Source organism: Archocentrus centrarchus, chromosome 11 (genome assembly GCF_007364275.1).
Source record: "Archocentrus centrarchus isolate MPI-CPG fArcCen1 chromosome 11, fArcCen1, whole genome shotgun sequence".
Taxonomy (NCBI): domain Eukaryota; kingdom Metazoa; phylum Chordata; class Actinopteri; order Cichliformes; family Cichlidae; genus Archocentrus; species Archocentrus centrarchus.
In genome coordinates this window covers 4189418-4261506 of record NC_044356.1, presented here as the reverse complement: position 1 = coordinate 4261506, position 72089 = coordinate 4189418, and the positions used below count along the sequence as shown (strand labels likewise).

The window sequence follows — 72089 nt, the reverse complement described above, 5'->3', positions numbered from 1 at the left end:
TATCCTGGGTCTTCCCCAGGGTCTCTTCCCAGTAGGAAACGCCCAAAACACCTCACTTGGGAGCACCCACGAGGCTTCCTTGCCAGATGTCAGATGACACCTCACATCTGGCAAGGAAGCCTCGTGGGTGCCTTCCAAGTAGCAGAGGAGGAGTAGCAGCTCTGCCTCTTGAATTACTGAACTTCTCACCCTATCTCTAATAGAGAGGCCAAATACCCTTCAAAGAAAGCTCATTTCTGCTGCTTGTATCCATTCATTTGGTCACTACCCAAAGCCTGTGAGCATAGGTGAGGGTAGGGACATAGACTGACTGGTAAAACAACAGATCTCTTTTCACCATGATGGACCGGTCCAGTGTCCGAATGACTGCAGCCATGTCCCCAATCTGTCTGTCGGTCTCCGGCTCTCCTCTCCACTCACTTGTGAACAAGACCCCCAAGATACTTAAACTCCTCCACTTGGGGCACCAACTTGTTCCTGCTCCACACTTTTTCTGACTGAGAACCATGGCCTCAGAGTTGAAGGTGCTAATTCTCATTCCAACCACGTCACACTCAGCTGAAAACTGTACAGTGCTAGCTTGGAGACCACAACCTGATGAAGCCAACGGAAACCCTCATCTGCAAAAAACAGAGATAAGATTCTGAGGCCACAAAGGCAGAAGCATTCTGCCACTATGCTCCACCTAGAAATTCACGAGGAACAAGTCTGACTTATTGCTGGCAATGAGGACCAAGCTCTCACTGCAGTAGTACAGGGACTGATGGGCCTGATGCCCCATACTCCTGAAGCAACCCCGATGGAATACTCCAAGGGACATGCTTTCTTCAGGTCCACAAAATACGGGAAGACTGGTTAGGGAAACTCCCATACACTCTCAAATATCCTCGGGAGGATAGAGAACTGATCCAGCATTCCATAACCAGGATGAAAAACTCATTGTTCCTCCTGCATCCAAGGTTCAACCAACGGCTGAACTCTCCTTTTCAGGAGTCTGGCATAAAGGTTCTCAGTAAGGCTGAGGAGCGTATTCCCCCTATAGTTGGAACACACGCTCTGGTCTCCCTTCTTAAAGCTGGGAACCACAACCTCAGTCTCACAATCCAGAGACACTGCTTCAGATCTCCATGCAACATTGCAGAGACATGTCAACCACGAAAACCTTACAGCATCCAGAGACTTCGGGAACTCAGGGTGAATCTCTTCCATCCCAGGGGCCTTGCTACCAAGGAGTCTTTTTCCTCACCAAACTCCTCCCAGACTTGAGGTTTTGGTTTCTGAGCCACATTCCTCTTGGCCTGCTGGTACCCATCAGCAACCTCCAAAGTCCGACAAGCTAGCCAAGTCTGACAGGGCTTGTTCAGCATTTTTAGCACACCCTCATCAACATTTTGGTGCACCAGGCCTGTTCTTTCTCACACCAACTGATCCAACTCACCACCAGACGATGATCAGTTGACAGCTCAGCATCTCTCTTCAACCAAGTGTCCAGAACATGCAGCTGCAGATCTGATGATATGATTACACGATGATTGATTGATCGCCCTATGACCTCGGGTGTCCTGGTGCAGTATGTACTTATGAACATTATGTTCAAATGTGGTGTTTGTTATAGACAAACTGTGATTTTCACAGAAGTCGAGTAACAGATCAGGCACATCAAGCAGGCTTTCCTCACAATTGGACTTCTCCAAGTCTTACGGTGCTGTTGAAGGCCCCCAGTAGGATGATGGAGTCATCAGATGGAGCACCCAGTGAGTCCAAGAAAGTTAGATACTCTGAACTGTCGTTCAGTGCATAAGCTCAAACAACAGTAAGGACCCACTCCCCAACACAAAGGTGCAGGGAAACAACTGTCTCATCCACTGGCAAAATGACAAACTACTGGCAGGGATAAAAGAATACCCACCCCTGCCAGCCACCTCTCACTGAGGCCAACTCCAGACTGGAAAAGAATCCAGCATCTCTCCAGGACACTGGTTCCAGAGCCCAAGCCAAGCATTGAGGTGAGCCCAACTATATCTATAGCTAGTATTGCTCAACCTCACACATTAGCTCAGGCTCCTTCCCCACCAGAGAGCTGATGTTCTACGTCCCAAAAGCTAGCCTTGATAGTCTGGGATTGGACCGCAAGGGCTTTTGCCCATGATCGCCACCTGGCGCACATTGAACATAACCCCTATGGTGTTTCCCGTGGGAAATGGGCCTACAGGAGAGTGGGTTCGTGTATTCTCTCTTTGGGCTGTACCTGGCTGGGCCCCACAGGCTAAGGCCCAACACCAGGCACTCTCCCTTGAGCTCCCTCCTCAAGCCTGGAGGGTGGCCTCCAGGGTGGGGTCCCTATTCCGGTCAGGATAAATTGGTCTTTTAAATTTTCTTCCCGTTAAGGTAACCTAAATTGCTTTGAGTCTGGTCCCGGTCACCCAGGCAAATTGGTCCTGGGCAGACCCTAAATTTATTTATGAAATGACAGTCTTATGTTGTATTTAATTGCTCTCCAGTTTTACCCCCTTTGTTAGGCATTAATACATTTTTGTTTGATGTTTTTTATCGATAGGGTCAGGAAGTATGATAATATAGGATTATATATATATTATATATTTTTTTTTTTCTCAGCTCTCAGCGGAGACGGTCGCACTTTTCTTCTCTCCCCAGCCCTTCCAGCTGGCTACGTTATGGATTCCTGTGTGGTGTGGAAGATGACGTGCCTGGCCATATTGTCAATGGAATACACACACATTTGGCTTATTGACACTGGGGTTTCTCCGAATTGGACCGGGAGATACCTGGTTTGTCGTTGCAATTCAGGAAGTCTAGGCAGCTGTCTGGCCTTGGTAAGGCTGCTTATGACGGGAACGCGGGAAGGGTACAGACTCAAACTCAGACTCTGTATATCTGGAGCTGATTCTGAGGGGTAAGATCTTGGAGATGTATGTATCTGTTTCTGCACGGCGAAGGAACGAACCAAGAAGATTCGGATGAATTGGATTTTTCGCCACAGAGAGGTGCCAGTAAGACTGAAGGCTGTCAACAATTTAATCAGTACAGTCTGTACCAAAACAAGTCGCAGAATCAGGAATTTGGCTCCCTGACGTTCTTGGACTGCCGCTTATCAAATTGTCTCCGGGATGTTTGTAAACAGATGCTCTACGCCCCCGCTGTCCTGTCTTCTTCTGACCTGTGTTGGACTGATCTCCCTGACCTAGCCGCTGATGAACTCTACATCTTATCAGAACTGTTAGCTGAGGAGGGAGTTTGAGTCAGCCCCACAGTAGCCCGACCACCCCCCCTCACCCCCCGCCTCCACTGGCTCCCCTGTCCATCCCTCCCCACCCTAGTGCTCCCATGCTATATGTTTCTGCTCTGTCGCAGAGGTTTTTGTAACCTTATACTGTGTATGTGTGAATGTATACAAAGTATGAGATGATTTTTTTCCTCACTCATCCCTATATGTTTTCACTATTGTTTCTGTCTTTTTAATGGCAGCGCCTCCAGAAGGGGGGCAGCATGGCCACAGTTCACCTATCTCCCCATGTTTGTTCTGTTTGTCTTCTTGGATGGGTGTTCTGTTAACTGTAATTTCCCCATTGTGGGATCAATAAAGTATCATCATATGAAGTAATGCTATGATTTCACATTCAGTCTTAGTTCAGGAAGTATTTTGATTAACATTTTGTCCTTTTTTCTGCTTTCTCCCTTTCCAGCCACACAATGTCTTCAAATGCCACGGACACTGAAGCCATCAATAACACGAGCTTCATCCTCTACACAGTGACTGTCGTGCTCGGCATCACAGGGAATGCCATGGTGATCTGGGTGGCTGGATTCAAACTTAAGGTGGATATAGAGTGTTTAAAGTGTTTCAACTACCATCTGAAGTTGTCAATAATCTCTTCAGTAGAGTCATAATTATTATGTAAAATATTTTCTAATTATTTACACAGGAAGGCCAGTTTAGTTAATAAAACTAAATAAATAACTGATTATTAGCATTTGTAAACATTGCAGGCAGCTGTGCACATAGCATCCAGTAAGCTATAACCAGGATGCTAGTAATTATTGTGAATTAATTTTTTATGTTACATGTAAATCAGGAACACAAGTATCATAACCATTATATTCATGTAAACACACTCACTTTTATCACTCAAAATCTTAATATACTTGGAATTATTGGCTTTAAAAAAAAAACAAACAAAAACAAAAAAACACCTGTTCAATAATTTACAAGCCTGCTTTCAGAAAAAAATCCTCTAAGAGTCTTTAATGTCAATATCATGACTTTATAAGTACATGAGCCAAAACTGAGAATAAACCCATATGTTCCATACAAAAACATATTATCATCAGTGGTTGCTAATCCAAGTATAAGAGATAAGGTTGATCTATACTACTGTTCAAAAGGTATTAGCCAAACTTCATTTCTTTATTTTTGCTGAGAAAATGGGAAATAGGGATTTACTGAAACATGTGAGAACATAAATAAAAGTGCAGTATGTGAGGCAAAAACAGTTTCTTCAACACAGCCTGAACTCTGTTCATCTTGGTAGCCTTTTGTTCCATTCTCTGTCAAGCTGATCCCACACTGCTTCAGTGATGTTGAGGTCTCGGCTCTGGGGAGGCCAGTCCATGACTGATAGTTTTCCACTGTGTGTTTTTCCATTTCCCTTCCTTAAGAATGGCTTCTTGACAGCTAGGCTTCCACTGAGACCATTAATGATGAGGATTCAGTGAAAAATAATTGTTAATTCAATAATTCAACTGAAAGGCCAGGTACCAGGACTGGACTGGAAATTGGTAAAAAAAAAAGCAGTGTTCAAAGAAAAGATGTTTAGACAGCCAGGAGAATTGTTACTCAAGACCACTGTTACAATTATAATAAAGTTAAAGTGAAAAGAAATGAGGGGTGGCTCTTCTATCTCTAATGCTGTGAAAAATTATTTGCTCCTTTCCTGTTTTCTTATGTTTTTGCTTTTGGCACACTTACATGTCTCAGATCATCAAACAGATTTTAATATTAGACAAAGATAACCTAAAGAAATGCAAAATGCAGTTTTTTTAGATGATATTTCACTTATTAAGAGAAAAAAGCTAACTAAATTCTCTTGGCCTGATGTGAAAAAGTAATTACGCCCATGTAAAAAAAATGATGCATTAACCAATTTTTTTGGAAAGCTGAGACACATGAAGACACAGAAGCCATCTTTTAGCCTTATTTTTTTTATATGATGTTTCCTTATCAGGAGCAATGTGGCTAAATTAATATGCCAAAAGTACGTGGTTAGACTGGGTTTGGGCCACACCCTTTTACAATGTGACACGTTTGCCAGTATATGACAACATTTCCTATCAGAGATTTTTCATGTACTTATTCACATGATCACTAGATTTGTGCATGAGCTGTGTTGCTTTTTATTTCTTATTAATTACGACTGAGGAGAACAGCCTCCTGAGCCTGACAGAAGTTAAAGGAGTGTGATATTTTAAACTGACACTGGCTATTCAGTGGGTTGATAACATCCCAGTCTGGCAACTTTCCTCATGTAAATAAAAAAATAATATATTTTTTCTTCTCTTCTCCTTCTTGTTTTATTTCCTTCTTCCTCCTCAGCCGACAGTCACCAATGTGTGGTTAGTGAATTTGGCGATAGCAGACCTGATCTTCTGCTTCACACGAATCTTCTCCCTTACTCAAATGAAGTTATCTTGTTGGCTTTTTGGCCCCTTTCTCTGCCAGTTCCACGGTTTCTTTAAGCAAACCAACATGTTCTGCTCAGTCTTTGTGCTGGCTGTCATCAGTCTGGATCGAGTGCTCTGCGTCACGCAGCCCGTCCTCACAAAACACCGACGCACGCTGTGGGCAGCGAGGGTGGTGGCGGTCTGCATCTGGATCACAGCAATCCTCTTCAGCATTCCCTACTTCATCTACCGCCAAACCTACCTGGACAACAACCTGACTAAGTGTGCAATGGTTTGGGTGGAGAAGCCAGTGGAGTACAAAAGCCCCAAAGTTGTTCTCTACTCCTTCAACTTCGTGTGCGGCTTCATAATTCCCTTCACGGTCATTCTGGTCTGTTACATCTTGGTTGGCGTGGGCCTCCGACGTACCCGCCTGTTGCGGAAGTCCCGCCTCCTGCGTATTGTAGCATGTTTGGTCATTGCCTTCTTCCTGTGCTGGGCACCTTACCACTGCCTCCAACTGGTAGACATGGTGGACAATGAAAACAAAGTGGTGAAAATCTGGTACCCTGTAACAAAGGCCGTTGCCTATTTTAACAGCTGTGTGAACCCACTGTTGTACTTCTGCATGGGGCTAGAAGTGAAGGAGGGGTTTAGACAGAAACTCATGAGAGTTTATAAAAGAGCTCTGGCAGATGATATGGATAGCCAGATGACTCAATCCACTGACCGGGCTTTGGATTAAAGCTCTGGGTTGGAATAAAATACCCATGCAGTGGCAGGAAGCAGTGGGTGGGGCTAAAGTTTGAGTTTCTTCCAATGATCTTGAAGTTCAGAAAAATATATATCCATGTTTTAACCTATGAATACAGGAGTGAAATGACAAAAGCACGTTAGCTTTTATGATCAAATTCAGTATTTCATAGTGAAACATAATAGGTGGACAGAAAGCATTAACGATAATGGATTAAATTAAAATCACTTACAATAGAATTTATCAACAATGACTTAATAAAATAAGAAGTGTGGGAACCATTAATCTGCCACTTAACCTGCCTCAGATGCAATGTATTATTAGTCTAGGCAGTGGTTCCCAAAGTCAAGAGTGCTGCGGCCCCCTTAAAAACCAGAAAATCCCATGCCCCCCGCCTGTGCTAGAAGCCTGCCTTCACGCTCATCAAAATACAGCAGAAAGTGATGCATTTCCTTGAAATTTTGAAAAACATAAGTGACACAGACTGCTAGCTACAGTGTATCACAAAAGTGAGTACACCCCTCACATTTCTGCAGATATTTAAGTATATCTTTTCATGAGACAACACTGACAAAATCACACTTTGACACAATGAAAAGTAGTCTGTGCGCAGCTAAAAGAAGGCAAGAGAACAAGCTGTGTCCATTTGAATACCAACTTTGAATATATATCTGTGAAAAAAGTAAATGCTGTATTATGTTGGAAATACAGGCTGGCTTCAGCCTTTCTTGGGTTGTAACTAAGACTGTTATTGTCAAGTCTTTCCCTTACATTTTGACCAGATAAATATTTCTCTGTGCTGTTATATTGACTTTACAAATGGCATTTGTCTGAGGGGCATTTCATTAAAATTACTGTTTACACAGGATTTTTTTATTGAAGACAATATGTGTTTTGTTTTGTGGTTTTTTGGGTTTTTTTGTCCAACATGTTATTATGTTGGGGCAGCAGGGTGGCGTGGTGGTTAGCACCGCTGCCTCACAGCTGGGATAACACCCAGAAGGCCTGGGCTCATTTCCACCTTGGCCCGGGTCTCTCACTGTGTAGAGCTTGCGTGTTGTCTGTGTGGGCTTCCTCCAGGTACTCCAGTTTCCTCCCACAGTGGGGTTAGGTTAATTGGCCACTCTAAATTGCCCATAGGGGTGAATGTGAGTATGAATGGTTGTCTGTCTCTCTGTGTTAGCCCTGGCTGGCTGGCAACCTGCACAGGGTGTACCCTGCCCCCTGCCCTCGTGGGGCAGGGTACCCCAAACAGGATAAGTGGAAGAGAATGGATGGATGGATGTTATTGTGTTCCATCCATTTTCTTCTGGTTATTCAGTTCAGGGTCATGAGCCAATCCCAGCTGTCACAGGGCAAGAGGCAAGAACCGTGGACAGGTTGCTAATCTGTTGTAGGGATAACACATAGAGACAGGCAGCTATTTCTGTTCATAGTCATACCTGGGGTCCATTTAGTATCACTGACTAATCTAACCCCCATGCACGTCTTGTGGGAGGAAGACAGAGGAACCAGAGAGAACCTATGTAGACACAGGGACAACATGCAGACTCTACACAGGCTGGATTCAAACCAGGACCTTCTCGCTGTGAGGCAACAGTGTTTACCACTGTACCAGCTATACTCCCATGTGAACAAGTGCATGTAAAATGTTTCCTTGTTTTGTGACTTCACTTGTGATTTGCTAATCAGACATTCTAGAAAATGTAGCTTTCTTGTACACTATATCGCCAAAAATATTCACTCATCTGTCTTGGCCTTGGTTTTTTTTTTATTATTTTCTAAATGGGACTGGTTCTTATGTTGCATTTTTCTACTCAACTTTGAGCACTCAGTGCACTTTATACAACTTGCCTCATTCACACAAGCACTTCCTTCGACATGTAAGGGTTTTCTATCTCACATTCACACAATTGATAGAAGCAAGCTGGGGTTCAGTATCTTGCCCAAGGATACATTGACATGCAGACTGGAGCAGCCAGGGATCGAACCACCAACCTTCTGATTAGTAGATGACCTGCTCTGCTACAGCAACCCCATTTTTGATAGTTTATTTATTCTATAGACTTCTGTATCTCTGAGAGCGGCTGTAGCAGTACAAATTTCCCCGTATTTCATATTCTGATATAAGTGCTTTTTGTTCAGAGCTTTAACAAAAGAGAGAGACGGTTTATATCAAAAATATTTAAATACTTTGTAACACAAAACTACAATAGAAAGTTGGCATTAATGCAAAAAGGAAAACATAATGAAACAAAAAATGGCAGAGCATCCACAGAACTTCATCATTACAGGAACTCTTCTTGAGTAGTTTCTGTACCATCCATGCTTCCTTTAAATACTCTTTACAAACTTATATCTTTGTAAAAGTTGAGCTTATTTGAACACTGAAGAAAAAACTTTTGTGCACAGTCAGTACACAAACTGCAATCAAAGAATAATTTACTACTACTACTACTACTTTATTTATAAAGCACTTTAAAAACAACAGCAGCTGCAACAAAGTGCTGTACAGATACAAATCAAGTAACCAATACACTTCAAAACTTTATTAATCTAACCAACCATCTTTCCTGCCTGGAATTTTACATAAGGGAAAATAGTATTACAGTATATTTATATTCATATTTTGTAAAATTAAACCTGAAAACATTTCCTAAGATTCAGGAATAGTTCCCTGACTTCTTTTAAGACTCCTCTGATAGTAAATGCAGTCTCATTCTTCTTCTTCTACTTCTACTTCTACTTCTGCTAAACTTATTCATTCCTTTTAATGTCACAGTGCACTAAAACAGATGTAGCAAACTCACAATGACCCAAACTTAACGTGAAAAATTATTTCACTTCCGTCACATACAATGATAAATAAATTACCTCAATTCAGTTTTATGTATATAGCAGCAATTTACTACAATTGTTCTGGCAAGGTGCTTTATTTTGTAAGGTAAAGACCCTAAAATATTACAAAGAAACCTGAATAATCACATGACCCCGTACGAGGAAGCACATGGAGATAGTGGGAAGGAAAAACTCCCTGTTAACATCCCTGTATCCATCAAACAGAAGCTTTTCTAATATAAATAAATTGCACTTGAATCAATGAAATAAAAAGATAAATAGTACATGTCATATGGACAGTTGTGGTCCAATCTCACACATAGTGAATGCTTTAAAGTGCTGCACAGTAGCACCAGATGGTTACACCTGATCCTCTTCATAATATCCTGTGGTGAACTCTGACTCAGCATCGCTGTCCTCGATGTCAAGGCTCCCCATGGAGCTGTAGTTTGAGTCTGCGTTGGATCTGGAGTCATCCTTGAAGGCAGGTGAACAAACATTAGCACATATTAAAACCTCCACATCTGGAACACTTCTGCAGCTGACTATTGGTAATAATCTAAACACAGCAGCTGCAATCATGGCAATACAGTACTTAAAGGAATGTATTTGCAGATCAACTGAATAATAATTTCTCTTCTGTTTAAAGAATACAAGCCATCTATCCCTTGCATTAATATATTCAGTAATATAGTTGCAAATACCTTTTTGCCTGGCAGGTATGAATCTTGTTTTTTAAGTTTCTTCTTTTCTTTGGGTTCTGTGTCCACAAAGGCTACGTAATGGATGAGGGTGTAGATTCTGGATGGACACACAATAAGGATGTTAGATTCTCTTTGTGGGATCCAAAACACTGTGGAGAAAAAGTGATCTGATGTAGGTGGTTACCTGTGGTAAAACATCGCAAGGAACTGGATCAGTACTGAAACACCAAATCCCAAAATGAACATGAAACCAATTGGCTCAATTAGGATATCTCCGTTTCTCGTTAAGGTTTCATTACTATTAGTTTGGTTAAACATGAATTTTGGGATGTGGATGGAAAATGTGCCACTGAAGCTCTGAAGCATGAAGGTTGCCACGAGCCAAAAGGCATTCACAATGAAGAAGACGAAGTTGATCTGTGTGTAATGAGAAAAATAAGAGAAGATTAACTGCACAGGTTTCCTGTTGGAGAAGTACCAAAGCTCATCTTAGTAACAAATATATAAAGTAGCAGTGCGCTCAGCTTTGAATCTTAAAGACGGACAGGATGCACAATCTAGCTCATCTATTATCATACCAAATATGAACTAAATAATCTAGAGCTGCTAACATGTTAAAGACAAAAAAGTGTACAAGAATCCTATTTCTGTCAACTCAGTCTTACAATGGTCCTACAATCAGTGTTGAGCAGCAGCTGCAGTCATATATACACATTAAATATCATATACATTAACAAATGTAATAAAAAGAACAAACCTTGCTGCATAGCGCCAATCCAAACACAAAAATAGCTACAGCAATAAAAGAGATGAACTTTAACAATTTGATCATTTTCCATGGTGTCTGTTCATCTTCAGTGATTGGGACCTCTTGACAGGTGTCCCATGGCCTCCTGAATAAAGAGACAAAATGTCAGAGTCTGAGGTAGAAAGGCATGTAAACAGTGTAGATAAGAACAAAGTGTTTTCTTATTAGGTTTTGTAATAGATGAAAGTTATATAGTTACAATATTAAAATGCCATTCTTTTACAGATTAGACTTACTTTGGTGGATCTCTTTGCTCCTCCATGGTGAAAATAGTAAATGAATGCTGTCTGTTTGGATCCACTATATAGAGGTGCAGGTATGACTCATCATGTAGCCACTCCCTCATGTACGAGATATTCTGCAGCAGGTGAAGAGAAATATGAGCAAACCAGACACAAGAATTCAAATGTAATTAAATTTAGATATCAATTTAGATCAAAATGTGTTATTAGACCATTCGGAGTTTAATGCAGAACATTTAATAAAATACTGACTAACTAAAAGTCCATCCTTCCTTTGGAGAAGTTGAATACTACTTTGGCTATAAACTTTTTTCCTCATTATATAACTTGTTATGCAAAGTTTTACTTTGTCTTGATGCTACAGTGATCATTGTGGTCCCCAATGTTAAATACAGAATAACACTTGTTTATAATCATTTTTACCCTTCTTAGCAGTTTTGTCCAAAAAAAGAAAGCAATGTTCCGTCCTCCAATAAATTTGTGTTCATTAAATTTTCTTCCAAATATTTAATCATGTATTTTTTTTCATGTATTCTTTATTATACTTATTATACTTATTATTATTACTATTATTATTATTATTGGAAAATAAATCGTACTCAGCTTTCCCACTTTATAATATTTAATTTTCAGAATCTCAAATTTATTTATTTTTTTAATTCAGTGGGAGTGTGTGATTGGTCTCGAGGCTTCTTATGTCAGATCTTTGAAATTTTAAGTTTTACTGTGCCAAAATGAGTGAATCCTTCTGGAAACATGTACTCTACATACAGAGTTACATTTATGTGGATAGCAGTTTTCTGCATGTCTTACCAAACTCTAAAATAGTCTCTGATCTTGGATTAAAACTGGATAATAAGTAACATCAGGGATAAATGCTGTTGTTGATATATTGTGATAAACAACAAGCCAAGAAGGGGCACATCATTATTTTTTTTCTTCCTTTTTTGTTTCATGAACAATTACTCCACTATTTTTGCTCCATTGGAAAGAAAAAAAAAAGTCCTGGGCCTGGGGCTTGCTGGTCCTCACCCCCGTGGGACATGTTTGCTCATTCCTGCCCACCCACGAGGTGGGCACTTGATGGTTCCAGGGTGTGAGGCTGGGTGTTTTGTGGTGGTTGTTAGCCTGCTCCCGTTGGGGTTGTGGTTCAGGTGGGTGTAGGCCACTTCTGCGCATGAGCGGTTTACAGATATTTAACAGATTTTTCCCACATCTATAGTTTTGAGTCATTGTTCTCTGGCACCAAATCCAGTATACACCCAGTGGCAGGGCTGGCACTTTTTCAGACTGCAGGTGTGAGGTGCTTTACAAGGAAAGAGAAAGATCAAAATGGAAATTTTAAAACAGAATTGAAACAACACAAGTTGTCTTTCAAATATCACTCAGAGAAGAATGTTTATTCTACTCAGATAGTAGGTGGTACCAACTTCAATGCTAGTTTCCCAGCTTCATTAGGAAGGTTATTAAAAAAAATAATGCATTCCTGAAAACAGGTTGTTAAAGGTTCACATACAGAACTCCATGGGAATCTGCTGCTGGCATATTTTATTACCCTACAAAATTAACAAGAATTACTTGTGATCAAGAACACCTGTGAAACATGGAAGTACCACAACTTATAAGGTTGTGTTGAAAAGTATATATATGCACTGTACAATATGCATAAAAAGAAGTGTTTTAAAGTTTACAGTTTGGTATACTGATAGGAAAATTTAGGTAAGTATTAATCTTTTATGTGACAGGCAATATCTTAAACATATGCTAACCATATGTTTAACCAATTTTCAGTACTCAACCCTGCATAGTATTGAGATGTAATATGTAGCCTGCTAATGTTGAATGTGCTTTCATTTTAAATGGAGAGTTTAGATGGATCAAAGGGAAGAGATTATTAAGACTGTCTACTTGAATCGTTTTCCTATCATATACATGTTATAAAAAAAAATATTGTTGGCTAAAACATATAATTATTATCTATATTATAATATATGAGATTATATTTAAAAAGAAAAAGACCTTTATTGCTGAAAGACCAAACTGTGATTTGTGTGTGTCTTTGCCTGCTACAGCACACACTAAAAAAAAAGAATTTCAAATATATTGGAGGCTGATCACCTGTTTGTCTTTCACATTGACAGATTTTTATCAACATTTTATGCGGCATCTCAGTCATTATACATTTATAGTTTTATAGTTGACAATAAAATGAAGATCAAATGTTCTTGTTGCTATGTGGTTATAATCAGATTAAATATCTTTGCAGATTACACTGTCATGTCATTTTACCTTTTCTACTCAGTGATGAAAAGTACCAGTGAAAAGTGACATACCTTCAGTTACTTCATTCTAACAACAGATTCAGTCACAAGGAACCATGTGTCAGCATTTTATCCTCCCTGCAGCGTCTTTCTGAGTCTGATTTCACAATGTTGCCTAGTGGAAATAAATCACTGTTTTTCAAACTAAAGTACTTTACCTTTTCTTTGAAGGCTTTCAGCTTTAATATTTCAAAGAAAATTTCCCTTTAGGAATAATTTAAAATATACTGAAGTGAGCTGGCAAGTACAGCTATCAAAAAAGTTCCTCACATTCAGTTCAGTGCTTTTCTATTTATACAGTGCCAGTTCACAACAGTCAACTCAAGGTACGTAAAATTGCAAGGTAAAGACCCTGCGATATAAGAAAGAAACTGTAACAATCACGACACCCTATGAGCAAGCACTTTACAATTGGGGAAGAAAAAATTCCCTTTTAACAGGAAGAAACGCGTGTTTGATTTATTCTTCCCTACAGAAACATGGTAAGAACACGATGAATATCTTAGTTTACTAACACCGAGCTTTCATTAGGTGTGTATCATGTACTATTTTGCACTGAACAAATGTGTGCTTAGCACAAATAGAAGATTCATGCACTTTTCTAAGCACTTGACTGCACATATCATCAGTAATCTGCTCATCTAAGTCTTCCTCCCATATATAGCCTCCTCAGAGGAGTCACAGGAGTCAGATCTAAAGAGTAAATCTGAATATAAATGTATGAGATCATACACTTCAAAGATGGGAGTGGTCTGAAAAAAGAGTCTAAAGAAGAAACTGGGGGTTGTCAGGTAAACAGGTATTTTGTGAAGGAGGATGCCTGAAACACTTTAATTAACAAATTCATTAATGTATCAAAGAATCAGAAAAAATACACACATGCATGTGGGGACTCAGAGTAAGAGTGTGCTCTCTCTCTCTCTCTCTGAGCTCGTGTTCCCGTCTAACCAAAACATTTTTATACAGCCTGTTAAACATAAACAATCTCTGCGCGCTATGAGTTGATCTTCGTCATTCAGTCTCGTTCTAGCTGGTTTTTCATGACTCAGATTCCTCTCAGTCATAGGCACATCTTCTTCCTGATGTTCTAATTTAATCAATACAGAGAAATCTTGTCCAGATTAATGACAGAACATGGTGACGTTGGCGATGTTCTAATTGTACGTTCTGTGGCCGGTCATCAAGATAAGATGCACTGAAACAGAGAAGTTAGTCTACTACTTCCTGATCTGTTGCTCTCTGTCTAATGTATTATTTAATTGTTTATTATTTGGTTGATCCACTGTTTATTAATTAATTTACTGGAGTTTATCTTTAAACATTTGTCTTTTATTCACTGAGTAAAAAATAATCCCTAACAGGGTTTGGCAGGAAAGTGAGGAAATCTGTTACTGACAAAGCTACAAATCTGCAAGTATCTAAAAATAATTTTGCTTTGGGAGGGAAACTTTTGTGGATAATTGCTCAAAGGAAGCAAAGACAATATTCATATATAAATCCTTAAATGATCTGATGCCTAAGTTGGACCAAACGGTGAAAGCACCATCTTCTAGAGATGGGGAAAAGACGTGGTTTTGTCAGGACGTGGAGAAGGAGGGAACACAGACAACGCTTAAAAGATGACAATGTGGTTTATTGATAGTGCGGAACTGAATGAGAGTTTCCTGAAGGTTTTTGGTGAGCGCAGGCTGGGCGGTGGCTGATGGCGTGAGGGTTGCCGAGGGGAATCCAGAAAGAGTTGGCAATGGCTGGGGTGGTGTGAGGGATGGCAGGCAGGACTCCGGCAGAGGTGTAGCAAGGCAGTGTGACAAGCGGCGTCTGGAGACGAGAGGGCGAGGCAGCGTGGAGACGAGGTGGCAATGGGGAAAAACAAGCAGGAACTTCCACAGCAGATCTAGGGCAAGGAGCAAAGAGCAGGTAAGTCAAAGCACAAACGAGCAGAGAATCAGTACACAAACGGCCAACACTGACTGTGACTTAGTCAATGATCCAGCGAAGACTGAAGAAGGTCTGCCAGCAGCTTAAGAAGTCTGCGTGATTACCCAACACGGCACAGGTGTGGAGCAGCGCCACTGAGCGCCTGCCCAAGAAGGAGGAGTCTCAGGTGGTAGCCGCCCCGAGGCCCGTAAGCCAGTCTCCAAGTACGTCCACATCACGGAGGAAGGACAGGGGAAAAAACACAACACATCCACGTGTTTTTTTTTCATTTTAGCATACTGTAATAACACATTGAACCTACAATTACGCAAAAGACAAAATCTGATTAGAAAAAAATGTAATATTTTTCAGTGAAAACAAGAAACATGTTGAATGAACAATTTTTATAACTTAAAATACAAATCTTAATTGTAAATTTCAAAAACACATGTACAAATTTAGCAAACAACAAAGTAATAAATAATAATTTAAAAACTGATGAATATCCATCCATTCACTTCCGCTTGTCCTGTTCAGGGTCGCGGGGGGGCTGGAGCATTTCCCAGCTGACATAGGGCGAGAGGCAGGGTACACCTGTACAGGTCGCCAGCCTGCCGCAGGGCCAACACAAAGAGACAGATAATATCCACACTCACATTCATGCTCTCATTCACACCTATGGGCAATTTGGAGTTTCCAATTAACCTAACCCCAGTAAGTGCATGTCTTTGGACTGTGGGAGGAAACCAGAGTACAGGGAAAGCCCACGCAGGCACGGGGAGAACATGCAAACTCCACACAGAGAGAGAGGGAGGGGCCTGGGCCAAGGTGATGGTATTCTCACTGTGAGGCAGCAGTGCTAACCACCCCACTACTTCTTCCAAACCAAGAACACAGGTCATCAAAACCTGGCCCGAGGATCCTCTCACTCAGCTACAGGACTGTTTTGCCAGTACCAAATGGGACATCGTTGAGCACATGCTGTCTGGGCGTATGGTACATAAGTTCCACAGCTGAAAACAGGAAAGCAGTGCAGAGGGTTATCAGCACCACCCAAAAGATCTTTGGCTGTCCTGTGCTCTCCCCCGGAGGCCTTATCCAGAACCTGCTGCCTCAGGAGAATCAGTACAATTACAGGAGACCCCTCACATCCTGCCCATACCTTTTTTTGGACTGCTCTGGATGGCGTTTCAGGTCAATTAAAGCATACACCAACCCCGCCACCCAAAAATGCCATCTGTTTCACAGTATTTTATGTGTAATGATGTGCAGTTTGTGTGTTTAATGTGTGTTTTATGTGTAATAATGTACAGTTTCAGTATTTAAATTGTTATTAAATTGTTTTTCCACTATACTTATTTATTTTTAACCTGGTCAAGAAACTGAGCGAGCTTGGCCTGGGCAGGTCACTATGCTCATGGATATTTGACTTTCTGAGCGACAGACTCAATTCATCAGGATGGGAGACTGCACATTCCCAACTCTCATCTTGAACACAGGTACCCTACAAGGATGTGTCCGCAGCCCCCTCCTCTACTCTACCCTTCTTTCCCAGCATTTCTGGCTAATTCCTCTAAGTTTGTATAAAGAAGTGAAAAGAACTAGACAGAGAAATGTCTTTGTGCCTTTAAAAAACTGTATTTTTTTAATTCATTCCATGAATTGTAGAGCAAAAAGGATTGTTCACACTTTTAAGTCGCTATTCATTTGTTTTTCTGATGTTATTTTCTCATATTCAACGATGCACGAACATCGTTTGATATAATGCTTTTTCACATATCAATTGATGTTAAGTTTTTTTGTCTTCATTTAGAGTGTAGCATTCAGTGTTAATAATGCACGATGCACGGTACTGCACAGTTAAGTTGCGTTTAAAGTGTGATTCATTATAGAAGAATGCTATTAATGATTTCAAATGCCTTTGTTTAGACAGTTTTGACATTATCCGTTAGACAGGCGTTCTTTAGTCGACTAATGAATTTGTTGCCAGGAACATCTGTAATTGAAGGTGTTAATGTACATTATTCATAGAAATTTGTGAAAATTCTTATGGTAGTTACAGTTAGTTAGCAAGCAAGCTAGGCAGTTAACATGCTGCTACAGTTGCAGTTTAACTGATGAATTTGAATTTAGCATGTTTTTCTGAAAGCAGCTTTTTTTGGCTGAAGTGAATGATCTGAGTTTTTTGCATTTTAGTTTTACATCTCAGACACACTCAGGGGGAACTCTTCAGGGCTGTGATCAGTTTGATTGGCAGCAGGTAGCCTTCAGTTGTGCAGTCCTATGTTTATTTGTTCACAGTAAAAGCAAGTGCTAGCTGTAGACCTGTTCTGCCTATTCTGGTAAGAATGTAGTTTTAACACAGTAGCTGCCAACAAAAGGCGGAGTCTAACACCTAGAGAAATTGAGTCTGACTTTTTGACAGGAATGCAGACCAAGCTCTCACTGCAGTTGTTGAATGTGGCTTGTAACAACAGTCTGGCCTGTTGTTACAAGACTGTTGTTACAAGCTCACACAGAAACCCCAACAAGATGACCCAAATGAGAAGTGTGATCTTCCAGTAGTTGCAACGCAACCTCCAGTCCACCTTCTTGATGAGGGGAACTGCCATCCCAGTCTGCCAATCCAGTGGCACTTGCCCAGATCTCCATGCGACATTGCAGAGGCCTGTCAACCAAGACAGCCCTACAACATCCAGAGCCTTCAGGGCAAATCTCATCCACCCCAGGGGCCCTGCCACCAAGGAGTTGTTTAACCACCTCAGTGACCTCACCCCCAATGATGGCCGATGGGTCGTGTTCTTCATCACCGGACTCTGCTTCCACTACAGAAGGTGTGTCAGTAGAATTAAGGAGGTCCTCAAAGTATTCCTTCCACCACCTATATCATCAGATGAAGTCAGCAGTGGCCCACCTGCACTGCACACTGTGTGAGTAGACCACTGCATTCCCCTCCTGAGTCACCTGACGGTTTGCCAGAATAGCTTCAAGGCAGTCCAAATGTCTTTTTCCATGGCCTCACTGAACTCCTCCCACACTCAAAATTTTGCTTCAGCCACTGCCCAAGCAATGTTCCATTTGATCTGGTGATACCCAGCTGCCTCAGAAGTCCCACGGGCTAAGCAAGCCCAGTTGGACTCCTCCATCACCTTGATGGGTCCCTTCATCTCTGGTGTCCAGGTGTCAAGGATTTACACCACAACAACACCAACTACCTTGCAACTATTTGGATTCAGTGTCCTCAGCCTTCCATTGAATGATGCTGAAGTTCAGCTGGAGGTGGGAGTTGAAGATCTTGTGGACAGGGGTCTCTACCAGGTGTTGCCAGCACACCCTCACTATACGTTTGGGTGTGTCAGGACTCCCGTGCATCCTCCCCTACCACCTAATCCAATTTACCACTAGGTAGTGATCAGTTGACAGCTCAGCGCCTCTCTTCACACAAGTGTCCACAACATATGGTCACAGATCTGATGATACTATTAGAAAAATCAATCTTCAACCTGTAATCTAGGGTAAACCAGGAAACCAGAGGTTGTGTCCAACTTTCACACACACTCCTCAGCCTCCCCGGTAAAGGGAGGGTGCTGGAAAGGAGAGTCCGCTCATTAGTTGAGCCTCGGATCCAAGAGGAGCAATGCAGTTTTCATCCTGGTTGTGGAACTCTGGACAAGCTCTTTCTTTCCTTGAGGATATTTGAGTGTGCTTGGGAGTTTGCCCAACCAGTCTACATGTGCTTTGTGGACTTGGAGAAGGCGTTCGACTGTGTCCCTCGGGATATCCTGTGGGAGGTCCTGCAGGAGTATGGGGTGTCTGGCTCATTGTTGTGCGCCATTTAGTCCCTGTACAACCACAGTGAGAGCTTGGTCCATATAGCCAGCCATAAGTTGGACTTATGGCTGGTTTCCTGTGTGTGTTGGACTCCACCAGGGCTGCCGTTTGTCACCAATACTTTTCATAATTTTTATGTAAAGAATTTTTAGTCATAGCCAGGTGGTGGAAGGCTTCTTCATTGGTGGTCTCAGAATCTCATTTCTGCTCTCTGATGCGGTCCTGTTGGCTTCCTAGGGTGGTGGCCTCCATGTCACAGTGGAACAGTTCACAGCCGAGTGTGAAGCAGCTGGCATGAGAATCAGCACCTCTAAGTCTGAGGCCATGGTCCTCAGCCGGAAAAGGGTAGAGTGCCTTCTCCGACTCAGGGACAAGTTCCTGCCCCAGGTGGAGTAGTTCTAGTATCTCGGGGTCTTGTTCACGAATGACGGGAGATGGGAGAGATAGCTCGACAGATGGATCAAGGCTGCATCTGCAGTGATGTAGTGACGACAGAATTGAGTGTAAAAGTGAAGCTGTTCTCATCGCCTTGGGTTCCCTGGAGCCCTCGCTCCTCGACTGGGGGGGCTCCGTCTGAGACCACCCTCTCCCGTCTGCTGGGGTAGGTGTGCGGTTGTCTTTGGACTGAGTGGCCGGGGGTCTTCCTGGCTCTTGGTGGGCTGCTGGTGGCCTGGGTTTCCGGGGGCTTTCCCTACCTGCCTCTGGCCTCTGATGGGTGGAGCTGCAGCGTTTTGCCCTCATTGGTAAGTACGTTCCATGACACAGACACAAACATGACACAGACACAAACGCCCACTCAATCACAACTCAACAAAATTGTTGGTGTGCGTAACATGCTTTGTTAGTTTTGTTTTTCACACACAAATTTATTTTTGCAAGTATTGATAGTATTTTTTTATATGTTAAAGTGATGAAGTATCTGATTAATAGACTTGTGCTCTTTCCCCTTTTTTTTTTTGCTCCCTTTCTCTCTCCCTTTTTCTTCTCTTTATTTTCCTCTTCTTCAGCCTGTCAGCTCTGGCTGTTACATAGTATGTGGAAAAATAACTCAGATAAATAAAATAAAGGGTTAAAACATCAACAAGAAGAGCCTATTGAGAACCTATAGAGCTCATCTTGAAATAGCAAATATGTTTGGCACAACAACGCATTCAGATCACAGTTCTGCTTGCAAGATCTACCAGACATGACAGGCTAAAAAAAAAAAAAAAAAAAAAAAAAAAAAAAAAAAAAAAGTGAAGCTGTCGATTTACCGGTTGGTCTATGTTTTCACCCATACCCGTGGTCACAAGATTTGAGTGATATAGGTAAACTATTCCAACGTGATAGATCATCCTCTATTGTTTTTAATAAGGGGATATGATTTAATCGTACCAAGTCTGAGAGCCTGGCGGAAAAATTTATGGCTAAATATCTAATATTTCCTGACTTTAGTGGTGTCCTAGAAGTTCTATGGAAATTACAATTCAGAGGCAAAAAATGTTGATTTACTCCAACTAATAGAGTAATCAGATATAGCTGAGAACTTATCTATTAATGTGATAGTCTTCAAAAGGGAAGCTTGTGAATTCCCAAGGAAAAATAATACATCATGAGCATAAAGGCTTATCTTATGATCCGTATTTTCAGTTTGAATCCCTTTAATACTTGCATTTTGACGGATTGCTGCTGCTAGTGGCTCAATGAAAATGACAAAAAGAGAGGGAGAGAGTGGGCAGCCAGACTCTTTAAATCTGGTGCAGTCCATGTCTGGTCCCACTAAAGAATGCGGAAAACCACCAGATCTCGTTTGAACACATGGTTTACCAGTTTGTAACCTGGAGGTCTGTGATCCAGTGATTTGCAACTACATGCCCGTTCTGTTTGAGGTTGCTCTTGGCTGTACTGCAGTTAAACCTCGCCCTGCTGCTCATACATGCTGCATTATTAACCCTTCCACTGCTGTTCAGTTGAGCGTGTGGCTGATGATACAGAGGAGCTGTGCTTATGGTTTCTGCCAAACTGCTATTGACACTGTGGCTCTATTAAAGTCTAGGCAGCCCAAATCTAACATGACCTGGTCAGTCAGACCTATGTGCAATAAAGCTCAGCAGAAATGGAGAAAAGACAACTGCAAATGTCCTTTCAAATTTTAAGAGACTGCTGGCATCATCATCAGTCCATTACAAGAGAAGCTGAGATTAAATATTCCTTTAATGTTGTTGTCGCTGTCATTTATGTTATTTAAAACCATCCTTAGTATTTTAAATCCACCAGTCTGACTGTATTTACGTCTTCTCTGAGGTAGTTGAACAATTTCTACATTTCTTTATTAACAAGGTCACATCTACAAGGGAACTTATTTCAACTCCAGCCTATGACCCCTCAGTCTCTTTCTCCTCTTGTCCTGTTTTTGCAATATTTAAGCCTTTAACATGGTCATTTCTACAGTTAATTGTTGGTCATTTGAAGCCCTTGGGGTCTCCAAATGATGTTATGCCTCATTTTCTTTTTGAAAAGTTTTTCCCCATTCTTGGGCCAGCTGTGCTTAATATTATAAATAGCAGTCTTTACTCAAGTGTGGTCCCTGTAAATTTTAAACATGCGGTTGCCTCTGATTCAAAAAGCCTCTGGATCCTACAGTTTTAGTCAACTTCAGGCCTATTTCTAAAACTGCCTTTTTTTTTAGTCAAAAATCACTGAGAAGGTGGTTTACAGTCAACTATGGGGTCATTCACAATTATCAACATGTTCCAAAGTGTATAAAGCGTACTCTTCTTCAGACCCCCTCCCCAAAAGTGTGCAATGAAAATTTTTTTCCATGACATTTAATTTCACCTGGTTCTTTGGTATTTTAATGTAATCGGAAGTTTTAAAACATGCTGTTGTTGAAAAATTCTGGAAATCTTGGTATCAAATAGACTCTTTCCTATCTATTAAAACATTGTAGTGTTGCACTGATAAACAGATACACCTATACGTTAGAATTTATAGGGTGAAATAAACTGATTTGAATGTGCATGTGTACTGCACTGCCTGTACACATAATGTATACAGTGACAGTGGAGCAATAGACGGTCTTATGCCAAAAAGTCATTTCCTTTATATTCCTATATATTTGGCATATATATATATATATATATATATATTGCTGGTATTTATATTGTTGTAAATGTCTTGTGGATCTATAATCTGTAAAGCACATCTCAAACATTATCTCTCGTGAATGATATCAATTCATTTTGAGTCGTAAAGAACCAAAGAACCTGTCACATGGTAGAAGCTGCAATCAGTTTTTGGTAACACCTGCTGCTACTATTGCCAACTTAGTGACTTTTCACAACCCCCCCCCAGCAACTTTTTTTCCTCAAAAAGCAACTAGTGGCAAATTAGTGACTTTTTCTGGGACTTTATATAGGCTCTTGTTATGGTTTGTGTACATACAGTGCTCGTACTGCTTCCCTACATATGCTAGGGCATTGTCTGGATCTTGGTTCAGCACTGAGGGGGACATGCCCCACCCACTCCCCCAGACCTCGATTCCTCCTTTAGTGACTTTCAGCAACAGCTGACAGCAATTTTGTTTTTACAAAAGTTGGCAATGGTGCCAGATGCCAATCACCAGATTACACACAAATATATGGGCCAGCATAGATGAAAACATGCCAGAAACATGTGCAATTAATGTACATACAGTTTCGATTTTTGATTCTGCTTTTTGGAACAATATTTCCATTTCCTTATTGAATTAATCTCCAATGGCTTTGGCTGCTTTCCACACTGCAGCTTGTTCTAGCCTAATATAATCAGTAGAGAGTCTTTTTGTGAATCAATGATGGCCTGATTTAGAGAATTCAATGAGGCCTTTGAATTGATCTACCAGGTTGGAAGCCATATTGCTATAGACCAGTAGTCCCCAACCTTTTCTGAGCCACGGACCGGTTTAGTGTTAGAAAATATTTCCATGGACCTGCCTTTAAGGTGTGGCGGATAAATACGCCACAACGATCTCTGGTCACCATGGTAATGTTTAAACACGCCTTCAAAATAAAATACACCTTAAAAACATGCATACAGTAATGTCCTCAGTCAGGGTCAAATGCCCCATGGAATTTCATCCAACGTAAAAAAAAAAATCCGTCATAAGTCTTCTACTGCTCCAATTGTGTGTGGGGTTCTGCAGGGCTCGGTTCTAGGCCTGCTTCTTATCTCCCTCCATTTACTACTGCTGAGCCCCATATTTGAATACAAAAAAGAGATATACACTATATTGCTAAAAGTATTCATTGTCATGCATATGAGCTTGAATGACATCTAATTTTTGATCAATAGGATGTAATATGATCCTCGTAAAACAATGGCCTAAATCTTTTTTTTTTTTTTTCAGGTTTTTCCAAAAAGACAAAAAACTGAAACAAACATTGAAAATATAATGATTTAGGCAGAAATAAAACTTTTGTTAAAAAAATGACCATTATTTTAAAAGGGTGACAATATAATGTCACACTGCCCTTTGCAGCTATAGCACCTTCAACTCTTCTGGGAAGGCTTTCCCCAAGGTTTAGGAGTGTGTTTATGGGAATTTTTGACCATTCTTCCAGAAAAAGTTCAGACACTGATATTGGAAGAGAAGGCCTGGATCACATTTTTCTCTCTCATTTCTCTCATTCCAGAGGTGCTCGGGTTGAGGTCAGGACTGTCGTGTCTTTATGGCCCTTGTTTTGTGCAGAATTATTAGGATCCTGAAACCACACACCCACATGTGTGGTTTCAGGATCCTAACAATTCTCCTTTTAGATGCTTTAGGTATGAGGATGTGTGATCTTTAAGCATAACAAATGCTGAGTGACAGGTCTGTTCTTCCCTCTTGTGGTCATGTCTGAAATGTCACTAAAAGTTTTGTGCTTAGCAATATTTTTAACAACTTAAAAACTATTACAGTACAATCATGTTGGGGTTACTTATGGAATATACTAAAATGTCATTAGCACTGTGAAAACAATTTCCCTTTATTGGGATTTTCAGAACAGCTGCAGGAGTTTTTCATTATACAGTTTCAGCTCAAAAAATAGTTTGGGCAGAAATGTTAAGACAACTTTTTAGGAGATTTTAATCATTTCAGAGTAAATGTGATGCCATTTGTAGTACATACGTAAAAGCCACATTTACTTTTATTTTGTGGAATGTAAAAATATTGAGTTGGTACATTCAAACTAAGCAGACGTTAAACAAGTCAAACTGAGCAGGTCACTGCACTGAGAGCCAGATAGCACTTTCTCCACTCTTCCATTGACAAACTCTGAAATGAATGGAGGACCTGTCACTTTTTAAACAGATATGAGGCGACTGTTTGTTGTGATGTGGCGCTATATAAATAAAATTGAATTGAACTGAGTTGAATTAGATATGGGTTCAGATGGAAAATGTCCTTGACTTAAACCACTTTTCAAGACAAGTTATTGTCAGCTCAGCATGTAGTTAGACTGGAGGTGGATGGTCCATAAGATGACAAGTGGATTCTGAGACCGGTGTGCAGAAGGAGTACACCTCCTGCCCCACCTGCCCTGATGGAGGCCCTCCTTCTTCTCCTCCCTCTCCTCCACTCATGTTGTTCTTTCCAGCTGTCAGTTTCTTTAGTGGAGAAGTGTTAACTCTGGAGAAGTGCTCACAATCCTTCTCAAAAAACATAAAGTAGTGACAAATCATGGATGTGCGCATGAACTGCTTCAAAAAACAAACACTAGACAACAAAATATCCATTTTCCATCCATCGGTGGTTTTTTTTTGCCAAAATTCAACTTCAGAAACAAAACAAGAAAACACACCTTTGACAGATACAGTCCTCACGATCCCTGCCTTTCTAAACCATTTGACCTCTTTTCTCCCGTCTCTCCATCCCCTACTTCATGCAGTAAGAAGTCTGTCCGCTCTGCAGAGCCTCGCTCGTACTCTGCAATCAGCACCATCATGCCAACTCCGAACAGCAGGGCCACAATCTCCATCAGAGACTGGCCGAAACTGGAGCGGCCTGCCAGCAGCCCCACCGTCACTGTGGCGTTGTAAACGAACCCTCCAGCTGTGAAGCCATAGGCCTGTGTTTCCACCGTGCTTTGTAAACTGATCCTTGTCTGGACACGGAAGCCAAAGGGCTATGGCAGGCCGTTTTAACATAAAATCCATTTCACCACATTTTCATTCCAGATATCTGAAATTGATTTATGACTAGACCTATTAGTAAATTAAGATATCTCTAATGATATTTTAAGTAGACAAAATACCTATTTGAGATATCTCTAATTACAATCTGACTAGTAGAAGTGAAGTCAGATTCACCATTGAGTTGAATCGAGGCTTCAATTCAAGATATCTACAATGAATTACCGACTATCTGAAACACATATTTCAGATATATACAATTAAATTATTACTAGTCATTAAGTTAAATCGAGATATCTCGCATTTTGTTCTGACTAGTCATAATACTAAAGATATCTTGAATTACAAAGTAATTCAAGATATCTTAAATGTATTTTTAGATAGGAGATATATAGTTTTGAGTACTGCAAATTAAATTCTAGATATCTTGAAAGCAAAAAATGACTAGACAAAACTAAATTAGAGATATCTAGAACTGTAATTTTGACTAGTCAAAATTCCCTTAAAGATATCTCCAAATGAATTAGATATCTTGAATTAGATGGCTTTTCTATTTAAGATATCTTAAATTAACATTCTGACTAGTCAGAATGACATTACTGATATCTTGAATTAGTATTCTGTCGAGTTAAAATTTACAGATTTGTGTAGCATTTTAGCAGAAAGTTTGTTAATAAAGAGTATATTGGAGCATCTCTTAAGATGTTGAAGAAGATGGCGAGAGATTGCCAGCAAAAGTTTCCCTTTTATTAAAGCAGAGTAGCAGAGCAGAGTTGCAGTCTTACACGCCTCTCTGCAGCTTCTCTCCTCCTGCCATCCCCCCAAAACCCCATCCCCATAGAGTCGGTGCCTGCTCCCAGACCACCAAAAACCAAAGCTAAAATCAGCAAAAAGCTATTTAAGCATAAAAATTCAAAAACAATAAATAATACAGCTTCATCAACTGCACCAAAAAATAAAACAATTAAATGTGGATTGTTAAACATTAGGTCTCTCTCTTCCAAGTCCCTATTAGTAAATGATTTAATAATTGATCAACGTATTGATTTATTCTGCCTTACAGAAACCTGGTTACAGCAGGATGAATATGTTAGTTTAAATGAATCAACACCCCCGAGTCACAGTAACTGTCAGAATGCTCGAAGCACAGGTCGAGGAGGAGGATTAGCTGCAATCTTCAATTCCAGCTTATTAATTAATCAAAGACCCAGACAAAGTTTTCATTCTTTTGAAAGCCTGACTCTTAGTCTTGTCCATCCTAATTGGGAAAATCAAAAACCTGTTCTATTTGTTATTATCTATCGTCCACCTGGTCCCTACTCAGAGTTTCTGTCTGATTTCTCAGACTTTTAATCTGATTTAGTGCTCAGTTCAGATAAAATAATTATAGTGGGTGATTTTAACATCCATGTAGATGCTGAGAATGACAGCCTCAACACTGCATTTAATCTATTGTTAGATTCAATTGGCTTCTCTCAAAATGTAAAGGAGCCCACCCACCACTTTAATCATACTCTGGATCTTGTCCTAACATATGGCATAGAAACTGAAGACCTAACAGTATTCCCTGAAAGCCCCCTCCTGTCTGATCATTTCTTAGTAACATTTACATTTACTTTAATGGATTACACAGCAGTGGGGAATAAGTTTTGTTACAGTAGAAGTCTTTCTGAAAGTGCTGTAACTAAGTTTAAGGATCTAATTCCTTCATTGTTATGCTCTTCAGTGCCAACACAGTGCAGAGCAGCTACCTAAACTCTGCTCCCAGTGAGGTCGATTATCTCGTCAATAGTTTTACATCCTCACTGCGTATAACTTTGGATACTGTGGCTCCTCTGAAAAGGAAAGCTTCAAATCAGAAGTGCCTGACTCCGTGGTATAATTCACAAACGCACAGCTTAAAGCAGATAACCCGAAAGCTGGAGAGGGAATGACGTCTCACTAAATTAGAAGATGCTCATTTAGCCTGGAAAAAGAGTTTGTTGCTCTATAAAAAAGCCCTCTGTAAAGCTAGGACATCTTACTATTCATCATTAATTGAAGAAAATAAGAACAACCCCAGGTTTGTTTTCAGCACTGTAGCCAGGCTGACAAAGAGTCAGAGCTCTGTAGAGCCGAGTATTCCTTTCACGTTAACTAGTAGTGACTTCATGGATTTCTTTACAAATAAAATTTTAGACATTAGAGAAAAAATTATTCATAACCATCTCAAAGATTATTCTTCATGTTCGGCTGCTTTCAGCACTGCTGGTATTTGTTTAGACTCTTTTGCTCCAGTTGATCTTTCAGAGTTAACTTCAATAGTTACTTCCTCCAAACCAGCAACATGTTTGTTAGATCCCATTCCTACTAGACTGTTCAAAGAAGTCTTTCCAATTATTGATGCTTCAATCTTAAAAATGATCAATCTGTCTTTATTAGTTGGCTATGTACCACAGACCTTCAAGGTGGCTGTAATTAAACCTCTGCTTAAAAAGCCATCACTGACCCAGCTGTCTTAGCTAATTATAGGCCAATCTCCAACCTTCCTTTTCTCTCAAAGATTCTTGAAAGAGTAGTTGTAAAACAGCTAACTGATCATCTGCAGAGGAACGGTTTATTTGAAGAGTTTCAGTCAGGTTTCAGAATTCATCACAGTACAGAAACAGCATTAGTGAAGGTTACAAATGATCTTCTTACAGCCTCTGACAGTGGACTCATCTCTGTTCTTGTCCTGTTGGACCTCAGTGCAGCTTTGATACTGTTGACCATAACATCTTATTACAGAGATTAGAGCATACTATAGGTATTAAAGGTACTGCACTGCAGTGGTTTGAATCATATTTATCTCATAGACTCCAATTTGTTCATGTAAATGGGGAGTCTTCTTCACACACTAAGGTTAATTATGGAGTTCCACAGGGTTCTGTGCTAGGACCAATTTTATTTACATTATACATGCTTCCCTTAGGCAGTATTATTAGAAAGCACTGCATCAATTTTCATTGTTATGCAGATGATACTCAGCTTTACCTATCAATGAAGCCAGATGACACACATCAATGAGTTAAACTGCAGGAATGTCTTAAAGACATTAAGGCCTGGATGACCTCTAATTTCCTGCTTCTAAATTCAGATCAAACTGAAGTTCTTGTTCTCGGCCCCACAAATCTTAGAAACATGGTGTCTAACCAGATACTTACTCTGGATGGCATTACTTTGGCCTCCAGTAACACTGTGAGAAATCTTGGAGTCATTTTTGACCAGGATATGTCCTTCAATGCACATATTAAACAAATATGTAGGACCGCTTTTGTGCATTTGCGCAATATTTCTAAAATTAGAAACATCCTTTCTCAGAGTGATGCTGAAAAGCTCATTCATGCATTTATTACTTCTAGGCTGGACTATTGTAATTCATTATTATCAGGCTGTCCTAAAAGCTCCCTGAAAAGCCTTCAGCTGATCCAAAATGCTGCAGCTAGAGTACTGACAGGGACTAGAAAGAGAGAGCATATTTCTCCCATATTGGCTTCTCTTCATTGGCTCCCTGTTAAATCTACAATAGAATTTAAAATTCTTCTCCTCACATACAAGGTCTTGGATAATCAGGCACCATCTTATCTCAAAGACCTCATAGTACCATATCACCCCAACAGAGCACTTCGCTCTCAGACTGCTGGCTTACTTGTGGTTCCTAGGATACTTAAGAGTAGAATGGGAGGCAGAGCCTTCAGCTTTCAGGCGCCTCTTCTGTGGAACCAGCTTCCAGCTTGGATTCGGGAGACAGACACCCTCTCTATTTTTAAGATTAGGCTTAAAACTTTTCTTTATGATCAAGCTTATAGTTAGGGCTGGATCAGGTGACCCTGAACCATCCCTTAGTTATGCTGCTATAGGCCTAGTCTGCTGGGGGGTTCACATAATGCACTGTTTCTCATTCACCTTATTTACTTTGTTTATACTCCACTCTGCATTTAATCATTAATTGATATTAATCTCTGGCTCTCTTCCACAGCATGTCTTTCTCTCCCCTCAGCCCAACCGGTCGCGGCAGATGACCCCCCCTCCCTGAGCCTGGTTCTGCTGGAGGTTTCTTCCTGTTAAAGGGAGTTTTTCCTTCCCACTGTCACCAAGTGCTGCTCATAGGTGGTCGTTTTGACTGTTGGGTTTTCTCTGTATTATTGTAGGGTCTTTACCCACAATACAAAGTGCCTTGAGGCGACAGTTTGTTGTGATTTGGCGCTATATAAATAAAATTGAATTGAATTGAATTAACAATTAAATGGTTGCTGTGTGCCTCAACCAAAACAAAACAGTAACAACAACGAGACTGACTCGGATAATGATGAGAGGGAACCCAGCATGCTTGATGCTGAAATCGCCCAACTGTTCAACTCAGACACTGAAGATGAGGAATTTGATGGATGTGTGGAAGATGAATGATTTAAAATGTGTGTATTTTCCTGTATTTGTTACAACTGAACAATATTCTGAGTTATTGTGAATGACTTGAGTAAAGTTGGACTTACCTGACGCCTTAGTTTCGTTCTACATAGGTTTTATCATGCTCCTTATAACCCGGTGTGCCTTATGTATGAAAATAGACCCGTTCATTGATAGTGCGCCTTATAATGTGGTGCGCCTTATGGTCCGAAAAATACGGTAATATGAGCAACTGTCTATTGAAATTTTTAATTTATTTATTTTTAGGATAAACTTATGCTTTTATCATTGGTTTTATTTGTGTGTAATATTTCATTGATTTATTGTTAGGATAAATTATGCATTTTATAGTTGTTTTATTTGTGTGTAACTTTTATTCTTAAACTTAAATTTTATTCTTCTCTTGTCCTGATGTGCTCTTTGGTCAGTGGTTGCTGTTTTTAAAGTGCTTCATAAATAAACTTGGCTTGGCTAACATGGCTGGCTGTGTCAGACTAATCAAGGGCAGCTCTGACCAAAGAGCACATACCCCATGTTCACCACTAGATGTCTCTTGGTGCTACAACTCACTGCCTTTCCAACACTCATCTTCACTCTAATATTCCCATCATCTCTAGGATCCAGACATTTTTCCATCAGTGAGCTTTTACAACATGACAAATGATCGATCATTGATCAGTGTGTTCTGTGTCTAAATCTTCATACAGATCAGTGTGATGCAACAGTGATGCTACAATAACTCGCTCCTCTGACTCTCTGACATGAATAAGGCATTTATGAATGAGGAAATGAATCGGAGTGTCAGACAGGTGGTTCAGGTGCAGCAGGAGGGGAGGAGTCAGAGAGCAGGTTAGGCTCACAGTCTGTTACCATGTTAACTGACTCTGAGTTGGAGTTAGCTCTCTTTCTGGAACAGTTTCCCTCATTGTAGGGTTACAAACCCAGAGATTTTAGCTTCTTCTGTTCTTGGAATAGGGCCCATGTTTCATTGATATTGGATTTCTGGGATCAATACCAATGGTATAAATGAACTCTTTAAATGGCAGTAAAGTGCTGCAGGTTAATGTGTATCTAATTTCAGCTTTGTAAGGGTACATTTGTAAAACTATTTCTCGACTAACAGTAACACGAAACAAGGAAAACCTCTACCAGCTATTCTATATCACATAACACTAACTGCCATCACATAAAAATGTTTTTGTTCACAGCTTCAACAAAAGAGACACAGATTTTATCAAAAATATTTAAATACTTTATTACACATCAAACAAATCTACAACAGATATTTATCATTACTGCAAAGGCAGAAAAATAAAAATAAATAAAACAAAGATCATATTTGGTAATATTTAATAGATTGTTGTGCCACTCAGATATGCATGGCATCCCCAGAACTTCTTCATAGCAGTTAAATGAAATCTTCTTGTGTAGTTTCTGTACTGTCCATGCTTCCTTTAAATACTCTACAAAATTCTATCTTTGTAAAATCTGAGCTTACAGGAACTTTGAGGAAATAATGTACACAGTCAGTATACAAACTAACAAAAATAATTTAATACAAATCTATGCAATTTTTCATCTTCCTGGAATTTTACGTAAGGCAAAATAGTATTAAAGTATATTCATATTCATATTTTGAAGAATTAAAACTGAAAACATTTCCTAAGATTCAGGATCCAAGATTTGTTTTAAACAAAGTTTAACCTGTTAACTGGCAGCTCCAAAATCACCTGAAAAAACTACATGACGCCCTCTGGTTATTACTGGCTCTGGGAAACCTATTTTGTATCTTATTAATGTCCCTTCTGCAGGTCATATGTAGTGCATTTTATATGGCAGGCTAGACCCTCCCATTTTGATCGACACCACATTTGGCCAATCATGTTCAGAACTGAGTTTTCCAGAGCCAGTAATAACCAGAGGGCGTCACGTAGCTTTTTGAGGTGATGTTGGTGCGGCCAGTTAACAGGTTATTATTGGCCAAATGAGCTGATAATCAAAATGGGAGGTTCTAGCCTGCCATATAGAACGCACTACATACGTCCCATGGACAGGACGTGGTCAGTTAATAGGCTACACAAAGTTTATATAAAACTGTATGGGACACTTTTGGCTGACAGTTTATGATAATATTCCCTGATTTTTGCTTATTGAAGTAGTAACTGCCCAACATCCCACTAGAGTCGTGCTTTATACAGTAAGGTAAAGACCCTACAATATTAGAAAGAAACCACAACAATCACATGACCCCCTTTGAAGAATCGCTTGGTGACAGTGGGATGGAAAAACTTCCTTTTAACAGGAAGACACCATCAGAACCAGGCTCAGGCAGGGGCAGCTATCCACCACAACCACATGGAGGTGAGGGGACAGAGAAATGAGCAAATAGTGTAGTGCTTTCACTGACACTTTCTGCTTTTTCTTATACATATATCCTTGTATGATTTGATATGTTCAGACTGGATCAACAGAAGCTTTTCTTATATAAATAAATTGCACTTGAATTAATGAAATCAAAAGATAAATAATACATATGGACAATTTTGGTCAAATCTCAAACAGTGAACACTTTAAAGTGCTACACAGCAGCACCAGATGTTCACACCTGATCTTCTTCATAAGATCCTCTGGTGAACTCTGACTCGACATTGCTGTCCTCAATGTCAAGTTTCCCCATTGAGCTGTAGACTGAGTCTGTATTCGAGCTGGAGTCATCCTTGAAGGCAAGTGAACAAATATTAGCACATATTAAAACCTCCACATCTGGAACACTTCTGCCTATTGGTAATAATCTAAACACAGAAGCTGCAATCATGTCAATACAGTGCTTAAAGGAAGGCTTTTGCAGATTTTGCAGGGTGCGTTGGATTCAACCGACTGGGACATGTTTCGCAGCAGCGCGGGCGGAGACATCGAGGAGTTTACGGAAACTGTTGTGGGATTTATTGGGAAAGTTGTTGAAGACACTTCACTTAGGAGGACCATCAGGACTTTTCCCAACCAGAAGCCATGGGTGGATAAATCTGTCCGCGACGCCCTGAGGTCCCGCACCGTTGCCTACAACTCCGGCCTCGCCTCTGGGAACATGGAGGACTACAAGGTTGCATCATACAACGTCCGCAGAGCAGTGAAAGAGGCTAAACATCGCTACGGCCGCAGACTGGAACAGCAACTACAACAGTCTGACTCCAGGGGACTGTGGCAGGGACTACGCACCATCACGGACTACAAAGCACCACACACACACCCGGTGAGTGCCGACGCTTCTCTGGCTGATGAACTCAACATCTTCTTTGCGCGCTTTGAGTCGGGAAGCCGACATCCCGCTGCGCTCCCGGCCGGAGGGGCGGAGACACTCACTGTGACGGAGCGCGACGTGAGGAGGGCGTTTAGACGTGTAAACACCAGGAAAGCGGCTGGACCAGACGGTATTAGTGGACGTGTCCTTAAGACCTGCGCTGACCAGCTGGCACCTGTGTTTACACTGATATTCAACCTCTCACTGAAACTGTGTGTGATTCCCACCTGCTTTAAAAAGTCCATCATAGTCCCTGTCCCAAAGAAACTACACCCCAGCAGCCCCAATGACTTCAGGCCCATAGCACTCACCTGGTGATGAAGTGTTTTGAGAGACTCATCAAGACATTCATCACCTCCTCACTGCCCACCACCCTCGACCCACTACAGTTTGCATACCGACCAGACAGATCCACAGATGACGCCATATCCTTCCTCCTCCACAAGACCCTTTCACACATAGACACTGGTAAGGGGAACTATGTGAGAGTGCTGTTTGTAGATTACAGCTCAGCATTCAACACCATAGTTCCCTCCAGGCTGGTCTCTAAGCTGCTGGACCTGGGCCTGGGCCCATCCCTGTGCAGGTGGGTTCACAGCTTCCTGACCAGCAGACCACAGGTGGTACGAGTGGGTCACCTCACCTCATCCTCCCTCACCCTCAACACTGGATCCCCCCAAGGCTGTGTGCTCAGCCCTCTGCTGTACTCACTGTACACCCATGACTGCGAGGCCACGTCAGAGTCCAACGTCATCATCAAGTTTGCTGACGACACTGCTGTTGTGGGACTAATCTCTCACAATGAGGAGACAGCCTACAGGAGAGAGGTCTCCCGCCTGGAGAACTGGTGCCAGGAGAACCACCTCCTGCTCAACGTCAGCAAAACAAAGGAACTGATCGTGGACTTCAGCAGGAAGCAGCAGAGGGACTACCATCCACTTGTCATCAGTGGTGCTGAGGTGGAAAGAGTGGACACTTTCAAATACCTGGGAGTGACCATCTCACAGGACCTGTCCTGGACTCATCACATAAACATCACTGTGAAGAAGGCCAGACAGCGTCTCTACCTCCTCAGGCGGCTGAGAGACTTCAAATTCCCACTCAAGGTGCTCAGGAACTTTTACACCTGCACCATCGAGAGCATCATGCGTGGGAGCATCACCACCTGGATGGGAAACTGCACCAAGCAGGACCTCATGGCCCTAAAAAGGGTGGTTCGTTCAGCTGAACGGACCATCAGAACCACCCTCCCCAACCTGCAGGACATTTACACCAAGCAGTGCAGGCTGAGGGCCATGAAGATCCTAAAACAGCCCAGCCACCCCGGACACTCTCTCTTCTCCCTGCTCCCATCAGGCCGGCGTTACCGCTGCCTGAGGGCTAAGACTGAAAGGTTGAAGAAGAGTTTTTACCCACAAGCCATCCGTCTGCTCAACTCTGAGCCCTAACTGGACCATTATTGCACAATGTAAATATTATAATTTATAAAAGTGTGTATAGTGTATAGTATATAGAGTATAGTGTATAGTGTGAATTACTTTTTTTTATTTTTATTCTTCTTATTTATATGTGTGTGTATATATGGTTGCAGGTACAAAATACATTTCACTGTGCATTGTACTGTGTATAACTGTGCATGTGACAAATAAACACTATCTTAATCTTAAATCTTAAATCAACTGAATAATAATTTCCCTTTAAAGAATACAAGCCATCTATGCCTTGCAATACAGTATTTCTGAATTGCTAAAACTCTAAACTCCATTCCCTTAACCAAATCCACAGAGGCCTAATTTCTCAAATCACACAGACTTTTGGTCAAACCACTAACACAGTTCAGGCACTCAGACACGTCCAGTGCAACTCAAGCACTCTTTCTTGTAAAAGAGCAAACACGTTGAACACATTTGTCCAATGATGTGACCAGACCAACTGGGTAGGATAAAAGTAAATTTAGTGTGGAGGTGGCACATGTGCATCTACAATGGACAGACACATACAGAGAGGCAGAGAAGTAAGAGTGCTTGTGAGAGGTAGGGGGACGAGGAGAAAGAGGACGAGGACGACCGAGAACAGTCATCACCGATGAGATACAGGCAACCATTGTACCCCATGTCCTTGTCCACGAGATTATGCAGGCCAAATGTGCATGCCAATTACACACATCCAGTAATTAAGGGGGTGCAGGAACAAAGATAGTGAGGAGAAAAAGACGCCGGAACACTCCTGGGAGATAATTTATTACAATAGTACTTTCAAGAGTAAGTAACGACATCCTTCTTCTGAAGAAGGTTGCCCAAAACGTTACTTACTGTCAAGATACTATCGAGATGGACAAAGGGTTCAACCCAGTCTGAGCAGATTCTCTGTGGCAGCATCATCAGGACATTCACTATTCCATTCTGTACAACATTTGACACACAGTATGCCACACTACAAGTACTGTGATGTTCATTACAATGCAATGTCGACTGGCAATATACATTTGTAAGTGCACTCCCCCTTTCCAAGAATTGAACAATGACCACATGCAAGTGGCAGGGGTGCCCTTTTCATGTAACATGTGGAAGGCCCTGGCCAGCGGGGTGGCAATGTCACCCTCTGTGCAGCCATTGGTGACTGTGGGGTCCTCCACTGTCATGCTAATCCAGACACCTCCACACATTCCAGGGTTGTCTAAAGGATCACAATGGCTGCACGTGAACAGCTGGATCAGCAAGCAGTGTCTCCTGTGTACGTCCCGGTTAGGGACACTGTGAACTTTCACCGTGCTGTCCAGATATGCGAGTGGTCTACAAACAACCAGCGCTACATGAACGTGTTCCATCCACCTTACAGCCCCTTCCTCAATCCAATAGAGGGGTTTTTCTTTGCGGGGAGGTGGAAGGGCCAACATAGTGCAGAGCAGCTACCTAAACTCTGCTCCCAGTGAGGTAGGTTATCTCATCAATAGTTTTACATTCTCATTGCGTATAACTTTGGATACTGTGGCTCCTCTGAAAAGGAAAGCTTCAGAAGTGCCTGACTCCATGGTATAATTCACAGACACACAGCTTAAAGCAGATAACCCGTAAGCTGGAGGGGGAATGACGTCTCACTAAATTAGAAGATGCTCATTTAGCCTGGAAAAAGAGTTTGTTGCTCTATAAAAAAGCCCTCCGTAAAGCTAAGACATCTTACTACTCATCATTAATTGAAGAAAATAAGAACAACCCCAGGTTTGTTTTCAGCACTGTAGCCAGGCTGACAAAGAGTCAGAGCTCTGTAGAGCCGAGTATTCCTTTCACTTTAACTAGTAGTGACTTCATGGATTTCTTTACAAATAACATTTTAGACATTAGAGAAAAAATAATTCATAACCATCTCAAAGATTTATCTTCACATTTAGCAGCTTTCAGCACTGCAGATGGGAGCTGGTTCCACAGAAGAGGGGCCTGAAAGCTGAAGGCTCTGCCTCCCATTCTACTCTTAAGTATCCTAGGAACCACAAGTAAGCCAGCAGTCTGAGAGTGAAGTGCTCTGTTGGGGTGATATGGGACTATGAGGTGTTTGAGATAAGATGGGGCCTGATTATTCAAGACCTTGTATGTGAGGAGAAGGATTTTAAATTCTATTCTAGATTTAACAGGGAGCCAATGAAGAGAAGCCAATATGGGAGAAATCTGCTCTCTCTTTCTAGTCCCTGTCAGTACTCTAGCTGCAGCATTTTGGATCAGCTGAAGGCTTTTCAGGGAGCTTTTAGGACAGCCTGATAATAATGAATTACAATAGTCCAGCCTAGAAGTAATAAATGCATGAATGAGCTTTTCAGCATCACTCTGAGAAAGGATGTTTCTAATTTTAGAAATATTGCACAAATGCAAAAAAGCGGTCCTACATATTTGTTTAATATGTGCATTGAAGGACATATCCTGGTCAAAAATGACTCCAAGATTTCCCACAGTGTTACTGGAGGCCAAAGTAATGCCATCCAGAGTAAGTATCTGGTTAGACACCATGTTTCTAAGATTTGTGGGGCCGAGAACAAGAACTTCAGTTTTATCTGAATTTAGAAGCAGGAAATTAGAGGTCATCCAGGCCTTAATGTCTTTAAGACATTCCTGCAGTTTAACTAATTGATGTGTGTCATCTGGCTTCATTGATAGGTAAAGCTGAGTAGCATCTGCATAACAAAGAAAATTGATGCAGTGCTTTCTAATAATACTGCCTAAGGGAAGCATGTATAATGTAAATAAAATTGGTCCTAGCACAGAACCCTGTGGAACTCCATAATTAACCTTAGTGTGTGAAGAAGACTCCCCATTTACATGAACAAATTGGAGTCTATGAGATAAATATGATTCAAACCACTGCAGTGCAGTACCTTTAATACCTATAGTATGCTCTAATCTCTGTAATAAAATGTTATGGTCAACAGTATCAAAGCTGCACTGAGGTCCAACAGGACAAGAACAGAGATGAGTCCACTGTCAGAGGCTGTAAGAAGATCATTTGTAACCTTCACTAATGCTGTTTCTGTACTGTGATGAATTCTGAAACCTGACTGAAACTCTTCAAATAAACCGTTCCTCTGCAGATGATCAGTTAGCTGTTTTACAACTACTCTTTCAAGAATCTTTGAGAGAAAAGGAAGGTTGGAGATTGGCCTTTACTTTATAATATAATGAGCTTTGAGGTGACTGCTGTAATTTTTTGCTATATAAATATAATTGAATTGAACTGAATACATGCCCTGGATGCTGTGTCTGAAATTATTTGATGTAGTGTGTAACAAATGGTCTGTTCAAAAATATTTTTACTTGCTGCGTGTGTGATCTGGTTTTGCACACGGGCCAGCTGAATTTTGTGGTGATGGTTTGATTTTGACAAGAAAGTCTGTGGTTTTGTGAATTTAGCTTTAATTTTTGGATTTGTGTTCAAGGTTTTGGGGAAATTGGTGGTGGACTCAGGATGTGTTTCAGCAATTCAGAAATATTCTATAATATAGTTCAGTAATATAGTTGCAAATACCTTTTTGCCTGGCAGGTATGAATCTTGTTTTTTAAGTTTCTTCTTTTCTTTGGGTTCTGTGTCCACAAAGGCTACATAATGGATGAGGGTGTAGATTCTGGATGGACACACAATGAGAATGTTAGATTCTCTTTTTGTGAACCAAAACACTGTGGAGAAAAAGTAATTTGATGTAAGTTGTCACCTGTGGTAAAACATCGCAAGGAACTGGATCAGAACTGAAATACCAAATCCCAAAATGAACATGAAACTAACTGGCTCTATTTGGATATAACTTCCGGTTTTCTTGAGGTCAAGGTCTAATTTTGGGATCTGGATGGAAAATGTGGAACTGAAGATCTGAAGGATGAAGGTTACCACGAGCCAAATAGCATCCACGATGAAGAAGACAAAGTTGATCTGTGTGTAATGAAAAAAATAAGAGAAATAGAAGATTAACTCCACAGGTTTCCTGTTCGAGAAGTACCAAAGCTCATCTTGGTAACAAAAATAGCAGTGTCCACAAATTTGAATCTTAAAGATGTACAGGGTGCACAATCTAGCTCATCTTCACACACTTACTTTGTTTCTCAGCTCTCGCAGCTCATTGGCCATCTTCTTCTGTTTTTCTTTGTCATTGGGCAGAGGTGTAAGATACTCTTTTTTAAGCTCTTCCCAGAATTTCTCCTCTTCCTGGAAAAGTCAAAGAAACATTTTCAATGCTTAGAGTTGTTTTAAACTAAAGAAATGTCAAAAAAAAAAAAAAAGTTTGAGGAAAAATAACCTGCTGATTAAACATTTAAACAGCATGTGTAGCATCATGAAATACAGAGTTCATTTGGCCATCTAAACGTACACGATGCCTAAATGTCACTCTATACATACAGTGATCATCATTTTCATAGATTGAGTGATGATAAATTCTAAACAGGGATCATTTAAAGACAACAACGGAGATCATCATTAAGTCATCCACACCTGGTCAAGTGAGTCCTCTTCCAACGTCATATCACTGGACAAACTCTGTAACTGTTCAACCCAACCTTTAGAAAAGGGCAAGGCAAAAATTATTCAAGCACAGCTGCATTAAAAATATATACAATCAGTACGAGTCAAAAGTTTGGACACATCACCCATTAATATGAATGAGTAATATGAATTTTGACTGGTTTATATATATGTACTGAATTTCATGCACTTACTTTGAATGTGGCTATCTAATTGCCTGAATGAAAATTGGACAGAACAAACAAAACCTTAATATCATATATGCTATGTAGAATCAATATACTGTAATCAATTTTCCAGTTTTGGAACATACCCTTGTTCTGCTTCTGAGATGTTCATATCATCCACAATAGTGTTTTGGGGTTGAGGTTCAGGCTGTTCAGGCTCTGGGACCATGGTTTCCTGGCTGCTGGGCTGTTCACCTTGAGATCTCTGGCTGGATTTTTTGCAGCATTTGACCCATGAGAGGAGCCGCTGGAAGAAGCTTTTGGCTGCAAAGATAAAAATCAGTAAGTAAGTAAGTAAAATGTATTTATGTAGCACTTTTCACAGATAAAAATCACAAAATGCTTCACAATAAAAACCAAAAAATTAAAGTATAACATATAACGTAATAGAATACAGCATAAAGAACAAGTTAGTCAAATGCTTGTGTGTATGAAAATGTCTTCAGCTGTTTTTTAAAAGAGTAAATGGACTCTGTGCAGTGGAAAGACAGTGGAAGAGAATTCCACAACCTTGAAGCCACTGCCTGAAAAGCCTGATCCCCACGAGTTTTGAACAGAGTGCGTGGGACCAACAGCAACCTTTGACCTGATGATCTAATAGCTCGGGACAAAGAATATGATTTCAGCAGGTCAGAGATGTTTTGGGGAGCTTAGTGATACAAGGCCATAAAAGTTAAAACTAAAATGTTAACATGAAATCTAAAATTTACTGGTAACCAATGAAGAGAAGCGAAAATTGGAGAGATATGAGAGCTTTTATTGGTCCCAGTTAAAAGTCATTCTGCACTGTTCGAAGACAATCCGAAGCTGATTTGTTGAAACATGTAAAAACACCATTACAGTAATCCAAACCAGAGAAGAGCATGAATAACCATCTCAAGCTCAGCCTTTGACAACAGTAATCTGAGTTTTGAAATATTCATTAAATGATAAAAACAATTCCGAACCAGCTGTTTGGAGTGATGCTCAAGGGACATTGAACTGTCAAAAACTACACCTAATTTTCTGAGGCTTGATTCAACAGAAGGGCATAAGGAGCTGATATGTCACCAAATTTTCAAAATCATGTGGTCAGGAACAATAATCAATGTTTCCATTTTATCAGTACTTAACTGGAGGAAATTGCTTGATTTCTGTCAGAAATCAAGCAATGGTTAAACCAAACTATTTATAAAACTCAGAGGCTCTGAAAAAACAATATAACTGAATGTCATCAGCATAGAGATGATAAGAAATATCATTGCAACTTCTTATAATTTGGAATTGGACCGAAAACAGAAGGCAAGACTGTTGTTTCAGACATCACTTGATTCATATGAACAGTAAAAGATCTCTCAGGACATGAACCATTTTAAAACAACACCAGCAATCCCAAACAGATCCCTAAGTTTGTTTATTATGATACTGTGATCAACGGAGATCAAAGGAACTGTGAACTCTCCATAGTCTGCTACGATCAAAATGTCACTAGATACTTTAATACTTTCAGTGGGGTGCAATTTGCGAAAACCAGACTGGAAAGAGTCCATAACACTGTTTTCTAGTTGTTCTGCTACTGTTTTTTTTCCAAAATCTTTGAAACAAAAGGCAATTTGGATAGATGGATCCAAATGAGGCTTCTTTAAAATTGACTCAACAAGAGCTTGTTTAAAGAAGCTGGGAACTGAGCCAATTTGAAGAGAAGTATTAATCATTTCCACTATGCACGGGCCAATTGAGTCAAACACACTAATAAACACTGAAGTAGGAAGGATATCGAGGGGGCTTGAAGTCGGTTTCATACGACCAAGAAAAGCACTGATGTCCTGTAAAGTAACAGAAGCAAAGTGGACCAGGTATCAGAAGTAAGCAAATTTCAAGCATGATAGTGAGAACATGATGGGGAAATACTTGACCTTATGGCAGCAACCTCAGTTACATTTCATTAAGCACAAACAATGACAACTCTGTCTGATATCTAGTACCTTTCTGTGCTTTTGTTTGCGGGATGGTAGTTGGAGGTGGAGCTGTACCAGCAGCAGGTTTTGTCTCCCTCGTGCCCCAAGACACATTGTTCATGTTGACCATGGAGTAGATGGTGAGCAGGAGGTAGGCGCTGGGGATGCAGAGGATGTAGAGAAAGCCATAGAACAACAGAGGAAATTCCTGAGGATGCATTACTGCAGTGATTATGTAAATGAGGGCCATGGCGATGACAAAAATGCTGCTGGGTGTCAGGATGGTTTGTTCCTTAATCATTGAGCCTGATGGAGGATACATGGAGGAACAGGGTTTAGGGTTAAACCAGGTTTAAGCATTTGTCAAACCATTAGACAAAATCTGAATAAAATTGACAAATGACTGCATAAGTTAAAGTTAAACCAGTTAAATATAACATACCAATAATGGACAATGTCACTGTCAACATAAGGAATGCATAAAAGACACTCAAGACTGCGGCAATGGTGATTTGAGTGTCTGACTTGAGCTTGAAGCAAAGACCCAGGTAGATGAGTGGAGGTATCACAGAGAGGACCAGAGCAACAGCAGAATCAGTGTTAAACATGAAGGTCAAACTCCCTGTAGGACACAATGGACTGGGAATTTCAGACATTTGCCTTGCCTTTCAAGATGTATTTAATTTTTACATCAAATAACAATTCAGTGTTCCTAAAACACAAAAGTTCCTAATACACAAAAATGACACTGACCTGCAACCAAAAGACAGACGGTAGCAGGCGCCAGGATGGCTGAAATGATGCCAAAGAGCTGGTAAAACATGAAGGGTTTGGACATGGATGGATTCCTCTTGGAAATAATTGTGGTGGAGCCCAGCAGATCCACCACGTTGGCCATTGTTGAAGGCCCCCATCGTCGACGCTGAAGGTGGCAAATTAACATGAGCATAACTAACAGCACAAGAACAAAATATGGATACTTTCTACTTGGACTAAAAAAAAAAAAAGGAACAATGCATTAGAGCAACAAATCAATTGCTTTTTGAATAACAACCCAACACTGATTGGAATATTATTGGGCAGGTTTTCACCTGGTTGTAGAGTTCTTTGAATTCCATTGGTGCGTTGGTGTAGGCATCAGATGCTGCATTGTACTCCACTCTCCATCCCTGCTTCAGTAGCAGAGTGCACAGCCAGCGGTCTTCACCTGTGGGTAAAATAAACATATTTATACATTAGAGGAATATAGAAAAAAGTGAGTGTTTTGTAAACTGATTTCATGAATGAATATATAATATCAAACAATATAGATTACCTTGGTCATACTGGATGTAGTGGCTTGCATCTGTGGACTTGGTAGAATATGTCTTCATCACATTGTCATCCATTAGAGCCTCTGCTCTGAACAGACTGAAGCAGCCGGGGCTGCACAGCACACAGCCAATCACATGCTCCGCTGTCTTCTGCAGCCAGTGACTGACAGCATACTCAAACTTCTGGAACCAAACAGCAGGACCTGCAGAGGAAACACAAGGAAATGCAAAGGTATCAATAACCCTCCACATTATCTCTATCTACTTCTTTCTTAGCTGAATTAATTTTTGTTCTCTTGGAACTGTGTACCCACTGATTGGCCACGTCCATTATTTGTGTTTGTGTTTGTGTGTGTGTCAGTTTGGCCGGTGATCGCAGTCTCCTTGGAGGCATGGGTTCAAATCCCACTCCTGACACCACTTGTCAGTTTGGCCTGCGGTCCCCTGGCATTTACGCAGAGGCATGAGGCTGAAATAAACGTTTGTAACTTGAAGTCTTTATTAAATAAACAGACCATTTCACAGTCATCAACACAACAACAACAACAACAACTTTACAAGCAAATGGCTTCCTTTTATACTCTCCCTGCCACAGGTGAGCATCCAGAATGGTCCAAGTTTGGGTGCAGCCAAACAAAGGAAAACAAAATAATCCCATTCCCAAAATCAAACAAAATTTAACACAAAGAATGAATATTTACATATATACAAATTCATAAAAATATTTTAGTAACATGCTTTTTTTTAATTGATTTTATACATCCATATTAAAACTCTTTAATCTAAACTCCCCTCATGTGATATTTTGGTTTGCCCCAGGGGCTCATAAGCAGGTGATCGTGCACCCTCCAATCTTTTGCTCCACATCCTGCTAAAGATAACTAGGAGAAGGTGAGTACTGCTAACCTTAACACACACACCAAATATCTATAACACAGAATGAAAATTAGTGATGGCAAAACGAGGCTTTCTGAAGCTCTGAACCTTTTTGAACCACTGTTTCAAAAATTGGTTCGCTACTCGAAGGTTCATTCAGTACTCCTGGGGGACATCTGCTGACCACAATGGTTGTTGCAGAGCCAAATGAAGCCCTGCAGATGTAACGCACCTTTCATGTGTATAATAACACTTCTTAACGTGTGTTGGGACAATTCGTCAAATGACCTGTTTTATGTATCTGTTCTTTGTATCCCATATGTAAAAATCATCTGCCTGAGTAATTCCATCTATGAAATGATAATAAATAAATATATTTGGAAAATGGTTTGGTTTGTCATTGATTCTAAATTACATACTGGACAGGGAAGATGTTCAGTAATAATGAGTCAGTAGGTGAGATTGATCCGTTTCCCCCTCGTTTTTTTTTTTTTTTTTTGGTGTACAGTTATTTCCTTTGTTATTGTGCTTGGTGTGCAGGAAATGTGTGCTTTTGCATCTCGGTTTTTTATTATTATTTAGGAATAATGTTTCCACAGTAGATGGACTTCACTGGTTTCTCTTTTTAGGGACAGCTTCCCAGCCTTTGAGAACATCCCTTCACACGGAAAAGAAGAAGCTGGTGTGACCAGGAAGTAAGAAAGAAAGAAAAGCACCTCTTGAATGATGTGGCACTATGAGTATTATATTTGAATAAACACTGAATAGGTGTGTTGTGATCACTGCATCTTCGGCCAGTGACGTTGTTCAAGCTAACCTGTTTGCTTTTCGACAAGTTGAACGTCGTTGGCCGCTAATGGTCACCAATTTAAACGTGGATGCATAATTTTATGTTTTAAATTAAACCGGACTTAGTGTCATGTTTTGTTGATCATAAAGTAGTTTATTAATACCCGAAATGCTCCGATGGCAACGCCGGATTCCTTTGCCTGGCGACAAAGATCGGAGAGATTAATTGGCTGTAACCTCATTATATTTTTTGGGCTATTGATGTGGTTTAAGCATCAGCATTTTTCTTTTTCCATGCTCGTCCTACCTGCACAAATTTCCAATTGAAAAGAAATGGATGGATGGACACGCTGAAATGATTTTACCTTATTCGGTGGCAACAAATCAAAATATTCCCATACTTAGGAAAAATGAGATGGCTCTCTTATTGAAAGTTTGAAATTCACAAAAACCAGCCGTCACTGACGCACAGCAGGTTTGGTACAGGGCATGAAACGGCGTTTTAGTCGTCTTAAATACTCTGAGTATCGCGCCAAAGTTTCAAAGCTCCGCCTGTGAAATCAAACCAGTCAGCAATGATCTGAAGCATCTTTGCATTGTTTGAGGCACACACGTTATGACCTAATATCATTGTATCAGGTTCGGTTTACAAATAAAGATGGATGAATATGTGTGTTGTGTTATTGAACAGAATGCTGAGAAAACATGGCATTAACTGGCTGTGCTCGTGTAACTACCGCTGTTGCGTTAATCTTGATACGACAGCGTCCGTCATCACGTTGAAAGGACGAGCCAGCAAAGGTTGTCTTTAATTCATAACTCAGCAACTGTTGGCCATAAGAACGCTGAAACTGTGCGAGTATGAACCGGGCTGACTGTCTCGCTCTCGCTCCTTCACTCTTAACCAGCGAATACCTGAACCAGTCAGGTGATCCAGTCCGAGACCGAAGCAGTTGCTGCTTCGGACGTCATATGTCACATGTTTTTTTTTTTTTTCGCTCTGAAGCAAGCTTCGAAGCAGTGGTTCTCTGGAGATGTAAGCCCAGGGTTCGAAGCACGTATCGAAGCTTCGGTTTCTCACACATCACTAATTCACACTCAATAAAGAATACTCCAAACAATGTGTTCTTTTTTTTTTTATATAGCTTATTTAAAAACCTCAATCCTTAAACTATATAAGCAGGTAAAGGTAATGGAACCCCTGGTCTCCATTACTCTGTGTGTGTGTGTGTGTGTGTGTGTTTCATTCTGCTCATGGTTTGTCTCCCTAAAGAGTAAAATCTGAAAATGAATATTGGATATTGCACATTATAGGGGTGATAGATATTGTTCAGTATGAATAATATAATATTGCACAGAGATGTGGGTGTTGCACAGTTCAGGGTGGTGACTGTTCTGGTGAAGAAACTGTTCTGGAGTCTGTTTGTTCTGCTCCTGTAGCTCCTGCCAGAGGGCAGCAGGTCAGAGGTCAAAGCCAGGGTGTGAGCTGTCCTTGATGATGTTCCTGGCTCTGCTGATGCAGCGGGAGGTGTAGATGTCCATCAGGGAGGGGAGAGGGCAGCCAACGATTCTTTGTGCTGTCTTGATTACCGTCTGAAGCCTGACCCTGTCTGCCTCAGTGCAGCTGCTGTACCATACTGTGATACAGTACATCAGCAGGCTCTCAATGGATGAGAGTTAGAAAGTCAGCAGCAGGTTTGAGTCCAAGTTGTTCTTCCTGAGAACCCTCAGGAAGAGAAGTCGCTGCTGAGCCTTCTTGATAACAGCTGTGATGTTATCTGACCAAGAAAGCTCAGCAGAGATGAGGACACCAAGAAACCTGAAGGTGTGGACCCTCTCCACACGCTCGCCGTTGATGTAGAGGGGGGGCTGGGTCAGTCCTGTGCTTCCTGAAGTCGATGATGATCTCTTTGGTTTTCATGGTGTTCAGTAGGGATGTGCGCGATTACTTGATTGGCCAAGTAGTCCTTGCTATTGTTACTAGTAGGGACTAGATGTACTAGTTGGTTAGCCCAAATATTAAGGTTTTAATTAACCCAGTGCTGGTAAATGTTTGTTCTAAATGTTATGCAGCCATCTGCCACCAGATGGAGCTGCTGCCCTTACATCATTATATAAATATGCCATAACGTAAGCGCACCTCCAAAGAAACACCCTTCCTTCCCTGCATTCCTTCCTTGCTTCCCTTCCATTTTGTACAAAGAAGAGATGTTTCTGTCGGCCGACACCACATGTCTAACACTTTCTGGGACACGACTGAAAGGTAATTAACACATGCAATGCACCTGCACAGGTATAAATGCAGCAACATCGGCCACTTACGTTGTCTCACAGCCTGGGGCCGGTTGGTTAAGAAGTCCTTTATCCAGGAGCATGTGAGGGGGGGGGACCTAGGGTGAGCAGTTCAGGATGATTGTATTAAAGGCTAAGCTGTAATCCACAAAGAGCATGTGAGCGTAGCTCTGATTCAAGATTCTTTATTTGTCTCTCTTGGGAGGAATTTCATTCAGTTTAAAGAGGAAAAGAGGTACCAGTGCACAGTAAAACAGAGCAACAAGCAGAAGCTCCGGGTACACCACCAACCTGTTCACGTCTCTAACCGTTTTTCTCCACTCTGCGACACACCCGCCGAGGAACAAACTCTGGTTATTGGCGACTCTGTTTTGAGAAACGTGAAGCTAGAGACACCGGCGACCATAGTCAAATGTCGTCCAGGGGCCAGAGCAGGCGACATTCATGGAAATTTGAAACTGCTGGCTAAGGCTAATCATAGATTTGGTAAGATCGTTATTCACGTCGGCAGTAATGACACCCGGTTACGCCAATCGGAGGTCACTAAAATTAATATTGACTCGGTGTGTAACTTTGCAAAAACGATGTCGGACTCTGTAGTTTTCTCTGGGCCCCTCCCCAATCAGACCAGGAGCGACATGTTTAGCCGCATGTTCTCCTTGAATCGCTGGTTGTCTGAGTGGTGTCCAAAAAATGATGTGGGCTTCATAGATAATTGGCAAAGTTTCTGGGGAAAACCTGGTCTTGTTAGGAGAGACGGCATCCATCCCACTTTGGATGGAGCAGCTCTCATTTCTAGAAATCTGGCCAAATTTATTAACCCTCCTAAAAACTGACTACCCAGGGTTGAGACCAGGAAGCAGAGTTGCAGTCTTACACGCCTCTCTGCAGCTTCTCTCCTCCTGCCATCCCCCCAAAACCCCCTCCCCATAGAGTCGGTGCCTGCTCCCAGACCACCAAAAACCAAAGCTAAAATCAGCAAAAAGCTATTTAAGCATAAAAATTCAAAAACAATAAATAATACAGCTTCATCAACTGCACCAAAAAATAAAACAATTAAATGTGGATTGTTAAACATTAGGTCTCTCTCTTCCAAGTCCCTATTAGTAAATGATTTAATAATTGATCAACGTATTGATTTATTCTGCCTTACAGAAACCTGGTTACAGCAGGATGAAGATGTTAGTTTAAATGAATCAACACCCCCGAGTCACAGTAACTGTCAGAATGCTCGAAGCACAGGTCGAGGAGGAGGATTAGCTGCAATCTTCAATTCCAGCTTATTAATTAATCAAAGACCCAGACAAAGTTTTCATTCTTTTGAAAGCCTGACTCTTAGTCTTGTCCATCCTAATTGGGAAAATCAAAAAGCTGTTTTATTTGTTATTATCTATCGTCCACCTGGTCCCTACTCAGAGTTTCTGTATGATTTCTCAGACTTTTTATCTGATTTAGTGCTCAGTTCAGATAAAATAATTATAGTGGGTGATTTTAACATCCATGTAGATGCTGAGAATGACAGCCTCAACACTGCATTTAATCTATTGTTAGATTCAATTGGCTTCTCTCAAAATGTAAAGGAGCCCACCCACCACTTTAATCATACTCTGGATCTTGTCCTAACATATGGCATAGAAACTGAAGACTTAACAGTATTCCCTGAAAGCCCCCTTCTGTCTGATCATTTCTTAGTAACATTTACATTTACTTTAATGGATTACACAGCAGTGGGGAATAAGTTTTATTACAGTAGAAGTCTTTGTGAAAGTGCTGTAACTAAGTTTAAGGATCTAATTCCTTCATTGTTATGCTCTTCAGTGCCAACACAGTGCAGAGCAGCTACCTAAACTCTGCTCCCAGTGAGGTCGATTATCTCGTCAATAGTTTTACATCCTCACTGCGTATAACTTTGGATACTGTGGCTCCTCTGAAAAGGAAAGCTTCAAATCAGAAGTGCCTGACTCCGTGGTATAATTCACAAACGCACAGCTTAAAGCAGATAACCTGAAAGCTGGAGAGGGAATGGCGTCTCACTAAATTAGAAGATGCTCATTTAGCCTGGAAAAAGAGTTTGTTGCTCTATAAAAAAGCCCTCCGTAAAGCTAGGACATCTTACTATTCATCATTAATTGAAGAAAATAAGAACAACCCCAGGTTTGTTTTCAGCACTGTAGCCAGGCTGACAAAGAGTCAGAGCTCTGTAGAGCCGAGTATTCCTTTCACGTTAACTAGTAGTGACTTCATGGATTTCTTTACAAATAAAATTTTAGACATTAGAGAAAAAATTATTCATAACCATCTCAAAGATTGATCTTCATGTTCGGCTGCTTTCAGCACTGCTGGTATTTGTTTAGACTCTTTTGCTCCAGTTGATCTTTCAGAGTTAACTTCAATAGTTACTTCCTCCAAACCAGCAACATGTTTGTTAGATCCCATTCCTACTAGACTGTTCAAAGAAGTCTTTCCAATTATTGATGCTTCAATCTTAAAAATGATCAATCAGTCTTTATTAGTTGGCTATGTACCACAGACCTTCAAGGTGGCTGTAATTAAACCTCTGCTTAAAAAGCCATCACTGACCCAGCTGTCTTAGCTAATTATAGGCCAATCTCCACCCTTCCTTTTCTCTCAAAGATTCTTGAAAGAGTAGTTGTAAAACAGCTAACTGATCATCTGCAGAGGAACGGTTTATTTGAAGAGTTTCAGTCAGGTTTCAGAATTCATCACAGTACAGAAACAGCATTAGTGAAGGTTACAAATGATCTTCCTCCAGCCTCTGACAGTGGACTCATCTCTGTTCTTGTCCTGTTGGACCTCAGTGCAGCTTTTGATACTGTTGACCATAACATTTTATTACAGAGATTAGAGCTTGCTATAGGTATTAAAGGTACTGCACTGCAGTGGTTTGAATCATATTTATCTCATAGACTCCAATATGTTCATGTAAATGGGGAGTCTTCTTCACACACTAAGGTTAATTATGGAGTTCCACAGGGTTCTGTGCTAGGACCAATTTTATTTACATTATACATGCTTCCCTTAGGCAGTATTATTAGAAAGCACTGCATCAATTTTCATTGTTATGCAGATGATACTCAGCTTTACCTATCAATGAAGCCAGATGACACACATCAATTAGTTAAACTGCAGGAAAGTCTTAAAGATATTAAGGCCTGGATGACCTCTAATTTCCTGCTTCTAAATTCAGATCAAACTGAAGTTCTTGTTCTCGGCCCCACAAATCTTAGAAACATGGTGTCTAACCAGATACTTACTCTGGATGGCATTACTTTGGCCTCCAGTAACACTGTGAGAAATCTAGGAGTCATTTTTGACCAGGATATGTCCTTCAATGCACATATTAAACAAATATGTAGGACCGCTTTTTTGCATTTGCGCAATATTTCTAAAATTAGAAACATCCTTTCTCAGAGTGATGCTGAAAAGCTCATTCATGCATTTATTACTTCTAGGCTGGACTATTGTAATTCATTTTTATCAGGCTGTCCTAAAAGCTCCCTGAAAAGCCTTCAGCTGATCCAAAATGCTGCAGCTAGAGTACTGACAGGGACTAGAAAGAGAGATTATATTTCTCCCACATTGGCTTCTCTTCATTGGCTCCCTGTTAAATCTAGAATAGAATTTAAAATTCTTCTCCTCACATACAAGGTCTTGAATAATCAGGCACCATCTTATCTCAAAGACCTCATAGTACCATATCACCCCAACAGAGCACTTCGCTCTCAGACTGCTGGCTTACTTGTGGTTCCTAGGATACTTAAGAGTAGAATGGGAGGCAGAGCCTTCAGCTTTCAGGCGCCTCTTCTGTGGAACCAGCTTCCAGCTTGGATTCGGGAGACAGACACCCTCTCTATTTTTAGAATTAGGCTTAAAACTTTCCTTTATGATAAAGCTTATAGTTAGGGCTGGATCAGGTGACCCTGAACCATCCCTTAGTTATGCTGCTATAGGCCTAGTCTGCTGGGGGGTTCACATAATGCACTGTTTCTCATTCACCTTATTTACTTTGTTTATACTCCACTCTGCATTTAATCATTAATTGATATTAATCTCTGGCTCTCTTCCACAGCATGTCTTTCTCTCCCCTCAGCCCAACCGGTCGCGGCAGATGACCCCCCCTCCCTGAGCCTGGTTCTGCTGGAGGTTTCTTCCTGTTAAAAGGGAGTTTTTCCTTTCCACTGTCGCCAAGTGCTGCTCATAGGGGGTCGTTTTGACTGTTGGGTTTTCTCTGCATTATTGTAGGGTCTTTACCCACAATACAAAGCGCCTTGAGGCGACAGTTTGTTGTGATTTGGCGCTATATAAATAAAATTGAATTGAATTGAATTGAATTGAACACCACCACTAAAATCCAATAAATATAATAAGACTACAGAATAAAATTCACATGGACAATAAAAGCCAATAAATATGATAAAAACAATATACAATTTATAATGCTGCTGCTGTTCCAAGTGGCTCAACACAGAGTGGAGAGCTACAGCGATGGCGTCCTCTGTGGATCTGTTTGCACGATATGCAAACTGATGGGTGTCAAAAGTGGGGGGAGATGGTCCTTTATGTGCTGGAGGACCAGTCTCTAAAAGCACTTCATGATTACTGGTGTGAGGGCCACAGGGTTTTAATCATTTAGGCGACCTCTTTGGCATAGGGATAATTGCGGCTGTTTTCAGGCAGGGGGGATGACTGCTTAAGCCAGGGAGAGGTTGAAATTGAGTGGTCCTGTGGTGTCTCAAAGCGAGCAAAGAAACAGTTAAGTTCCTCTGCTAGTGACACACTCAGGTCTCCTGCTGTCACATCACAGCCTCTGAAGTTACACTGTGTTTTGCTGCTGGACAGGTGGGACTCTATTCTCCTCCTGTAGTCTGCCTTGGCAGACTGCATGTGGAGTCTGCCTTTTTTTAATTCCTCTTTTCAGGTCAGCTCGAGCAGTACTGTACAGAGCTCTGTCGCCTGACCTGAAGGCAGCATCGCGGGTTTTGAGGAGTGAACGGACCTGGCTGTTCATCCAGGGTTTCTGGTTAGGGAAAACCCGGATGGTTTTGCTAACAGTCACATTTCCAATACAGAACCTAATTTAGTCCAGTAGCATCCCTGTGAAGGTCCTCATGTTCAAATAAGTCCCAGTCTGTGTAGGTGAAGCAGTCCTGTTGGTCGGAGAGTGCATTTTCAGGCCAGGTTGTAATGGTTTTTACAGTAGGCCTGGCTTTCTGCCTGAGGGGGTGTGAGTAAGCTGGGGGGAGCAGCAGGGAAAGATGGTTGAACTGGCTGAGGTGGGGGAGGGGTTTGGCTCTGTAAGCGTGTTTAATGTTGGAGTAAACATGTTCCGAGTGTTCTCCCCATTTGTTAACATTTGACATGTTGGTGGAATTTCGGGAGTACTTTCTTCAAGTTGGCCTTACTAAAGTCTCTCGCAATAATGTGAACACCATCAGGGTGGTCCCACTGCTGTTCATTAATGGTGTTCAGCAGGATCTCATATCTCATACTCATCCCCCCTGTAGACCTAGTCCTTCATCAAGTATCTTCTTTATATACTCATTCATTCTTCACCTTCTTTCAGCCCAACCAACTTAATGTTTTTCTGCCTTCCTCAATTTTTCTAATCATCAACACAGCTCCATAGCTGAACTCTGTTTTATTACTTTGTTTTCATTAGCCATACTAACATTTGTATCCTCAACCTCAGCAATGCGGCTTTCTGCCTCCTCCAGCCGTGTTTGCAAAACATTCACTGCGTTCTTGAGCTCTGTTGTGTCTGATTTGATTGTTGTTACATCACGTGCCACTTTCTCCAAAGTTGTATTTGTCTTTGTTATTTCGGCAAGAATCTCCCCCATGCTATTGCTCTGGCTATCTATGGAGCTAGTGGCGCTAAGAGGGTTAGTGTCCATAGTGGCAAGGATTTTCAGGTGGGTCTGCACACTTCAGTTTCCCTGGTCTATTATACTGCTTTAAACCTAAATAGTTCAATATCACTTTGAGCTGTGTAAGAGCACTGACCACTTACAGCTTTAGATAAACTTTTGTGGAGAATTTATGAAGTTTAGTTGTCCATAATCTTGGGCGGAGGATGAGAGCTTATCTGGGGTGCCGCCATGCCCCAAAGCTCCCTCACGTGACTCCTTGTTTTTCAGCCATTCAGAAATTAATATTTCCTCCAAACCAACTATAGTATCTCTACAATGCCCTACTTTTTCATTAGTTTTTCTTTTATTTTGTTACTGTGTGCAAACCTGATCCAGTGGGGTGAATCCTGCCACATGCTGCCCCAACACGAGGGTACATTCTCAGACGGTCGATGAGCAACATCACAGCAGATGGCTGGAAGTCTGTGTCCCCATCCAAAGCCAGGATGTAGGTGTTGTGCTTCTCTTTCTGAAGAGCCAAATACAATTTGCTTTGTTTCACACTGATGCTGTGGTCAACTGTTACGTACCATGAGAAATGTGTGCATCCAAGTTTGAACAAACCTCTTCCATCTTACCTTGGCCTGTTTCATTAGCTCCTTCTCATCCTCTCCCCTCTGCAACCGAGTGTAATATTTGGACATAAGTTTCCAGCCCAGAAGATAATAAAGATACATGATCTGTAAAAAAAAAAAAAAAAAAAGAATAGCAATCAGTGGACCAAAGATTTTTCACAACTCAAGAGTTTAGATGATCAACCTTACATGTCTGGAGGCTGCAGTTTGTTTTTTCCCTACCTGAGACCATCTCTTTTTGTGGCGGATGCGTTCTTTGTCCTTGAAGTGAACCACAATGTTGTTCCCATGAGGCATGGTGATGACAAGACGACCTCCATATGGCGTCTCTATGATATTCTGATTGGGGACTTGCTGCTGCTTTCTGAAGAACTTTTCATCAATGTTCTTGAATATACTGATGACAGAGAGAGACAGCTCTTTGTTAATATTTGTAATGTCAGGTCAGTGCTGGACTTGAATGCACCAACAGCAGACAGTAGGTAAACATACACATAAACTTCTTTAATGGTTGTCACAAGGTTCTCAGCATATTCATTCAGGTGGCGACTCCCCTCAACATCTATGAAGGCGTCATCAAAGTAGATATGAGCTTCAAAGGTGAAATCGTTGATCTTTGGGTTTTCCTTTGGTCTGTACTTGTCCATTCTGCAGGGATCAAGCATAACGAGGAAGTATGAGGAAAACCACAGCAAGAAAGTAAATCTGGGAGTTGTTAAGATCACACTAATGTAAACTGGCTCGGCCAAAGTCCTTTGGAAACTATTCTTGAGTGTAACATAGATATTAGTCACTACAGCTGGCTTTGCTTTAGCTGAATTTCAGATCTTAAACACTCTTTGTTGATAATATTTTAAAGTGGTTTAAGGAATAACTAAATTTATGTTTAAGTTTCCGTGTGAGGAAAGTCCAAAAGATAGTAGAAACTCATGAGAGACTGAAGTTAGAGGAAGAGAAAGATTAAATAATTCTTTGGCAGAATCATTGGGACTCACCTGAATATTGATATTATAATGTTCATCATCTCATCGTAGGTCTCATGCCACATGGTCGCACATAGATACACCATCACCCGTTCAAAATCCCTAAGTCTTGGCATAAAAATATTTGCAAAGTTCAAGGTGAGACAGCATCATTCTAAAAAAAAACTGCCCAAATCTAGTGACAACCTATAGAAACTTCATGTCCAAACACCTTAATGAACCAAAGGAACAAATTAAAGAATAGTGGCACAAACTTACTTTTTTATCTTTTCTTTGGTCTGGATATCAAACCGGATGTTGAGGAGCAGGGACTGCTCGATAAAGGCTCCCTCATACAGCCTCCTGATGAACAGATCTTGAGTCCTCTGGATGCGGTACACATTGAGCTTCCAGAGATGTAGGGTTACCAGAACAAGACCAATCCACCAGGACATTGCCGAACCTGAAGGAGGATAAAGAAAATCATGTTCATCATGAGGACACTACCTTTGTCTCCACCATATTACATGAAAATTAAACAGTCTTGACTAACTAGGAGTTGGACCTGCATGCACACAAACTCTAAACATGCTGATCCAGTGATTTTACTGTAAATAACAAATTACTATAATTTTAATAGTTCTTCTTCATTACCTGTGAGTATACCAATGTCAGCTGTCTTAGACATGTCCAGGAAGCACAGAGTGTGTGTAACATCCAGCACCAGTTGTGGAAACACATTGCCATTCAGGCTTTGGTTTCTTCCATCTACAGCTAACTCACAGTAGTCTGTGAAATTGATGTTTGCAGTCCTATTCAGGCTTGTTCTGTAGTCCTGATAGTAAACAATTACTGGAATGATGAACAGAGCCATGACAGACAGAGAGGCCAGGTACAGAGGTAGGAGGAAGCATCGTCGCAGGGCGTGCATCTTGCAGGCTGCCAAGCCAAACCAGTGGCAGAGTGCTGAGGAGATCAGCTGGACCCCAACGATGATGGCTATAATCCTTGTCTCTGTGTTTGAGGTCAGGAAGTCCCAGTCCATTTTGGCTAGAGGGACATAGGCCACAATTACACAGGCAGTCACCACAATCCTGAGGAGGCTGGAGAGGATGTGCAGCATGTTCTTGCATTTGGTTATGTCTTTGCACAGGATCTTGAGAAAGATGGAGCTGCTGTTCTGTGAGATTATTCTGAAGTAGTTTTCCCACCAGTTGAAAGACACTAAAATGGACCCTCCAACAGCCAGCCCCACCCAGATGGCCATTTTCATATCAGAAGGATTCTTCATGATGTATAAGAGAAGAAACAGGATGTAACCAATCAAAATGAGGATGAAACCAAAGGTGGAAGGCAGCAGGAAGCAGTTTCTTTGTTTGGCAGTACACTGGGCAACCAGCTGTAGGACCGCAGAGAGGATAGCTACTCCATTCAGTATTGTCACATTGGTCACAATGTCCAAGTGTGGCATTGCCACAATGGTGAGAATTGCTGCACCTACAGATGCCAGAAACTCAAAGAACAGAACCTAAAGAAGAAGCAGAAGATGATTAACTTTGAAAACATGATGAGAAAAAAGGTTAAAATGTGCAAACTTTTGGTTTTTATCAGTCAGTGTTGGCTTACGAGGGCTACAGTTGTTTTTCTGGGAGGCTTTGATGTCTTATAACATGCTTTCCAGATGCTTTTGAGGAATAGAAAGACACTGGACATGATGAGAGAGCAGGCGATACACAGCAATGCAACAGGTTTGTGCTCAGCAGAGAGAGTCTTTGTGCCTTCATTGGACAACGTGATTAGGAGGAGAAAAGAAGTCTGTAAGAGAGGAGAAGAAATCTCTGAATATGTGTTAGAATAAATATTAGTGCACTGATTAGGCAAGCTCAAACAAGCAGCTGCTCTCAGTGATTAATTTCTTAGTATTAGTATTTATCTATTATCATACCAAATATGAACTAAATAATCTAGAGCTGCTAACATGTTAAAGACAAAAAAGTGTACAAGAATCCTATTTCTGTCAACTCAGTCTTACAATGGTCCTACAATCAGTGTTGAGCAGCAGCTGCAGTCATATATACACAATAAATATCATATACATTAACAAATGTAATAAAAAGAACAAACCTTGCTGCATAGAGCCAATCCAAACACAAAAATAGCTACAGCAATAAAAGAGATGAACTTTAACAATTTGATCATTTTCCATGGTGTCTGTTCATCTTCAGTGATTGGGACCTCTTGACAGGTGTCCCATGGCCTCCTGAATAAAGAGACCAAAATGTCAGTCTGAGGTAGAAAGGCATGTAAACAGTGTAGATAAGAACAAAGTGTTTTCTTATTAGGTTTTGTAATAGATGAAAGTTATATAGTTACAATATTAAAATGCCATTCTTTTACAGATTAGACTTACTTTGGTGGATCTCTTTGCTCCTCCATGGTGAAAATAGTAAATGAATGCTGTCTGTTTGGATCCACTATATAGAGGTGCAGGTATGACTCATCATGTAGCCACTCCCTCATGTACGAGATATTCTGCAGCAGGTGAAGAGAAATATGAGCAAACCAGACACAAGAATTCAAATGTAATTAAATTTAGATATCAATTTAGATCGAAATGTGTTATTAGATCATTCAGAGTTTACTCCAGAATCTTTATTAGGATACTGACTAACAAAAAAAGACACGAGTGACAGAAGTCCAGTCTTCTTTTGGAGAAGTTGAATAGATACTACTTTGGCTATCTGGAATATGCAGGAAACACCCAGAAACCTTTTTTTTTTTTTTCTCATTATAACATTTTTACTTTGTCTTGAGGCTACAGAATATTAAATACAAAATAACACTTATTTGTAATAATTTTTACTGTTTTTAGCCGTTTTGTCCAAAAAAGAAAGCAAGGGTCCATCGTCTAAGAAATATGTGTTCATTAAATTAAATATCCTATTATTGTAAAAAAAAAAATGAAAAAACAAAAAAAAGCAAACAAACAAAAAAATATATATATATATGTATATATATATATAAAACATTTTTTTTAAGCGGAAGAGAATGGACGGATAATATTTTGCTGAATTTCCCCATGTCAGTGTGAAGTGTTGACAGTACACACCCAGTAGCACAAACAATACTTTTTGAGAATGCAGGTGTGAATGTTCTTACAAGAAAAGATTAAGATCAATGTGCAAATTTGAAAATGAAATTGAAACAACACAAGTTGTCTTTTAAGTATTGCTCAGAGAAGGATGTTTATTTTACTTAGATAGTAGTAGGTACCAACTTCAATGTTAGTTTCCCAACTTCATTAGCAGGAAGGAATTTATAAAAATAATTCAGTCCTGAAACAGGTTGTTAAAGGCTCACATACACAGGTCCATGGGACTCTGCTGATGGTATGTTTTATTACCTGACAAAATTAACAGGAATTACTTATATAAAACACCTGTGAAACATAGAAGTACCACAACTTATAAGGTTGTGTTGAAAAATATGTAACTGGTCATAATACATATACCAAGGAAATGTGAGACTTACAGCATTTAACATGATTGGTTTGTTTTTCATGGAGCATCTAATGAGAAATATATGCACTGTACAACATGCATAAATAGAAGTGTTTAAATGTTTCCAGTTATGCATACCAACTTGTCTTTCTATCATGTTGACAGATTTTGCCTGACATCTCAGTAAGATTTAGTCATTATATATTTATAGGTTTATAGTTTAAAACAAAATGCAGGCCAAATGTTCTTGTTGCCATGTGGCTATAATCAGATGAAATATCTATACAGATTACACTGTTATGTCAAATTACCTTTAGCGCTAAGTGATGCAAAGAGACAGTGAAAAGTGACATATCTGCAATTACTTCCTTCTAACAACATATTCAGTCATGAGGAATCATGTGTCAGCAATTTATCCTTCCTGCAGAGTCTTTCTGAGTCTGATTTCACAAAATTGCCTAGTGGAAATAAATCACTGTTTTTCAATCTAATGTAGCTGACCTTTGAGTTTAAGCATTCAACTTTAACACTTCAAAAAAAATTTCCCTTTAGAAATGATTTAAAATATAATATATTGCACTGGCAAGTAAAGATATTAAAAAAGTTCAAGTTACATTCAGTCAATTGGTTTTATTTATACAGTGCCAGTTCACAACAGACAAGTCAAGGCACCTAATACTGCAAGGTAAAGACCCTGCAGTATTACAAAGAAATCCTAACAATCTCAATACCCTACGAGCAAGCACTTTACAATTGTGGGAAGAAAAATTTCCCTTTTAACAGGAAGAAACCCGTGTTTGATTTACGTCTTATAGAAACCTGGTTAGAGCATGATGATTATGTTAGTCTATATTAATCAAACTCCCGAGTCACAAAAACTGCCAGAATGCTCGAAGCACAGGTCGAGGAGGAGGATTAGCCTTCCAGTAATTAATTAATCAAAGACCCAGACAAAGTTTTAATTCTTTTGAAAGCCTGACTCTTAGTCTTGTCCATCCTAATTGGGAAATTAGAAAACCTGCTTTATTTGTTATTATCATCCACCTGGCCCTTACTATGTTAATATGTTGTGCTCCAGCCTACAGCAGAGATTATATTTTTTTATGTAGATTAAGAGCCTTCAGGGTCAATCAGAGGCTTATGTTTCTATTCTACCAGGCCGTAACACTGTCAGATTTGGAATGTCAGTATGGTATGGTAATCTCTCTGTGCAACTAAACTCTAAACTTGGTCGCATGGTACAAACTGCAATGATAAGAAAGACTGATTACTCTGCCTTGCAGTGTATTTATGAAGAGTGCGTTTTCAGACTTGCACGGGGGGTGTTGTCTGACCCCGCCCATGTGTACGTGCTTCAAGCTGGAGAAAAAGTCCCCTTCATCAGAAGCGCTTGAGGAGTCAGTTTGCCACAGAGGAGGTTTGCCGTGTTCAGGAAGATGCTCCTTGATGTAACTGACACCTAAATCAAACAGTCTATCATCAGGCTATATACCATTTTTCAAAAGTCATTGCATTGTCTGCCTGTTACTTTATGAAGCTCTTAATAACCTTGCTCTAATTTATTTTTCAAATTGACTTTTAAGGAAAGAACCAGCTAGATTCCTCAAGTCTTCTGTGTCTAAATAAGTTTTTTGATTAATTTAAATAAAAATAAATAAATAAAAAAGTCAAAGTAGGAACATGACTGTGAAATATTTAATGATAGATGTTTTCTTACCTGATTTGAGGACCTCTTCTTCAGCAGTCCAGGATTTCTTGAATTCTGGGTGCAGAATGGCTGCAGCAACCAGCTCTGGGTCATTTCATCATTTCCCCAAATCGTTTCTTCAATTTTTGCAGGGCATCGATAGGTGGCTTGCAGAATTGCAGTGATGCTCTGGTTTTGTCAAGCTTGGAGATTAGGTCATTGATTAAAGGGAGTGTCTATCCCATCTGATTATTGGATTCTTCCTGAAGTATGTTTATAGCCTTTGCAACTGGACCCATGGTGTTGGCGTATTCACCCAAAAAGGCAAAATCAGCTGGACTGTACCTAATGCACACAAAAACAAAAATGTTTAAGTGAATGTAATACATACTGTAAATTGCTTTGGATAAAAGGTGCTATAGAAGAAAGATTACCATTAAAAAAAACAAAAAAAACATTACTTTTCTGCAAGGCTTCTGACAAATTCCAAAATTTACTTGGAATAATTTCTATAGGTTCAGCCTAGGGTGTTCATCAAGTATTAGTGTAGTTAGTGAAACACTCAAACAAATATTCACTACTTACACTGGAACATCAAGGGCAGCACAGACAGCTCTCACAGATCCCTCTCCTTGTACTTTGAGCATTCTCAGGATCCACTCTACAGCGAAGTAAAAGGAGTTCTACCTTGTCGCCGGAGGCTGACCTCGACAATTTCTTGCAGGCCTCTACCTTGTTTCCATTATTTGCATCCTGCGTAGAAACGAGATTCAACAAATGGCAAGCACATTGATGATGCTTTCCTAAAATCAATAAGCATATCCTTAGTTTTTTGGATATTCACATGCAGAAAAGATTCATCACACCACTGAACAAAGTCCTGAATGACTGGACCGTGGTGAGTCTCACTGCCTGTCAGCAATAACTGAATCATCTGCATACTTTAAAATGAATCTGTCCCCCCTGCTGCTACAACATGTTTGTATAAGGAATGAACCTGAGACGTGATAGAACACATCCTTGTGGGGAGCCGGTGGAGGAACAGACCGAGTGCCATTCACTCTCACTCTCTGAGTTCTTGTCACGGTCCTGGGCCGGTGGCCCAGTGTTTTTTGTTCTCTTTGGTATGGGTCCTCAGTTTGTTATTTCTAGTTCCTTGTGTTCTGTGTCAAGTCTGCGTCTCCGTTCACTTGATGAAGGCCAACTCCCTTATCCCACTTCTCACTTCCTGTTCACCTAACTATAAGCTTGATCATAAAGGAAACTTTAAATTTTTTTTTCCCTTTTTTTTTGCATTCAGGGTCTTATCTGCTATGTGCGCATTCAAAGTCAAGAGACTCAAACTTTCAGTGTAGTTTCCTGATTTTTCACAATATTTCATATATGGCTCAGTGAATCACCACCTTATCAGGGTGGAGGGGTTTGTGTGTCCCAGTAATCCCAGGAGCTATGTTGCCCGGGGGCTTGTCCCCCTGGTAGGGTCTCCAATGGCAAAGTGGTTCTGGGTGAGGGTTCAGACAAAGAGTGGTTCAGAAGACCCCTATGATTGTAACAGCAAGGGAACAGTTTACCCTGCCTGGGATAGGGTTACCGGGGCACCACCCTGGAGCCAGGCCTGGGGATGGAGTTCGAGGGAGAGCATCTGGTGGCCAGGCATTAGCCCCTGGTGCTCGGCCGGGCGTAGCCCAAAGAGGTTACATGGGCCCGCCCTCCTGTAGGCCCACCACCCGCAGGAGGCGTCGTAGGGGTCGGGTGCAATGTGTGTTGGGCGGTGGCCAAGGGCGAAGGCCCTGGCGGACCGATCCCCGGCTATCGAAACTGGCAATTGGGACATGGAATGTCACCTCTCTGGTGGGGAAGGAGCCTGAGCTAGTGCGTGAGGTTGAGAGATACCAGCTAGATATAGTTAGGCTCACCTCAACGCATGGCCTGGGCTCTGGAACCAGTCTCCTGGAGAACGGCTGGACTCTGTTCCAGTCTGGAATTGCCCTCGGTGAGAGGCGGCGAGCTGGGGTGGGTATTCTTGTATCCCCCCGGCTTGCTGCCTGTATGTCGGAATTTTCACCAGTGGACGAGAGGGTAGTTTCCCTGTGCCTTCGGGCTGGGGAACGGGTCCTGACTGTTGTTTGCGCTTATGCGCCGAATGACAGTTCAAAGTACCCACGATTTTTGGAGTCGCTGGGCGGGGTGCTGAAGAGTGCTCCATCTGGTGAGTCCATAGTCTTGCTGGGAGACTTCAGCGCTCATGTGGGCAATGACAGTGAGACCTGGAGGGGCGTGACTCAGAGGAACGGCCTGCCCGAACGCTGGACCAGCTCTATATCCTCTCAAGCATATTCAAGAGAGATATAATCTCCTGGGTATCCTGGATCTACCACGGGGCCTCCTCCCGGTGGGACATGCCCGGAACACCTCACCCAAGAGGCGGCCAGGAGGCATCCTAATCAGATGCCCAAGCCACCTCAACTGGCTCCTTTCGATGTGGAGGAGCAGCAGCTCTACTCTGAGCCCCTCCCAGATGGCTGCACTCCTCACCTTATCTCTAAGGGAGAGGCCAGCCACCCGGTAAATCGACAGCTTCGCTTTTATACTAAGCTCCCTCTTCACCACGACAGACCGGTGCAGCGTCCGCATCACTGCAGAAGCAGCCCCGATCCGTCTGTCGATCTCCCGCTCCCTTCTCCCATCACTCGTGAACAAGACGCCGAGATACTTGAACTCCTCCACTTGGGGCAAGAACTCGTTCCTGAGCCAGAGAGGGCACTCCACCCTTTTCCGGCTGAGGACCATGGCCTCAGACTTAGAGGTGCTGATTCTCATGCCGGCCACTTCACACTTGGCTGCGAACCGTTCCACTGTGAGCTGGAGGCCCCCCCCTGATGAAGCCAACAGGACCGCATCATCTGCAAAGAGCAGAGATGAGACTCTGAGGCCACCAAGGAAGAAGCCTTCCACCATTTGGCTACGCCTAGAAATTCTGTCCATAAAAATTATGAACAGAATCAGTGACAAGGGGCAGCCCTGACAGAGTCCAACACCCACAGGAAACGAATCCGACTTATTACCGGCTATACGGACCAAGCTCTCACTGCGGTTGTACAGAGATTGAATGTCCCGCAACAACGGACAAGACACCCCATACTCCCGCAGGACCTCCCAAAGGATACCCCAAGGGACACGGTTGAATGCCATCTCCAAGTCCACAAAGCACATGTAGACTGGTTGGGCAAACTCCCACACACACTCGAATATCCTTGAGAGGATAAAGAGCTGGTCCAGCGTTCTGCGACAAAAACCGCATTGTTCCTCCTGAATCCGAGGTTCGACTAACGGACGGACCCTCCTTTCCATCACCCTGGCATAGACCTTTCCAGGGAGGCTGAGGACTGTGATCCCCCGGAAGTTGGAGCACACCCTCCAGTCTCCCTTCTTAAAGATAGGGACCACCACCCCGGTCTGCCAATCCAATGGCACTGCCCCAGATCTCCACGCCATGTTGCAGAGGCGTGTCAACAAAGACAGCCCTACAACATCCAGAGCCTTCAGGAACTCAGGGCGAATCTTGTCCACCCCGGGGGCTCTGCCACCAAGGAGTTGTTTAACTGCCTCAGTGATCTAACCCCAAGTGAAGTTCAAGTTATCTCCCTCTTCCCCAGACTCTGCTTCCACTACAGAAGGCATGTCAGTGGGATTCAGGAGGTCCTCGAAGTATTCCTTCCACTGTCCCACTATAGCCTCAGTTGAAGTCAGCAGCACCCCACCCGCACTATAAACCGTGTGAGTGGAGCACTGCTTTCCCCTCCTGAGTCGCCTGACAGTTTGCCAGAATCACTTCGATGCCATCCGAAAGTCTTTTTCCATAGCCTCACCGAACTCCTCCCACACCAGAGTTTTTGTTTCGGCCACTGCCCGAACTGCATTCCGCTTGGCCTGCCAATACCTGTCAGCTGCCTCCGGAGTCCCACAGGCTAACCAAGCCCGATAGGACTCTTTCTTCAGCTTGATGGCTCCCTTCACCTCTGGTGACCACCATCTGGTTCGGGGGTTACAACCACGACAGGCACCAACCACCTTGCAGCCACAGCTCTGAGCAGCAGCCTCAACAATGGAGGTGCGGAACATGTTCCATTCGGACTCAATGTCCTCATCCTCCCTCGGAATGCTGTCGAAGTTCTGCTGGAGGTGGGAGTTGAAGATCTCCCGGAGTGGGGCTTCTGCCAGGCGTTCCCAGCGCACCCTCACAATACGTTTAGGTGCGCCAGGTCTGTCCAACATCTTCCCCCGCCACCTGATCCAACTCACCACCAGGTGGTGATCAGTTGACAGCTCAGCTCCTCTCTTCACCTGAGTGTCCAGAACATACGGCCGCAGATCTGATGATACGATTACAAAATCGATCATCGACCTGCGACCTAGGGTGTCCTGGTGCCATGTGCACTTATGGACATCCTTATGTTCGAACATGGTGTTGGTTATGGACAAACTGTGGTTTGCACACAAATCCAACAACAAAACACCATTCGGGTTCAGATCGGGCAGGCCGTTCCACCCAATCACGCCCCTCCAGGTCTCACTGTCATTGCCCACGTGAGCATTGAAGTCTCCCAGCAAGACTATGGAGCCACCAGATGGAGCACTCTCCAGCACCCTGCCCAGCGACTCCAAAAAGGGTGGGTAGTCTGAACTGTCATTCGGCGCATAAGCACAAACAACAGTCAGGACCCGTTCCCCACCGCCCGACACACACTGCACACAACCCCTACGACGCCTCCTGTGGGTGGTGGGCCTACAGGAGTGCGAGCCCATGTAACCTCTTCAGGCTGCGCCCAGCCGAGCACCACGGGCTAATGCCTGGCCACCAGATGTTCTCCCTCAAGCTCCCTCCCCAGTCCTGGCTCCAGGGTGGGGCCCCGGTAACCCTATCCCGGGCAGGGTAAACTGTTTCCTTGCTGTTTCAAACATAGGGTTCTTCTGAACCACTCTTTGTCTGGACCCTCACCCAGGACCAGTTTGCCATGGAGACCCTACCAGGGGGACAAGCCCCCAGGCAACATAGCTCCTGGGATCACTGGGACACACAAACCCCTCCATCATGATAAGGTGGCGATTCATGGAGGAGCCTCATGTTAAGCATGTAAAAGCCAAAATAGCAAAGAGCATCACCTTGTTAGGAAAAACAAGGCGAACCAGAAATCATTGCATATTTTATACTGTTCAATGGTTCTTATTTGAACTATTGTGTGGAACTAAGGGCTAACACATACATAAGGGCTCTACAGCCACTATGCACATTATAAAAAAGTAAATTTGTGTAACAATTTAGAAGAGAAATTGAAAAGATGTCCCAATATAAATCAGTTTTAAAAATTATATAAAATAACAAATATACAACATTAAATGAACAAGGTAGAGTCTTAAATATTTATATGGATGTACTGTACATTCTAAAAAAACAAAACAAAACTAGGTATATGTATGTATATGCAGTGTTCTAGCTAGCGGTTGATTGCCAGGCGCTGCGCAAGGCTGAGGATTTCACCGCTTTACTTTCAGAGATCTGCTGTCACTGTGTTTAGCAAACAGGAGCCCTTCGCATGAACTCTGCCCCGGCTAGATCGTTGCTTTTATCACTGCTCGCACCTGTATTATTTCACTGCAATTTACAAGCTACCACAGAGCACCGAAAGTCCACAATGTGAATGTACCCGTACTTAATTTTGCGTGCTACAGGAATTGAAATGACAACTGGCATGAACGCGAGGAGAAGTAAGAGGAAAAACGAAGATCAAATGAAAATTTCAGGCATCATTTAACACGAGTGGATCATCGCTGACAAGTTTTTCCAGGCCTCCATTGTTCTGTGCTGTGAGTGTTTGTGTGTGGCTGCGCGTGTGTTATGCTCACTGTGAAGAGAATGTCAGCTGTTATTTTTTTCTTTAAAAGAGGAAAAGAGGAAATCGGCGCAAGAGACAAAAACTTTTGAGCAGTGAATTTATTGAAAACTGCATTTACACTCAAATGTGATTTTTTCAGCTGATCAAAAGTTTAAGACCAAAGCCTTTAAAAGCCAAAAGCTGTGCAAAAAATTTGGATTCCATGTCATTTTCTGTCAAGTCTTTACACCGTCAGGACTGATTTCTTCTTTTAGCATTGTGAAGCTCTACTTAGAACCTTCTTAAGATCCAATAGTGCAAAATGAAAATTCTTGAAAATTTTTAACTGGTCTTAAGATTTTGATCAGGAGTGTATATTGCACTCTACTCTACTTTGAGCACTCTATACAACATGGCTCATTCACCCATTTACACAAGGACTACAGCGAAGTGCTTTCTATCTAACATTCACACACTGTCAGGACCCTCTGCCCTACAGGCCGGCCTGCTCTTTAGATTTTCTCTCCCTCTCCATCCTGATGCTCGCATTTCTTCTCCTCCTACCTGTGTGAGTTAGAGTTCTGCTTTGTCTTTCAGAGGCAGGGCTTGGGAAAAGTCTCCATCTCAGACACCTAAAAGCCAGCACCTGACTACTCACTTGTTTGCTGTTTCACTCACTGACACCCTACCTATAAGAGGCTGAATCTCTTTCCAGGACGCCACGAGATCCATGCACCACCAGTGGTAAACTTTAGCTCTGCTCATCTAAAAACCCTGTTTTGATTACTATGTTCAAAAGCACATCTGTTTGCAAATTTCCATGTGGATTAAGAAAGTATTACAGATTCTGATAAAAGTGTTTTTAATCACAGCTTTGACAAAAGCAGTTTATATAGCAAAATTTCAATACTTTTAACACATTAAACAAAACTACAGTAGACATTTGTCATTATTGTAAAAGGGTAAAAAATAAAATGAAACAAACATTGTATTTGGTAATATTCAATCCATTGTTGTGCTTTCTTAGATACACATGGCATCCCCAGAAATCCATGCCAGGGAATATTGTTGAGTATTTTCTGTACCATCCATGCTTATTCTGAATACTCTTTAAAAACTTATAGCTTTGTAAAATTTTAGCTTACATGAACATTGAAGAAAAATGATTGTGTACAGTCAGTACAATGGCTAGCAAAATAAACAAATTCATATTAATCTAACCAACCATTTTTCCTGCCTGGAATTTTGCATAAAGGAAAACAGTATTACAATAGTCTCCAGAAGGTGCTTTATTTTGTAAGGTAAAGACCCTACAATCAAATGACCACCGTACAAGGAAGCATGTGGAGATAGTGGGAAGGAAAAATTCACTTTTAACAGGAACAATGTTCTGACAGAACCAGGTTCAGTGAGGAGTAGCCATCCAATAGAAGGTTTTCTTATATAAATAAATTGCACTTGAATCAATGGAAAAAAAAATATAAATAGTACATGTCATAGCTCACATAAAGTGAATACTTTATAGTGCTACACAGTAGCACTTTAAAAGCTGTACACAGATGGTTACACCTGATCCTCTTCATCAGATCCTGTGGTGATGTCTGAGTCATCGCTGTCCTCGATGTCAAGGCTCCCCATGGAGCTGTAGATTGAGTCTGCATTGGATCTGGAGTCATACTTGAAGGCAGGTGAACAAAAATTAGCACATGTTAAAACCTCCACATTTGGAACACTACTGCAGCTGAGTATTGGTAATAATCTAAACACAGAAGCTGCAATCATACATATACAGTACTTAAAGGAATGTATTTGCAGATCAACTTTCAGATCATCTATGCCTTACAATAATATATTCAGTAATATAGTTGCAAATACCTTTTTGTCTGGCAGGTATGGATTTTGTTTTTTTAAGTTTCTTCTTTTCTTTGGGTTCTGTGTCCACAAAGGCTACATAATGGATGAGGGTGTAGATTCTGGATGGACACACAATGAGAATGTTAGATTCTCTTTGTGGGATCCAAAACACTGTGGAGAAAAAGTGATCTGATGTAGGTGGTAACCTGTGGTAAAACATCGCAAGTAACTGGATCAAAACTGAAACACCAAATCCCAAAATGAACATGAAACCAACAGGTTCAATTTCATTTTTCGTGAGGTTAAGGTCAAACTTTGGGATGTGGATGGAAAATGTGCCACTGAAGATCTGAAGCATGAAGGTTGCCACGAGCCAAAAGGCATTCACAATGAACAAGACAAAGTTGATCTGTGTGTAATGAGAAAAATAAGAGAAGATTAACTGCACAGGTTTCCTGTTGAAGAAGTACCAAAGCTCATCTTAGTAACAAATATATAAAGCAGCAGTGTGCTCAACTTTGACGTACAGGGTGCACAATCTAGCTCATCTTCACACACTTACTTTGTTTCTCAGTTCTCGCAGCTCATTGGTCATCTTCTTCTGTTTTTCTTTGTCATTGGGCAGAGGTTCAAGATACTCTTTTTTAAGCTCTTCCGAGAATTTCTTCTCATCCTGTAAAAGACACAAACATTTTGAATGCTTACAGTTGTTTTAAACTAAAGAAATGACAAAAACAAAAAGATTGAGGAAGAATAACTTGCTGATTAAATACTTGTGCAGCATGTGAAGCATCATGAAATACAGAATTAATTTGGCCATCTAAAAGCTCAGTAATTGTCACGCATGCATAAATGTCACACTATACACAACGTGATCATCCTTTTTATGGATTGACTGATGAGAAATTCTGAACAAGGATCATTTAAAGACAACTGAGATCATCATTAAGGCATCCACACCTGGTCAAGTGAGTCCTCTTCCAACCTCATATCACTGGACAAACTCTGTAGCTGTTCAACCCAACCTTTAGAAAAGGGCAAGGCAAAAATGACTCGAGCACAGCTGCATTAAATATTCAGTACCAGTCAAAGGTTTCGACAGATTCACCCATTAATATGAATAAGTATGTATGTGTATATATATATATATAAATATATATATATATATATATATATATATATATATATATATATATATATATATATATATATATATATATATATATATATATATATATATATATATATTTATGGGTTGGACAATGAAACTGAAACACCTGTCATTTTAGTGTGGGAGGTTTCATGGCTAAAGTGGACCAGCCTGGTGGCCAATCTTCATTAATTGCACCAGTAAGAGCAGAGTGTGAAGGTCCAGTTAGCAGGGTAAGAGCACAGTTTTGCTCAAAATATTGCAATGCACACAACATTATGGGTGACATACCAGAGTTCAAAAGAGGACAAATTGTTGGTGCACGTCTTGCTGGCGCATCTGTGACCAAGACAGCAAGTTTTTGTGATGTATCAAGAGCCACGGTATCCAGGGTAATGTCAGCATACCACCAAGAAGGACGAACCACATCCAACAGGATTAACTGTGGACGCAAGAGGAAGCTGTCTGAAAGGGATGTTCGGGTGCTAACCTGGATTGTATCCAAAAAACATAAAACCACGGCTGCCCAAATCACGGCAGAATTAAATGTGCACCTCAACTCTCCTGTTTCCACCAAAACTGTCCGTCGGGAGCTCCACAGGGTCAATATACATGACCGGGCTGCTATAGCCAAACCTTTGGTCACTCGTGCCAATGCCAAACGTCGGTTTCAATGGTGCAAGGAGCGCAAATCTTGGGCTGTGGACAATGTGAAACATGTATTGTTCTCTGATGAGTCCACTCTGTTTTCCCCACATCCGGGAGAGTTACGGTGTGGAGAAGCCCCAAAGAAGCGTACCACCCAGACTGTTGCATGCCCAGAGTGAAGCATGGGGGTGGATCAGTGATGGTTTGGGCTGCCATATCATGGCATTCCCTTAGAGGACCGTGTGCATTCTGGAGGACCGTGTGCATCCAATGGTTCAAACATTGTATCCTGAAGGCGGTGCCGTGTATCAGGATGACAATGCACCAATACACACAGCAAGATGGTGAAAGATTGGTTTGATGAACATGAAAGTGAAGTTGAACATCTCCCATGGCCTGCACAGTCACCAGATCTAAATATTATTGAGCCACTTTGGGGTGTTTTGGAGGAGCGAGTCAGGAAACGTTTTCCTCCACCAGCATCACGTCGTGACCTGCCCACTATCCTGCAAGAAGAATGGCTTAAAATCCCTCTGACCACTGTGCAGGACTTGTATATGTCATTCCCAAGACGAATTGACGCTGTATTGGCCGCAAAAGGAGGCCCTACACCATACTAATAAATTATTGTGGTCTAAAACCAGGTGTTTCAGTTTTATTGTCCAACCCCTGTATATATAGGTGTATGTTTTATATCTGTTTTTGTGTTTTTTGAATTGTGGGTCCTTATGTGTATGTATTTTGTGTGTGTGTGTGTGTGTGTGTGTGTGTGTACGTAAAGTAATGCTTTTGTTAATGTTTCTTTTTATTGTTCCATGTTTTTTGTCTGACCTGCCAGGGACTATAGATGAACAGTAGCTTATTTGGCTAATTCTGGCATCTTTACATTGTGATGTTCATTGATGTGCATTGTCCCTTTTGAATAAATAAAACAAACAAACAAACGCGACAGACGAAACTGACAGCTCCAGAATCTTGGGAAATAATTGCTCAAAAATGTAATCAGATAATTTCCCTCAGCTGACTGCTGAATAATGTTACATATGATTAAAATTAAAGATATAAAAGTTTTGATTTATAGCAAGAGGAATTTTTTTTTTTAAATGGCGGCATAGTATGTAAAAATTAGCTCTGGCAGATTTGATCTATGATAGGCATTAAAGGGTTGAGGTAAATTCAACGAACTTTCACTGGCAAAATGTCTATTTTCAGATCTCCCCTTTATTCTATATATGTGGCTCTTAATATAGTTTCTTTGGTTCATACAATGGTGCACCTACTCCTGACTGCACCCCCAACATGTCACTGCAGTGTTTGAATTGAAGTCTGACAGTGGTGACCCTTCACCCAATAGCATAATGAGATCATTCATTGTTGATTATTTCATGCGGCTGTTCCGCTCAGTCTTGAGTCATTTGATTCATAGTGCTGAACACACACTCAGTGTCTGCTGTGCGTACAAGTAGTGTGAGGCCAATAGTGGCTAGCTTTGACATGTTAGGGAACAGTCTGTTCAGTATGTCATCTTTTGCCAGGCAGCCCATCACTTCTGCTGCTGCAATGTTGTTCATGTTCTGGATGGTGTGTGGATGGAGGGTGTCCCACTCAGCCTCTGTCATCTCATAGTCAGCTCGGCTATAGTCATCACCATAGAACTTGAGGAGAGCCTGATGCCTTGGATGAAAACAGCTGAAGGCTTTGGTGATCTTGACATGTGGAAATCAGTCCCATAGTCATCTGACCAGTGCCTCAAGAAATGGCTGTGAAGCCTACAAAAATTTATATGATATGAATTTATCAATGTCAGTAGCCTACTTAAAATTTAAATAACTTGTATCTTATGTGACTGTCTGACAGAGTTTTACTTCACAAAGTAAAAGTAACTAAACTCTATTGTCCATGAAAATGTTCCATTTAAATTAAATAATATATTATGTACTAATCAAAAAATTGTATCCATTTGAAGTACTGTATATGTATTAAGCTGTTTGCTTATCATACCTCTTGCTGAAAGTTGTTGCACTTAATATCTACATGTGTGAGCAACTTGGCCATGTCATTGCTTGGCTTGTCCAGTTGGTTCTGCAGCTCACATTCCTCATCTACCAGGCTGATCCTTCAACTCTTCCACTCATGCAATGGTGGACGCCAACAGGGGACACACCTGTTTTAGATCCAGGTTTGTGGCCTGAAAGAGTTTGGTGACAAAGGCCAAAGGAGGAATAACATCAAAGAACACATAGTGCTGCCACAAACTTGTACTTGCTCATTATTGTTTTCATGCCTATTGCTGTATAATAATGGCTTACTGCAAAACTAAAATGACAAGGTTTAAAAACTTTTATAAAGTCAAATACTGGCAGATCATTTAGGCTCATAAACTATTTGAAATTCATACAATAAAGATATGGAACAAATGGTTGCATAGATAAAGATTTAAAGCCAACTTGCAGAGAGGGAAGAGCTGCCTCCCATGTGCTACAGTTGTCAAACTTTTTATAGGTATCACGAATGTTTGGTTTGACAGTCATGTGGATATATGGCACTCTAGCCACACCGTTTTTGTTTTTTTTTGGCGGGGGGGTTAGCCAGATACAGAGTGAATGGCAACCATCTAGGTGCAAAGTTGCTTCAGGCATTTATTCACTCCTGTTTTTGACCCTGAAATCACAAACAAAATAAATAGCGGCATAATTAAAAAGGATGATATAACAAAAACACACTCTGAATCAATTAAATCCCTAAAAAGGTAGTACCTGTGAATGTCAATGCTCCCAGTCATGTTCTACTCTTCAAGCTGATGTGTGTATCATTCATCACGCTAATGACTTCATTTGTCTCGTAATCCCTGTCTGGAATTCACCAGGTTTGCTACCTTTACTTTGTTGTCCACACCCTGAAATTATATTTTACTTCCAGTAAACAAGGAATTATTTTAATGTAGTACCAACTGCTATGAAGGCCTATTAGGTGGGCAGTGACTGCCCATCCTAAAGATATTTGAAGGCATGAAAATTTGAAAGTATTGCAAAGCACAAACTGAAAGTAAATGAGAATAGAATAGAATAGAATAGAATAGAATAGAATAGAATAGAATAGAATAGAATGCCTTTATTTGTATCATGGTAGAGGATGTTGTTGTGTCCCTTTTGGGTCTAGGGCAGGGATCTTCAAATCCAGGCCTCGAGGTCCGGTGTCCTGCAGGTTTTAGATGTGTCCCTGATCCAACACACGTGAATCAAATGGCTGAATCACCTCCTCGGTATGCAGTCAAGAGCTGTGTCCAAATTCAGGGGCAGCATCCTTCGAAGGTTGCATTTGTAGGCCAATTACATCACAGTGAAGTGACGAAGGCTGTCCAAATTCGAAGACTCCTCCAAATGTGGTCAACGAATGAATCCTTGAAGGATGGGTCCAGTGTATCCTTCGTGGCCTACCATGTCCCATGATTCATTGGGCATCAAAACTCAAACACAAAAATGCTGGAGGATAGCGGCCAAAAAGTTTGAAAAATGAAAATTGTGTAA

General features: G+C 41.2%; 2 protein-coding genes across 2 annotated transcripts; one reads left to right on the top strand and one right to left on the bottom strand.

Annotated features, from left to right (window-relative positions):
• The first annotated feature begins 3711 nt into the window (after positions 1-3711).
• LOC115788668 (formyl peptide receptor 2-like) lies at positions 3712-6424 on the top strand. Its single transcript, XM_030741797.1, has 2 exons — positions 3712-3837; positions 5612-6424. The coding sequence occupies exons 1-2, from the start codon at positions 3712-3714 to the stop codon at positions 6422-6424; spliced, it is 939 nt and encodes a 312-aa protein (XP_030597657.1).
• A 25829-nt stretch (positions 6425-32253) lies between these two features.
• On the bottom strand, positions 32254-56286 carry LOC115788642 (chitin synthase chs-2-like). The gene is made up of 22 exons (XM_030741766.1): positions 56261-56286; positions 55975-56110; positions 55477-55665; positions 54505-55378; positions 54130-54313; positions 53884-53979; positions 53381-53536; positions 53111-53285; positions 52892-52993; positions 52641-52782; positions 42429-42629; positions 42205-42320; positions 41867-42035; positions 41556-41735; positions 41141-41419; positions 39263-39440; positions 39144-39166; positions 38920-38984; positions 38524-38634; positions 38147-38361; positions 37963-38059; positions 32254-32370 (listed from the first exon to the last, which is right to left on the bottom strand). Exons 1-22 carry the CDS (start codon positions 56284-56286, stop codon positions 32254-32256), a joined length of 3831 nt encoding a protein of 1276 aa, XP_030597626.1.
• Between the last annotated feature and the right edge of the window lie 15803 nt (positions 56287-72089).

What these genes read in the sequence shown, in the direction of transcription:
- LOC115788668 (XM_030741797.1), top strand. Translation starts at nt 3,712, where the DNA reads ATGTCTTCAAATGCCACGGACACTGAAGCCATCAATAACACGAGCTTC. An exon ending in TGGCTGGATTCAAACTTAAG is followed by an intron (nt 3,838 to 5,611) that starts GTGGATATAGAG and finishes CTTCCTCCTCAG; the next exon opens with CCGACAGTCACCAATGTGTG.
- LOC115788642 (XM_030741766.1), bottom strand. Translation starts at nt 56,286, where the DNA reads ATGGAGGAGCAAAGAGATCCACCAAA. An exon ending in ATTAGATAGCCACATTCAAA is followed by an intron (nt 38,985 to 39,143) that starts GTAAGTGCATGA and finishes CCTTTTCTAAAG; the next exon opens with GTTGGGTTGAACAGTTACAG. An exon ending in CATACCTGCCAGGCAAAAAG is followed by an intron (nt 32,371 to 37,962) that starts GTATTTGCAACT and finishes CTTGCCTTCAAG; the next exon opens with GATGACTCCAGCTCGAATAC.